Genomic DNA, 70,922 nt, shown 5'->3' on the forward strand with positions numbered 1-70,922 from the left:
GTCAATGATGACTACACCCAGGAAGCTGATGTCTACATTGAGAACGGCATCATTCAGCAGGTGCTCTACATTAAAACACACACACACACACACACACACACACACACACACACACACACACACACATGAGTAGGCTCTCACACATGCACATGCATTTTTTGTCAGGTACTCAGAATCGCTTACCACTCCAGTATGTCCCCAGCTGTTTGTTTGACTCAGCTCACAGTCATACAGTATGAAGAGAATGAAGCACTCGGTGAACTCTGCGACCCCGATGCAGTGATGATGAACACTATAATTAGCTCGCAGAATGTTGTCATGGAAATGAGCATCGGCTTATTTGAAGAGGATGCGTTTGACTCAGGAACCTGGAAAGCTCAGTTTTACACCCACTAAAACACTTCACTGCCATGAGAGCACACAAGCTTTCTCATAAATTTGTCAGCACTGACTTCCATTCAAACAACAGCATCATAAATCATACTGTAGCTAAGTAATCATTTTAAGAAGCTTCTGTAAATCGCTGTGCTCAGTTAAACACAGCACGCATGCAGAAGATGCTTCATTTTTAGCAGAACTGAAAGAACACTCACTTACTTACTACACTGTTTATTCTAATTTGCCAGTATCTTGATCTGTTTTTCAAAGCATTATGTAAATGATAATGCAGAATGAGGAGTCCTAATATGAAAAGAATAGACCAGATGAAGGCCAAAAACACTTTGATGCAAAGTGGCATCCCGCTGCCAAGTTTATGATACTCCTGTAAAAATGCAAAGTGCTGTATGTGTTGGCACAATGTTTGTCAGGTCTCCAATGAACATTTATTACTCAAGCATGCAGGAAAAGCCAAGAAGCAGGTGAAAAAAGCAGGCTGGCAACTATTGACTATTTTCATTATTGATTAATATGCCAAAGCCCATATGGTGACATCTTCAAATTCATTACTTTTCTGTCAATCGGCTAATCAGTTACTCGACTCGGTTAATGAGCGTATTAATGAAGTTGTGTAATTTGTCTGTTTGCATTCTCTCTGGCTAGGTTGGAAAGGAACTGATGATCCCAGGTGGTGCTAAGGTGATTGACGCCTCCGGAAAGCTGGTGTTGCCGGGCGGAATAGACACCAGCGTGCATCTGCAGGAGTCCTTCATGAACGCCACAATCCAGGATGACTTCTACAGCGGGACCAAGGTACATACACCACACACACACACACACACACACACACCGTGCTATATGTTCGTCAGCATGCCTGTGATAATACATATTTAGAGACCGGAGACAGCTGTCATACACAGACATGCTTTTCTCCGTCACTCTCTCTATAGTCAAATGTTCATCAAGACTAATGACCACATATGTTTTCACTCTGATCCTATAGAAAGCCAGTCCAAACAGCTGTCACCAGTTTCTGGTTGAAAGCAAAGACTTCTCTTTTTACACCCACACACACACAGCTGTTCAGTCTTCATTTGCGGTTGTTGCAGTTTATTAGTTCATTTTCTACGGATGCTCTGAATGTTTTCCACTCATCCCCTGAGACTCAGAGCAGAGAGGATGATTTAATAATATGAAGACTTAAAAATTTAAGAGGGAGGGTAGTTTTTGCCTGTACATGCATGTGTCAGAGGATGTTTGGGCTGGATTAGTGTTTAGTTGTTGTTGCCTGGTATATTTTTGTCACTGAGGGTTTTACTAATGGGTGTCAACTGGATGTATGAAGGTGTGGCAGTCACTTGATATACATTACACAAACACAAGCTGGGAACAGGACAGGAATCTGTTTTACTCAGGCCATTTAGCAGAGCATTCTCAAACCTGAAATATATTGCTACTGGTTTTCACTGGAGCCAGTTTGATGCTCAGAATTGCAGTTTATGGTCAGCGCCATTTTTTCCATTTGGAGCCAGGACCTTCCAGATAAGGTGTAACCTTTTAAGCTCTGGAAACACATCACGCTACCTTAGACCCAAGCTAACAATAGCTTACTGGGAACAATGAGTGGTGCACACTTGGGCAAACGTTAGCTGCTTCAGCTAAACTATGCTAACACGCCCCGCTCAGTGTGAATCCCAGAGTCGGGGAGGTGAGCCAACTGTCAATCACTGCTGTCAATCTACGTCCACATGGCAGACATCAAAGCTACTATAAGTCTTCAAATCTTATTAAAGGAGCAATAATCTCTAAAATGACCACCAGTGCACTTATTAGAGGGTCTGATTGAGAGTATTATGACTCATTGAATAAGGTGATTGACTTGGTATTTCTAGAGAGAATTTGACGCCTCTTCAATGGGAGTCAATTGGAGCAGCTAGCGGCCCTCGGTGGCACTTCTGTTTCTGCATTGGTTTCAACCTCAGCCTGTGGTAGTTGCTACTCGGTTGTATATTAATATTAAAAAAAGCTTACTAGTTATCAAAAAAATGTTTTCCATCCATCCAACCAGCTTTGAATATTTGCAAGTGATGATCTGGAAAAGATCTTCAGCAGTCTTTTAGTATCTTTTTTCCTAAATACCAGCTGCACACTTGGAACATTTCTTGGAAATTTACACGGATTTTGCAGTGCTGCAGCTTAGTGAAATAACACACTGAATGCCAACTGAAGTAGGGTGAGAGGAATTTGCGGGGAAGCCCTCCGTATGCCAGTTTACCCCAGCAACCCCCACCATCACCATCCTCCTAACCACTGACCTCGCTACCATGGTAACTAACCCCATTCTTAGCGTGGAAATCAGGATTGTGTGTGTGCACGCATAGGGATGGTAGTATTGTGTGGTATCTATGGCGGCCGCGTTACCGTGGCAACAGCTCATGTGCAATTGTGATGAACCACAAAACTATTTCCCTCCGTGTCCTCTACTCTGCCTCTCCCTCCCAACGTTTTTGGAACAGTTTGCTCCCTCTGCTGCTTTCCTTCCTTCCTCCTCTTTCCCAACTCCTCTCTGTCCTCTGCTTCACCCCCTTCTGTGTCTCCACCAGCCTCCTTCATACAGACTCACAATGAGCTGCAGTAGGAGGAGGATTTATGTAAGATGGCGAAGTGATGGAAAGTATAAAGAAGGAACATGCAGAATAGATACAAACACACTGTTTTTGCATTCTTACATTTATTTTGTATCAGTGTTTTGTTCATATATTTTACTGGATTGTATCTACACCCGACATCGAAGCACACTGACAGACTTTACATACATTATTACAACTTTGATCGAGCACCAGCTGCACAGCTAAAGGTAGTCATGAAATTTCTTAGTTGAATGTAAAAATGTGTAGTTTATCCTGGTTTTAACATAAAAACAATGTTTGAATTGAATTTTCCAGAATGTTTTGCAGATGTGTCACTTAACATCTACCTAGCTGAAAGAAGAGAAACCTTAAAAGTTCCCATAGGAATTGTGGAAGGTATTATCTTTTTTGCTTTTTATTAAAGCCAAACTACAGTAAACAATATTATATGATACATTAGATGAATAATCTCTGGATTTAAAAAGCAAAACCTGGAGGCTGAATAAACAGCATTGTTTTCTAGGAAGACAGCTATGTAAAATACTTTGGGGCATTTATGTGACAGTAAAGGGAACAGACAGAAAACACAGGGAGAGATTGAGAGAGAGAGAGAGAGAGGTGACATTGGTCTACATCCGGATTCAAATCAGCTATATTGCAGATACTGTATATGACAGGCATATTAACCCCTCAGCTAACTTTACCACAACAACCAATGTTAAATATGACAATATGAGCACTGGCCATTTCTAACACTATCTTCTCCCCATTACAGTCAATCAGTTTTAAAAAAGTATTTGAAACACAATTTAGACTATTAAAACTACAAGCTAAAGACTGAAACCATCAGCAACAATCCTACATTATCTGTACTATCAACTACTAACAAATTAAACCTACCTCACTGTTGTCCCCAGTCATTCTGCACAGTTCAATGCTGATCATATGAGCTGTCAGATCAGCAGCACTGGAGCAGATCAGTGGGGACCAGTACTGGCCCGAGCTATTGGCAGATCAGCACCTATCACAGCCGGCACTGCGGTGATCTTTTAAATGTCTCTGCAGGCAAGAGAGGAGGAGGGGGAGGAGGGGGAGGAGGGGGATGAAAGAAGAAGGCAAGGTGTTCAGCTGTAACGTTGAGTGTGAGCAGAGCTGATAGAGGCTGATCAGAGAGCCGCAGTGATCATCTGTCTGACATTGACAGTCCGACACACAGATCCTCTCATCCTCTCAGATCAGTCATGTCTCACTCACTCTCACAGTCTCTCACAGTCTCTCTCTCTCTCTCTCTCTCTCTCTCTCTCTCTCTCTCTCTCCCTCTCTCTCTCTCTCTCTCTCTCTCTCCATCTCCACCAGGACTTTAATTTAATTGCTCGTTTGATCTGACTTCTAAGGGCTTATTAGTTATTTTTGGGTCACAGCTAAATTAATTATTGAACTACGAAATCATATATTTTCACTACATACTGGAAACTAGTCATTCAATGATCATGTCCATTAATTATTTGGTCCATACACTGTCAGGAAATGTTGTAATCTCTTGAAATTGCTCTTTTAAACCTTCAAATGTTTCAATTTACAATGATAAAAATACATGAAGGCACCCAATCCTCATATTTGAGAAGCTGGAACCAGTAAAAGGTAATCAGGTATCAAAATAGTTGTTTATTTTCAGTCTCTCCATCATCATCACATTGAGTGTTTTATGTGCCAGTTTTTTTCCTTTCTCTCCTCCTCCATCGTCTCTGCCCCTTTCTATCGCTATTTTAATGCTTTCTTTCTAGGGGGATTATCTTCACAGTAGGGGTTGGAGGGTCTTTAATAGAGTGGGGGGATTCATGTTATAACATGTTTGGGTTTATGTGTCACCACCATCCTCTTCAGCCGTGCTATCAATGATCAGTGATATGCTTTAAGAAGCGAAGGGGGTGAACTGGAGTTGGTGGGGTTTAGTGTAGCTCAATATGAGAGCTATTCCATTAAAACGCTGTAGTGTATTTAAACACACTCAACTTCACCATGTGTATATTGTAGGAATATTTTAAGTTTGACCACGTTTGTTTGTGTTCAAATTCACATACCTAGGATGAGCTTGGAAGCATAATTTTCCACAGTGAAATCTTTTATTTAATAATAGTGTTCCTGTTTTCTCCTTTAAGCTCTTAAACCCTGATTTTTTATTCTATTTGACAAAAATCCACATGTATGTTTTATTCTGTATTCTGTGTTTGCTTGCTCCAATGCTGCATACTGCATACGTACACATAATGTTTGACTCTAAAACACAGAATTATTGATATCTTGATAATCCTTTTCTTACCTACAACCTAAAAAGAAGATATTTGGGCAGGATGAAATTAATGATTAATTTTTTTTGCTCATCAGACAAGTTCTGCCTGCTTATGTCTAACTGCAGATAGAGCCTGTCTGGAAGGATTTGGACCGTCTTGGATCTCCTTCACACATTTATAATTTAGCACAGTCTAAATTTGGAAGTTAGTCCGGTGACTGTATTTGCAGCCTAAAAAGAACAAAACAGGGCAGGATGAAAGACATCTCAACCAGCAGACAGCTTCTTCATTACTCTGTCTGCTGCTGGCCTCTCAAACCCTCACACTGATGAAGATGCACGCTCATACTCTTCCTCTTCTTACAGTCTCTCTGGTGGACTGGCAGTAAATTTTAATTAAACCCATGCAGACAAGACAGTGTAAATCCCACAAATCCCCAGCTGTGCCCACATCCTCTGATCTCCGACACACACACCCAGTCACACGTTGACATTGATCGATGACCAGAGAGAGACCTTCGATGCTGACACTGCAGACAACTCAGACTGGTTTCTATGGTAATAGGAAACTTGATAGCTCGTTGGCTGGTGGAGCCGTCACTCGAAAACGGACACTCCTTCCCTCGTCTGCGCCACGTCACAGAGATCAGGCCTCGACACATTTCCACATCACAAGTTCAGTCGTATTAATGATGTAGAATGATTGAGGTTCATTTTCCCGTCAGTGTCCTGCGCGATCGGTCATTTTCTATCTCTCTCTGTTCATTTCCTGATTAATAAATGATTATTGCTTGTTTTCCCATCAATCCTCAGTGCAGTAGCCCTGCTAGACTGTGAGGATATTGAATAGGTGACTGGCAGTGCAGTTGTGGATAAGGAGGAGGAGGAGGAGAACAACATGTGACAGGCATGGCAGTGCAGTAACTGTTGTCATGGCTACAATAAAAAGTGCATTTACCGTTCAGCCAACTGAGACGAGTCACTGCAGACCGCTCCCTTCACCTCATCTGTTTTCCATCCTGTCATCCTCTTCCTCTCATTCCTATCTGTCTTCTTCTCTTAACTTTCACTTTACTTCCACCCTTCTGCTTTTCTACATCAATAATTGAATCTTATTCTTTTCATATTTCATCTTTTCCTTTTTCCATGTTGCTGCTGACTCACAGTTGCTTTGAAACACTGGAGACAGACTGGAGATTGTTTGTGAGCTTTTAAGAAGAGGTTTCAGAAAGTTTTTACAAAGGCTCTTCATAAACGATGTCAGATTTTTTATAGAGGGGTGCATCAGTGATGACAGCACTATAACAAAAGAGAGTTGCTCTCACAGGGACATTAATAAATTGATTATTATGTAATTTTTTTCTCCGTTACAAGACATCTCTTATTAAGTGCAACTTAACTAGAATCATAGAATCAATAACCCATGTATAAAACCAACAGAAAGATATCAATTCAAACATTATATGTACATGCATACCTTCAAATTACACATTTATGTGTAAAATATCAAATAAATTGTGCTCTGAATAGCAGAGGGAAAAATAAAGGCTACAAGTTTAACCTAATAAAGGGCTTTTCTCATCATCTCATGCTTTGTCCAAACAGCTGCTTAAATGAAATGTTTTGTATAATAGTCACCTCAGTGTTTGTGCATCAAATAGATCATGATGAGAAAACAGTAAATAAGGAAGGACTATAGCTCACTGTCACCAGGACAATCAGTGTCTATGTGCTGTACAGTGGAATCATTGTTCTCTTTTCTCTCCTCCTTCCTTCTTTCCTTCCTTCCTACCTTCCTTCCCTCCCTCCTTCCTCTCTTACTCACCCCCTTGCTCAACCTCTCACTTCACCCAGGCTGCTCTGATGGGTGGCACCACCATGGTGATGGCGATGGTCCTGCCTGAACAACACTGCTCCCTGCTGGACGCCTATGAGAAGTGCAGAGCTCAGGCCGATGCCAAGATATGCTGCGACTACGCTGTGCACGTCGGTGTGACCTGGTGGGGACCCAAGGTAAGACCAAAAAGAGGGGCGAGAGTGTGACACGTACCAGGAAACACTTCCACCCATATCTATAAAGGCTAACATTCATTCTTCTCCATTTGGCTCCTCCAGCTTTTAATCCTTCCTGAATGAATAATCAAGCAGTCGAAGCATTTTTTCATTTGTGGGTGAAATGTGTGATGACCTGGATTAAACCTTACAGAAACTAGGCTAACACACATGCTCACTGGGCACGTTAGGCAGACTCTATGAGTCAGTATGCTTCATTCAGCCCTTGGCTGTAAGGTCTCTACTATATTATCTGCTGACTGTGTGCATGTGCCACATCTTATCATATACAGTGAAGTCAGTTCAGTTTATGCCAGATTGTTTTAAATCTACTCGTTAGATCTCTTTAATTCCATGAATACCATGATGATGATGATATAATGGAAACTAGGCCTGAAACTAAGAATGACTGATGATGATTTTCTCATAATTCATTGATTCTTTTTTTTTAATTAAATGTCAGAAAATATTGAAAAATGCCTGCTGCAAATCTCTAGATCACAGGATGGTGTTTTTTAAATGTCTTCTTTTATTTGACCAACATCCCAAAAGTAAAAGATGTTACTTCAGATGTGGAAGTGCTTGATAAGCATCACTGACAAAAGAAATGACATTTACAAAATCTTACATCCTTTCTGATGACTGTATGGTTCATGAGTGCAAGTTGTTTTCCAGGTATTAAATAAAAGCAGATACACATACAGTTGATTTATTACATACATTTATCACCATATTTTCTATCAAGAAGGGGAAACCTTGAGTGAAGAAATATTCATTGTTTGAATTTCTCTTCCATCAACAGAGCCATGATGGGGTTTTTTTCAACCTTTTTTTTTTTCTTTTTAAATCATAGCATTAAAACCATTTTACTGCAGTACAATTTGAATATTTTACTCTGCAAACACCAAACAGTTTGTCTTAACTGCATTTTTTTTATTGGATTGAATAGATTTCTCTGTGTGGTGAATGTCTCTTTGGGACTGTGAAAATTACCAATGTGAATTCAGTCTGATCTCATTCTGGCTGCTCTCCAAGCTCATTTCACACCCCATATAACACACACACTAACACGCAAGTTTATCTTTATATCCTTGTGAGGGCACTCATTGGCATAATACATTCCCGAGCCCCTGACCTCCTCACTATGCTGGTTTTCAACTGAAATGTAAGATAGAAAGACATACACACACACTTTCCCTCCATGCCCATACTCACACTGTATAAAGCACTTAACTGTCTGTCTTCACCGATACATACTTCAGTTCTAATCCCTGATGCCACACCTTTCACCCTGTGATCAGGTGCGTAACGAGATGGAGACCTTGGTGAGGGAACACGGGGTCAACTCTTTCCAGATGTTCATGGCTTACAAAGACATGATGATGCTGAGGGACTCCGAGCTGTACCAGACTCTGCAGACCTGTAAGGACATCGGGGCCATCGCACGCGTCCATGCTGAGAATGGAGAGCTGGTGGCAGAGGTACACAACACACAAACAATCATACAGACACAAAAACTCTGATATGTGTGTTTTTTAATATTGAAGAAAGAATTAGAAGCTGAACTTATGTTGAAGTTGTCTGTTTGTGTGTTTGTGTGTGTTTAGGGTGCCAAAGAGGCTCTGGATCTGGGCATCAGTGGACCAGAGGGTATTGAGGTCAGCCGACCAGAGGAGGTAAATTTACATTGCAGATTCTTATCTCACTTATTTGGCTACTAGCCTGCAGCTGTAACATACACACTGAGGGTTTGCATTATCTTCTGCACTCCTGCTCTCCTACCACTCCTTTTTTCATCCATTCCTTTTGATTAGCAGCTTTAAATGTTGATAGTTGAAGTTAAATGTAGCCTTATCTTTCCTCACAGTGAAAATGATGTATGGAAACTGGAAGCCTGGAATAAAGAAAGAAACTAAAACATGACCATCTTGAAAAGACTATTTTTACACTATGAGCTAACATGCAAAATCCAGCTATTGTTACTGATTTGCATCATTCTCTTAAGGGGATACTCCCATAAAGATACATTGGTTGACTACAACCTAACACAATGCTATATGTTACGGTAGCATTCAACTTTTACTGTCATATACATACGTTTCTGATAAAAGAATATTTGAATGTATGCTCTGATCATATTAAACTTCTCATCTTGTGATTCTATCTTTGTCTACAGCTGGAGTCTGAGGCCACTCACAGAGCTGTCACCATCGCCAACAGGGTAAACACTAGATTTTAATATCCTGCCTGTATGTCTATGTCATGATAAATGAACAAATATATGACTGAATGAATGTGTTTGTGACTGCAGGCTCACTGCCCAATCTACCTGGTCAACGTATCCAGTATGTCTGCTGGAGACATGATCGCTGCTGCTAAGATGCAGGGTGAGTCACCTGCTCAGTGAAACAATACCAGCACGAGGATGGTAACCATGACGACGATGACGATGATTTTCCTCTCCTCTCTCTTCTTGCCGTCTCTCCAGGTAAGGTGGTCCATGCAGAGACCACAGTGGCTCACGCAGTGCTTAACGGGATGCAGTATTACCACCAGGAGTGGGCTCACGCTGCCGCCCACGTCATCGTCCCTCCCCTCCGCCTCGACCCCAACACGCCCAGCTATCTCATGGGCCTGCTGGGCAAGTGAGTGCACAGAACACACACAAACAGACTGTATGCTGGGTTTTTTTTTAAAAATCATTTAAGCTGCAGTACTTAGACATGAACATGCATTTCCTGTTTCTAGTGACACTCTGAGCGTTGTGGCATCAGAGCACCGTCCATTCAGCACCAAGCAGAGAGCTCTGGGCAAGGAGGATTTCACCAAGATCCCTCACGGAGTGCCTGGAGTCCAGGACAGGATGAGTGTCATCTGGGAGAGGGGAGTGGTACGTACACTCACACGCAAACACACTCACAGAAACCTTGTCTTCACCATTTAGTATTTAAGGGACAGCAGCAGGAAGAGACTTTTTTTCTGCACAACAGCAGGTTTAATGTTAAGGTTACTTTAACAGTATGATACTATATTAAAGTTAGAATTCCTATTCTAACTTTGGGTTAGGGTTTTTTTCAGTGTTGGTGCAGTTACCGTATATGACTGTATATTCAGTGTCAGTTTTTGTTTATATTTTTGCACTGGCTCATATCTGCTGCCTTACTGTAACACTGACCCAAATGAATAAAGTCCATACATGAGCATTGCCTGAAACAATCGCCTAAAGCTTCACAAAATGAGTCTGTACATCACTGATTTCCAGATTTTGTACTGATCATCTGACATGTTCTGTAAATTAATGATGTATAATACTTGCCTGTAGGTGACAGGAAAGATGGATGAGAATCGTTTCGTTGCCGTGACGAGCTCTAACGCTGCAAAGATCTACAACCTGTACCCACGCAAGGGCCGCATCATCGCCGGGGCCGATGCTGACGTGGTGGTGTGGGATCCAGACGCAACAAGGTACAAGTCTCTCATTACAGTATCAGGTGTTGTTCACAAACACAAAGTACTGCGCACAAAACACACACACACACACACACACACACACACACACTGATGCCTCTTCTCTTTGTGCAGGACGATCTCCGTGAGCACTCAGGTGCAGGGTGGAGACTTCAACCTGTACGAGGGGATGCGCTGCCATGGCGTTCCCCTGGTGACCATCAGCCGGGGACGTCTGGTATGCGAGAACGGTGTGTTCATGTGCGCCGAGGGCTCTGGAAAATTCTACCCCCAGCGCACCTTCCCTGACTACCTCTACAAGAAGATGGTGCAGAGAGAGAAGGTGCGTTCGCTTTCACCATCTCACTCTGCTCACTTTAGAAAGTCTGAATCAAAATCCAATCCAATCCAATGTTGGACACCAAGGCTCAAACAGTGCTAAGATATGCTGTGTCAGGTGACAGCTAGCCCACTGAGTACACACCCATCATGCTGTGTCTAACTGCACTGATTTGGCAGTCTATAAAAGGATTTAATGCTCATGCTCTCTCTGTACGCTGACACTGTTTTTCTGCAGCTGTTGCTGCTGTCTGCAAAACCTTCATTTCAGTTCCTGCATGTTCACTTTGGTCCTGTTTTATGCTCACTACATGATTTATTGCTTTCAAAGCTTGTTATTTTTGCTTTTCATCTGTGAAAAATATGTCAGTTTATCTGTTTGTTATGAATATGAAAAATGTGTGACAATGACAAACAAATGAAGGAAAGGAAAGAAAAGAAAACTCCTCAAGATTAGAACCATTACTGTCATATCAGATAAATGTCCATCAGAAGTTTGATCTCCATTTGAAATTCATGATGAGATTGTTATTGACAGGACTATTATTATTTATCTCTTACTAAATGCCACCAGCAGCCAGAAAGTCTAGACAAAAAGTTCATGCACTTTCACTCTTCGTAGAAATTAGAGATTTTTACAAGCAAAACAAGATCAACACATTTCTATGAACTACATGTTAATATTCACACATAATCCAGGTTCCAGACTTCATCTCAACAGTTAACACCACATATTTAAGTTCAACTAAATTACTAACAGCTTAAAAAGTCCTGTCTATAATCTATATGTCTCTCTGTTTCAGACTCAGGGTTATAAAAGCGTTGACAGGGACCCTTACTCTGGTGACGTGGTCAAGGTGGCAAACGCTATGAAGAAGGAGCTCGGTTTGGGCCCCATCGATGGAGAAAGCCCCACCAAACAATCCTGTCCTCGAGGACACCAGGGTGTCCGAGACCTCCACGAGTCCTCCTTTAGCCTCTCTGGTAGGCAGAACAACAGTGAAAACCTCATCACCCCAGTTTTCTGTGACTCCAATCTCATCTAAATGTATGTTGTGTTTCTCTCTCAGGGTCTCAAGTTGATGACCACATCCCCAAAAGGTCCTCGGCTCGGATCCTGGCCCCTCCTGGCGGGCGCTCCAGCGGCATCTGGTAATCTCCACTCCCGGAGCTTCAAACCGTCCAAGCCTCCGTGTTTTCTATGTTTCTGAACAACCAGGAAAACTGCACTGATTTTCAAACACAGGATTAAAGCTAAGAAGGGAAAAAAAAACAAATTAAATAAAGCACGTGTGTGTGATTGGTGACGAGCTAACCGATGATCAGTGATTCGCCAAAGTGACTTTTACAATATCTAATTTGTGTCTTAAATTGGAGTGACTGACCTGATTAACTACGCAATGAGTGAAGGGCTACCAACGAATTCAAACGTTTTTCTCCAAATTTCGAGCTGATCACACTAACATTGACAAAGTCTGCTCATTATCACCCTGCTCGTATGCCGCCAAAATAAACAAACTGTGAAAGATCAAAACCAGTACAGTTTTTGATGGTTTGAACCGAAGTGATGTCGACCGAATTATTTAAAACTAGTAGAACTGGATTCAGTGAAGTATTTACCCCACCTTCTCACCCTATCAAACACAACAACATGCAGTACACTGTAGGCACCCCTAGTCTCATATGAAGATGTGCGTGGATTCTGTTTGTGATTGAACACACCCGCCGTGCTCGGCTTCCTGCTGCACCGCGGGGGTCCCTCTAACAGTGTTTCTTTTTTTGTTTTGTTTCCAATGGACGAACCGTGCTGTGTGGTGGTGAAATCCAACTGCTTCAAACACCCCTCCCCTCCCCCCCCGCCCGCTCTAAACAGAGTCAGTCTCCACCCCGTCTACTCTCACACCTTCACTGCCTCTGACTTATAAAACACAAGTCACAGAAACAATCCCAGCCTCACCTGCAACTAAGAGTATACACAGTCTTCTACATATAGTTATAGAAGTACACAACCTGTGGGCTCATCTGGGATCAGCTACATGTAGGCATTTCTGTTATGGAAACTTCATCATCTGTAGGCCTTACAAAGTGATAAAAGAGAAAGAAGCTCAGTTTCTCTTAATGTGAGGGTGGATAGTTGGTGATTGCTACTGATAATAAAACAGTAAAATAGTGCTTGTTGTAAGTTACATCAACACAGGGGAATGCAGTGCCTTCTCATTCAGAGCTCTGAGTGAAAACAGGAGCTGTTTAAAAGCACTGAGGGTCTCATTTATCAAAGCAAATGCATAGAACAAGTTCTAAACGTGTGCGTATGAACCTCCCTCATAGGCACAATAAAGTTGGTATAAATCAAACATATCTGTCCTTTTTTTTAACAGGAGCGACTGTTTCCTTATTTGAATCGAGGGTCTAAGGATAGAGGATGTTGTGCTATATACAGATTGATATTTGGCCTTATAAATAAAAAATGATCAGGCTCTGCTACATAAAGAAGATGTGATTTATGGTCAATATCATTTCTTTAGAAAGTCCTTGTACCTTTAAGCTGCACTAATCCATACATTATATAAATGTGTGTGATATGTGTTGCTTGTAATGTCAAGCCCACAGAGAATCATCATCTGAGCCCGCACTTCCTCTCAGCTCTACAACACTTTTTAGAGTCTTTTTTTCAGTATTTTGGTTTAACGACTTCATCAATCTTGTTTCCAGCTGCAGCAGACAGATGTTTCATTAACTTACTGAATGCTACCTACCCAGCATAAAACAACAGGCAGACCAATTTAGCCATTAGCTGGTAAACATAGTGAAGCATTTACTGTAACAGCTAAAGATCCAGATAAACGGAGGCAGTATAGTTGAGCTAAACGAGGTTCAGTTAAACTAAAACACTTTTCAGATGTACCATACTTAATATCGGACCAATAAATGTACTTACTTTAAATGAAACTCACCTAAAAACACTTGAGTTCATGTGTCTGATTTGGGAATTGGCTTAGCTGTGATTACACTTCTCTGCCACTAGGGACTTTTTGTATGCATGCCCTAAATGTACGCACTTACTCAAGCACAAAACTGTCCTAATGCACAGCTGATAAATGAGGCACTAGATTTAACATCTAGCAACCTGAAAGCAACCAAAAGAAATAAGATCAAGTTGTTGAGTTTCAGTAGCATCTGCTGGATTTCATTTTGAGAGTAAACGTCCTACTCCAATAGGAAATAAAAGGGAGTTTGTTATTAGAGCGGTGTCTCCACAGAGCAGGAAGATTGAGCTGCACATGCTGAAGAAAAAAACCACTGATCCTCTCACCTCCTGATGATGTCTCATTCCTGCCTATAACAGTATTATATTTATTCATGATCACCTCTTCTTCTCGTCTGTGTACTGTATATTTAGGATGTTTTCCTTTTATTAGTTGAAAGAATAAATGTGCCAATGTGAATCACCCGTGCCACACACACACACAAACACACACACATACACACTGACACACACTGACACCCATGCATGAAGAGCACCACATGGAGACGGAAGAGTCAGATATGTCTGGAACGCCACAGGTTCACAACAACTGGTGCTGTTTTTTTACGATTACCTACAATGACATGATTTTATTGTTGGATGGTTTTGTTGTTTTGAAGGCACTGTGACTGGTCAGTGGCTGTGTGTGTTTGTAGATCCTTGTTGTGTTGGACAGTGAACCCGTTGAATCTGTAAGTGGCTGCTTGTTTCTTACCACAGAAATAATGGCAAAAGAATAAAGTGAAAAAAAACAAACCTTCATGTGTGTCTTGTGATGTTTTTAAAATGCCTAAATAGATAGATAGATAGATAGATAGATAGATAGATAGATAGATAGATAGATAGATAGATAGATAATTGAAATTATTAGAAACAGACTAGATAAGTGAAATATTTGTACCCCAGATTCTTATGATAAAATTAATATATATGGAAACATAAATAAACTGCACATGTCTGTCAGTGTAGCACCAGATATTGATATCTGGTCTATCATTGTATGTAGTTAATCCTTTGTAGAGCTGCAACCATTAATGAATTAGTCAATCAACAGAACATTAGATATTAGTTGGTATCAGTTGCTGTCAAAATAGAGTATGCTATAAGGTATTATCAGAACGTGTACAGCTGCAATATAGCTGAGATTCCTTATCAGGTCGATGAATCAGATTGTTTATTTTGATACTGGAATAAATACACGAGTCACCATTATGAGTAAGTCACAAAATTGAAAAAGCCTTTAATAGGCTATAATAAAAAAATAAACCAAAACTATATTTCCCTGTGGTTTGCATTTGCACATTCAGTATCTTCTTTTAAGTCGCCTTTGAAAACAGTTTGTACATCTTCTTTATTGATTTATTTTACAGTCTTTTATATTCAGTTACTTTATATTTGTTTTTTAATGATACTACCGTGTGTTATTTTGTTCTCCGTTTGTAATTGCTCGATTTGATAAGTGCTATTTAAATAAACTTGAGTATTAGTATTACTATATAGTTGGTATTTATATTGTTCCTCTGGCAGGGAGGGAAAAGCAGCACCGGTCAGCTTAATCATAATAGATTAAGCATGAGCCGCAGTAGACAAGCTGTGGGACCCTTTCACCGTCATGGCTGCTTCCCAGGACTCCAGTTTCACCAGAAGTCCTGTGAAAATCCTGCAACTGCATCGCGCAGGCGTACACATGCCAACGGCTTAGGTCGGAGTGGTCTCGCGCAACTTGCCGATAGTCGGGGTTGTGGGTTGTAGCAACGGAAAGCCCATCATCTGAAACAACGGCACAGTGTCGCACTTCTGTGAGTAATATTAACTCAACTTAAGTTAGAATAAGCGTATTTACGATTGAAACGGGCTTATTTTACTGCTAAGTTGACTCATGTCTCAAATAAATAGTTGTACCGTCCCGTCGGTGACATTAGTAATGTGCGTGTGTAACGTTATGATCGAAAAGGCCTCCAGAGGGGGTACCGTTAGGCTCGAAGAGTCGATTTCAGCTGCACTTTCTTGTATTTTGAGTTTGCTAACATCGCTGTGGTGACACTAAATCAGTTGGAAACCCTCCAATGTCAACAATAATAATGAACTGCCAACTTAATCACGCTAGCAGAAGTCAGCTAGGAGCTAGCATTACAATACTGCCTGTCGCACCGTCGGCGGCTGTAGTCAACTGTCAAAGCAGCCAGGCTGAGCCGTCAGACCGACCGGCGTTACACCGCATTCGGTGACCCGTCAGATTATATGACATACACTGATATTCTTATATTATGTTTTTTCCCCCTATGACTCTTCTATGATATTATATTACCCTTACCATGTCATTCCTCATGCCTAACGCTGCGGTCCATTTAAATCTAAGCAACACTGTAAGTCACAGAATCTGATGGGTCACCAAACATGGTGCAACCGTGCAACACAGGCATCAGTCTAGAAAGTTCACTAGTAAATCGTCAAACACAGGGCGTTTTTTTCACCTGTTATAACGCTATTATAACGTTATTAGCTGCCGTGTCACGGTAATAATGCTTTTACTGCCGCCGGTGTTGCACCAGTTAAACGTTATTCTACTTTTATCACATACTTCATTTTGATCTGGTTTCAAATAGGATGCGGTCATAGTCGATAGTATTTAGTCAGCGTCACTAACTTTAATACGTGTGAAGGGCATAGGGCACAGATATAATCACATTTATATCATAGGCTTTATATCATAAGCTGGGTCAACCATTTCACGTAGTTAATAAATAATCAGTCGATTGATCTATCAGTCAGTTGATAGAAAGTTAATCAGCAACTATTTTGATAATCAATTATTCGAGTATTTTTTTAAAGACAACAACTAATATTTTGTGGTTCTAGACAGCTTTCTTTTTTTTGAAAACGTTATATATTGGGTTTTTAAACTGATAACAGAATAGTATACTGAGCAAACAACAAAAAACAACAGATTTGGTCATCTTTGAGAAACAAAAAAATGTGTAGTAAACATCTACAGTATGTGTGTATACAACATAGGCAACAATAAAACACAAAGTAAGTCATTTCAATGAATAAAGTAAGAAAATTGAATATGGTGTGCCAATTAGAGATGACAGTAAAAGTTAGTTTATCAGCATATGTGAGACAATTGTCTTCTTGGACTGGCAGATGACCCTCTGAGCATGCACCTATATTATTATAGTAGAAAATATGTCTAATCCAAGAATGACAGGCAGGTGCAGCAGAGGATCACACAAAGGAGTTTTTCATATGATTTCATTTTACAGATGTGCAGGTGCTGGTTTTACAGAGACGGAGATCATAAAAAAAAAAATTTTGAACATTTCCAACCAAATGCAAAAAGGGGCGTGTCTGGTATGTAGCTGAAGATTGACCACATCTAACATGGTTTCAGTTTTTAAATGAGTAAGCATTTTAGGTTGCATCTTAGGCTTTGGGAAACAATGATAAACATTTTTTCACCAGGTCAGACTTTTTACAGACCAAACAACTAATTGATTTATTGAGAAAACAATAAACAGATTAATCAATAATGAAAATGATCGTTGGTTGTAGCCCTAACAGAATCTCAATTCAATCACTGCTTTCAAAAGTCCTCAGAAATCTTTGGTATCAGCTGCTGTCATATAAAGTATTATGTGTATTCTTGTGTTGGAGATAGAGGTAGGAATGATATATTTTGTTTTTATGAAGAGAGACATGTACTCCAATAACAGAGTCAGTGTGATGTGTTGAAGATGGAGGGAATGTTTTGGAAATTAAAATAAAAATAGAGAGAAGGTGTGTCAGTCATTGGGCAAGTCCAGGTTTAAAGTTACACTCTTACATTCATGCATCTTATTATAAATCACTGACACTATAATTAACACACATAGCTGTAGTAATAATTTATTTTTAGTTTATTCTCATCAGCGGTTTACTTTATTTATTTATTTATTTTATGAGACAAGATAGTCCCAGAGGCTGAGCTGATGACATCACAGGTCTTTTTTGTCCGAACAACAATTTAACACTTTTAATGACTTTAGAAATCTTGACATTTTAGTGGTTAAAACCAGTAGATTTGCATCATGTTGGCCTGGAAAATAACTTCAATTGCTTAATCAACTGTCAGAATGAAATGAAATCATTTAATCTTCTTAGCAACAATGACAACCAATGAATAAAAAGGTAATTACACTGTTGCTCTTTGTTAACATGGATTTAGAGGGGATTGTTTGTTCTGCTGTGTGTGCAGTTTTCTGTATTTATGAACAGCCAGGAAGAAAAATAAACTCTCAAATCAACATTTTACAAACTCAAACCACAGATTAGTCAAAGTAGATTCCTGCAGTATTTTTCCACACTGACGGGACACTGTGGGAACTTTGTGTAAAGACCGGCATAACTGGCACATTGACCCGTCGCAGCCAAATTAGCAGCACTTCCCTGCTGGGCAGCGTCACCTCTGTGAAGGCCTGCAGTCAGGAAGTGATGGTTCAGCAGCACAGCAGCCCCACACGCTGTTGATTTTGGAGTCGGTCGGTTGACAGGAAACGCTTCACTCCTGTTGGATGTTTCCTTATCTGCGGCGGTCAGTGTGATGAATCCTAGCTGTATTGAGTTTTTCTGCCTGTTGGATTCACTTACCGCGCTGATCTGAACCTTCTTTGTGAACTTTGATGAGTTACATCATGTTGAACCTGTAGAAGAGGATTAACCGAGGCAGAGATTAATGCCCCGGTGAGTGAACTAGTGACACGCTGTGTGGTGATCTGTGCTGTGTCTCCTTGTAAGCCCTTGAAGGTGCTCTTGAGAAGGACTCTGCTGTCTTGACCCCTCACAGGTTCACAGTGCTGTGTGAATATGAACAGGACTGATCACTCACACTTGATGCTTTGTGTCTCCAGATCTTTCTATAAGGTGGTCCAGCACAACCCGAATCTTAACAGTTTCCACCAACACACACCCAGCACAGGTGAGTAACATGTCTGTTGGTTTTTATCTTCTTTTATCTAGCCATAAAAATACAAATCAGTCAATTAATAGCTGTGTTAAATACTATTATATTATATATATACTATAATATTATCTTACATTTGCAAAATATATGACTATTCATGGGCACATATTATAAATTATATAATAAGAATGAATTTTAGTGGTGAATTGAACACTATAATATGTTCCTGATGCAGATACCTTTAATTCATTGTCTTGCTTCTTCTGTTTAGCTGTAATTGTAGATTTGCCCAATGTAGATTTCCTTATCCAATTAGTACTGATGGAATATGTATAATCTAGCCTATTGTTTTCTATCACTTCATATTATTATATTACTCCATTTTGCAGTCACAAGCAGTACATCTCCCACTGAGAGAACACACCTGTGTGTATTCATTGCCTGACTTTGTCACGTGACCCATCATCAACATGTTAGCTGCCCTCTTGTGGCCTCAGTGCACTAATACCCCAAAAATATATAAAATATAGTCTAAACTAAACAACATCCATATTGGCTCCAGCACATGATTTAGTTATTTTAATCACATTTTGATGGCTGCCCTTTGTAATTTATTATCATGAGGTATGTGCAGTATTTCTATCATCAAAGGAAGATTTATGGAATCTGAGGTTCATTGTCTTTAAATAACCTGTTTCCTGTCACTGTCACATTTTACCAATTCTTTTATAACTTTGTTACAGTTTTTTCTTTCGAAAGAAAGTATTTAAATTGTTTGTGTTATATGATTGCCACAGTTTAAAAAACATACATCAGATCAGGTTAGTAATGTTTTCTCATCAGAAAACATTACTAAGATAGATAGATAGAACAATATATTGATAATGCACACATTTAGGTTGTTACAGATCTCATATGATTCCTAGCTGACAGGCTGAAGAGATGAATCAAACAGAATCCAATGCCATTCAGACAATAGATGACTCAGTGTTGTTTGATCTCACTTTACAAATATCTACTTTGTACTGGCACAACATAGTATCTAAAACTACCCTTATAATATTTATAAGCCTTCAGAAACTGCTCATTTACAGTATTTTTCTGTGTGTGTTGCAGGAGGATGGCGGTGAATGTCTACTCCACCTCTATGACCATAGAGAACCTGAGTCGCCATGACATGTTAGCATGGGTCAACGACTCTCTACAGCTGACCTATACAAAGATTGAGCAACTCGGTTCAGGTAAACACACACACACACACACACACACACACACACACACACACACACACGTCTCTCGAGCTGTGATTAAATTCAAAATGCAAACAAAGCTCTGGAAGTAAATGTGTGGTTTTTGTGTGACCTGCTCTCTTCAGGTGCTGCGTACTGTCAGTTCATGGACATGCTGTTTCCAGGCTGCATATTGATGAAGAAAGTCAAGTTCAACGCTAAACTGGAACATGAATACATTCACAATTTCAAGGTTTTACAGGCTGCGTTCAAGAGGATGAATGTGGACAAGGTGAGAGCACTGCTGGGTAAGCAGTAAGTAGACGTCAAAAGAAAAGGGTCCTTGCACTGAAAACACCACCTGCTTACCGTCTTGGCCTTCATATTGCCATTGAGACAATACTAATACACTGTACTTAATGTTACACCTTTCATAGCTTTTCAATATCTTCTTCTCACTGAATCCCCTCAGTTAAAGACACTTCTACTACAGTATTTACTATTTATAATACGCTCATTCAGTATTTCATTTTCCATTTTTTCATCAATGTTACACAGAACTTTCACGGATAATGTAACGATCCTATAGGCTGATGTTGTTTTTTGGGAATCATTTGTGATGGAGTAGAGGCTCCAAAGACTAAAATACCAGAATCCGGTCAGAGGTACAAATCACAGCAGTAGCAAATTGAAAAAGCTGCATCATTGAATTTTTAATCAAAACAACATGCTGTAATCGCTGATGTTCTGTTTATTCCAAATCTGACCCAGAATTCATAATTGATTTAAGCTGTAGGATATGTTTCCAGTTGTGTTGTTAGTGATGCACTTAACAGAGTTTTAAGCTCAGAGATTGATTTTTTTTTTTTTTTTTTTTTACCAATGTACCACTGGGAGTTGTATTTAACTTCTCAACTTGCAATTTTGCAGACTTCAGCTTTTTTAACCAGATATTTTCTAACATGGTTTTTCATTTTGTTGTACTGATAATTTAAATAGGATCATTTTATGCTGGTCAAAGCCATAGAAATGCTCCAGCTGTCAGTCACATCACAGTGCTGATGCAGAAAGTGGAGGAGACTTTAACTTTTAGCCGCCAGGGAGCCTGAAATAGCACATTTACACTTTCAGCTCTATTATTAGTTTCTGTTCATCACTTTATCCAAAAAAAGGCCTAATTACAATTTGAAATATAAAATAGTGACCCACAATCTCAAGTTCGTCTCTCAGTCTTCAGGGCAGTGGGTTTCTTGGCATTTCTACCATGACTATTAAATACATACTCAGATGTGGTCTTTTCTATGTTTTAATAATCATAACAGATTGTCATCACATTCTCTCTCTCTCTCTCTCTCTCTCTCTCTCTCTCTCTCTCTCTCTCTCTCTCCCTCTCTCTCTCTCTCTCTCTCCCTCCTCCTTCGTGTCCGTCAGATCATTCCTGTGGAGAGGTTGGTGAAGGGGAAGTTCCAGGACAACTTTGAGTTCCTTCAGTGGTTTAAGAAGTTTTTCGACGCCAACTATGACGGGAAAGAATACGACCCTCTACAGCAACGGCAGGGCCAGGATGGCACGCCACCTCCGCCCAGCCAAGGTACGACACACACAAACATACACACACAAGTGTATAAGACGCTGTCAGCTGTGTGAAAACATGCTTCATTTCATTGCCTGTCACCTCTTCATGCAACCACATCCCCACCTCTAACCCAGGTGAACCCATTCTCCACAAACCTAAAAGACCCATTCGCTCAGGTAACATCCCCTCCATCTGGCATGTGTGTGTGTGTGTGTGTGTCTGTGTGTATCTGTGTGTGTTTGTCAATGCTTGCAGAGAGTCATACGCACATTCACTCAGTGTGTCATTTCTGGATTGGTCTGCTCTGACTTTTTGTGGGCATTGAATGCATCACAGTAGTTGTGTGTAGCTGCAAAGTTTGAAACAGGCATATTACACAGTATATTTACAGAATAGATACAGGAAGAGCACCAATAATAATAAAGAACAATAAATTATAAGAACGTTAACAAGAACTGTGAATAATAGGAGACAATAGACAATATAAAAAATGGGAACAATTGACCAGAGGAATTAAAAAAAATAATAGCAGTATAAAATCGGTATAATCAGAATGATAAAAATACACAAGTGAGATTTTGATTGATGTATTTTGAAGTGAAAAAAAATCAAACTATTTCATAGCTGAAATACTATTATAGCATTTTCATAGTAAGGAGTAATCTGTACGTGTTTGTGAATGTGTGTGTTTGCTCTTGTACTTCTGTCTTTGTGAGATAGAAGTAATTGTGTTTTAAAGAGGAAACCTCTGCAAAGGGAGGAGATTGTTAGAGCTGTGATGATTAGTTGACCAGTTGATTAGTTGATAGTCATGATTGAAATGCACCAGCAACTGTTTTAATAATCAATTAATGTTTCAGTCATTCTTCAAGCAAAAATGCTAAATATTTTATATATTCCAATTTTTCAAAAGTGAAGATTTGTCCTTGTCAGATACATTAACAATTTAGGCCGTTAGGCAGGCAAAATAAGCAATTTGAAGCTTCTAAGAAATTGTAAATGTTATTTTTTACATTCTATAGTCTAAATGATGAATCAACTAATGGAGAAAATCATCAGCAGTTAAATTGATAATGAAAATAATCATAGAAATTACGACTTTTGACATGGCATTTTGTTTTTTCCTCATCTCATGAAGAGGCTGGTTAACGGTTGTGACTTTAGAAGTGGGTAAAGTTTGAGCTCATATTTATTTACACATGTAAGAAAACACTGATGTAAAACATAAAAAGTAAATATGTAACCTGGTCATAGTTATGCATGTAAAATGCAAGTTAAGCATGAGTGGCTACTTAAAATAAAGTGTACCTGTTAACTCAGACTGAACCCTGACGGACGACTGAAAAAAAAGCATCTATAGCCAATCTGGTGCATAGATCCTATTGGAGTCAGTGGATACTAAATACGTGTGTGTGTGTGTTTGTTTCTGTCTTCCAGGCCCCATGAGAACATCTCCCACAGTACCGAAGACTGTCCCCACCCCACAGAGGCAGGTCAATGTGCCAGCCCCCCGCAGGAGCGCTCCTGTGACCCGCAACGGAGGAGATGCTGAACTCATGGAGCTCAACCAGCAGGTACCACTGCTGTCATTTATTCAGCCGTTTCTAATAACACCCACCTATAGTTCCCCACCTTTGCCAGCTCCCCTGTGCAGCTCACCCATTAAAAATGCATCATCACAACAGGGTTCAGGGATTAGGAGTCTGACTCAGCATATTTTAAAGTCTGTTAATAACATTTATTTAATATATTAATGAAAAATAAGATGTTTTACAGATATTGTCCTCCTCTATCATAGCAGTGCATGGCAGTGATGTTTTAATTAACGGAGTGTCTATTTGCATCCCTGGTATAAACAGCCTCGCCCACGCAGCTGAGCTATTTGCACCCTAGACGTATAACAACGTGAAAACATGGAGGATATTCATCTTCCACGCCAGCAGAAAAGGGCGAATTTAGAAAGGTTTCATCTCTAATGTTTGTTTTAAAGACATTTCTGACGGGAAAGTTGTTCATAATCTTTCCTCAGTGAACGCATACAAGCGTCAGTTTGTCAGTTAGAAATTATTTGTCGCCAATATCTATCTTCCGTATTAGTAAACATATTGGGCTGTCACATTGCTACGTAGGAACAAACCCGTGGTGTAATGAGTAGAATATCTGTCGTTAGTGCAAGACACAAAGGTTCGATTCTTTGCAGCAGCAGTTATGTATTGATAATGTTTTTAGTGGAAAAACTCATTTTCATAACTTTAAGTAAATGCATCCAACCCAAAAATATCTGAATTTACAACCTTCAGTTTGTTATATGATGGAAATCAAATCTTGACAGACAAGTCTATGGTTGTCATGGATACGAAATACATTTCAGACCTCTCAAGTCTCTGGCATTAGCCCTGAGACACATGCATTTCAAGCTGCTCTGACATTTTTTCACGCTGAGAAGTGATAGATCTCACCAGACAGAAATGATTATATGATGTACAGAAGAGAACAGAGACGTATATTTATCCCGCTGTCTCAGTGGGATACAGGAGTCTTCCGCATATCTCCAGGATGCTCTCCTCCAACACTCGGTCCTGCAGCATGCACTCCTAATTGTACTGGGGTGCAAATAGCATACACCAAGACGGGTGCAAATAGAACATTTTGCTATATATACCAGGGTACAAATAGCATCCACTTCTAATTGTGCTGGGGTGCAAATAGCCTTTGCCTTTAATTAATGTCACTCTGTAGTTACTCACACCACTAATATCTTTTGTAGGTATATTACAGTAATTACTAGAGACTTCAGCTTCTTGACCTACCTCTGTATCATTTTTGTCTCTACACACAGCTGCTGGACCTGAAGCTGACTGTAGACGGGCTGGAGAAGGAGAGAGACTTCTATTTCGGAAAGCTGAGAGACATTGAGCTCATCTGCCAGGACGGCGGAGACGAAACCAACCCGGTCATCAACAAAATCATGGAAGTACTTTACGCTACAGAGGTAAATACAATATCAACGCTTGTATATGCAGCAACAAAATATTACAGGTTTACAGCTTCATACTATCATGAAGTAATAGCAGCCTGGATCTGCCTGAGCTCAACCTCATTCTGGAGCCACATCTTTTTATTTTTGGTGTATAAATGATAGAAGACTGCTTCCTGATTTGTTTTCCTTCACACTGAAAGTTGACTTTTATCTCAGACTGTCAGAAGTGTTGATTTAACTCTGTGATCATATTTGAGTCAATTCTTTGTAATGTTATATGTCTTTTTATGTGAGGGTCTTTCATTCATCACAGCTTCTTTTCTTTTTTTGACGTTTGCCCTTGATCCATCACAGCATTTAGTATTTAACTGTGTTGATGACTCACACAGAACAAATACCAAATAGCAGTATGTGTAAGATGCAATAGAGGACTGATGATTACCTATTTTAGAAGTGAAGTTTCAAGGCCTGAGGGACAAAATAGAAGCGATCGAACAGGCTCACATGTTAAGACCTGACACTTTTTTTTTTTTGCAGGATGGATTTGCACCCCCAGATGATGAAGAAATCGATGAAGGGGCACAAGCAGACCAGGAGGAGTTCTGAGCTCATCCTCTTCACCATCCCCATCTGTGATCATCTGTCCTCCTCCTTCCAGCTCCCTCACCCTTTAACCTCCCTAATCATAATTGTCATCTTTCTCCCACCCCTCTTCGTTCCCCCCTTGTCTTTTAATTTCTTCAATCTCTCCTTACTTTTTCCATCTTGTTTGAGGCTGTCCATATCCATGACGACTGTGTTTTTTTTTTTGTACAGCCTAGCTTCCAAAAACTCCTACTAGTAAAGGACACTTTGCCCAGACCTGTCTGGACTAGCCCAGCAGCCTATGTTGGCTTATTTGACTGCTTCTCACCTGTTAGCAGAGACGACAGCTGCACTGCAGGGCTGCAGAGTCTGTCAGAGGTTTAAGGTTAATAGCAATGAGATTACAGGGATCCAGCACTGACAGCCTGGAGCCAACAGTGCTATCAATCGGTGTGTCTGAAGAGGCAGGTCACTTTCTCTCACCGTTGCACTCTGATTGGTGAAAACACACACACTCACGCGCGCATCAGGGTTCTCTGCAGAGTTTATATATGAAACCATACGATGTTTTCCACACAATGTGATTAGATTGAGGATATTTTTGGCAGGAAATGACACGAGGTGAGATTATAAATGGTCCTTTAAAGAAAGGCCTGCACATGCATATATTTTGAACATATTGCACATGTGAACGTACAACGTTTAGCCCAGCAGACATATCACAGACTTTGAACTGATCACATGTAGATGCATTAAAAAAAAGTCATCATTCCAAGGTTGAAAAAAAAGAAAAAAACCTAAAAAAAAGACAAATCACAGAGTATGTTTTTATTCATCAAGTTATCCCACCAGAGAGGGTTTGCTCATCAATGGTTATGACAGCTTGTTTATGAGACAGCATGATGTATTTATGTTTTTATTTATTTATCTTTTTTTAAACTCTGCTCTATACAGTTTCTGAAAAAAAAGAAAATTGTGGTTTGGATTTGGGGAAATTGAAGGTCTTGCACTAATTGTAGCGAAACAAACCGACTGAAATGATCCAAAATGCCAACATGCAGTGACTGGCTGCAGCCAGAAAGATACAGGAAGATGCAACTTTTTTATCTCGTAGATTTGTTTTTTATTTGCATTGAACTCCTCAATGGGCACGTAAGTGTAAAAACCTATTTATCAGACAAATGTCAGGCTTTGAATTCTATGAATGAACAAATATTTTGAAAAAATACTAAAAGATACTACAGACAGACACTACTAAATACTAATGTTTGACCGTGTTAATTGAGTTAAACATTTTAGCTGCTATCTCTATTTTTCTGTTGCCGTATTTAATTCAGATTTCATATGTTGTATAGCGTTAAAACGCCACAGTGGCTGCCAAGAAACTAACTATGCTTGTGGTTTATTATGATAGGCAGCCAGGCTGAGTGTGATTGACATTAGTTGGACCAGTCTGAGAGAAATTAACATCAAAGCCTCTCTCAATGTTTGTTGCCATGGCAGCCATGTGATAAACTCGCATCATTTGGAGTTACTGCTGGAATGAAATAAAGCTCTGAGGTTCAATAAAAGCAACAAACTGTGTGCTATTTGATGTGTTTCTGCTGTATTTCTCATTTATCTGCATTTATTTATTATTCTTATGCAAATTACTATTGGATTCTTGCAAATTGTTCACATTACACAAACACACACACACACACATTCATAGTATGTTCTGTCTACTTGAACATATTTTTCTGATGTATTTCTAAGAAGACAAAAGTACAATAGACTTGTAAAATATGAACATATTGAAGCAGTATGATGTCCACTGTAATCAGTGTTTAAGCTTCCTCTCAAATTGAATGGAGCAGGTCTGGACAGAGATCCAGGAGAGTTGTGCCAAACACTAAGCGACTCATTTGAGCGACAATAAGTACCACTTCTGAGAGACACTGCAGCCAACACTGGCCGTCTGTTCCACAGTCGGTGGCCAGACAGAAAATTGCAGCAGGTCAGCTGGTTTAACTAAACCATTTGTCAGTGATGAAGCCCACAACACTGAGCTCACAGGGAGGAGACAACTCACAGTGTATTTCCTTTTACTGTTTTGTATCCTGATGATATCTCAGTTCCCACTATACATTAAGAATATACATATCAGAGGGAGAGGTGAACTTTTGCCTAAAACTAACCGGACTACATTTCTTGACTATAATTTGAGTAAAGATTGCTGAAGATGTTAAATGTATTGTTGTTAAAGATGCAAACGAGACAATTAATAGCAGATCATACTAGTGTACATACAAAGTCATGTATCTGGGCTGATTATATCACTACAAGTTTTACCTATATATTTAGATCCCCATTAATGTTAGACACTAGTACCACAGCTTCTCTTCTTGGGCATTGTTAAAAAATCTAGACCAAACTCCTAAGTTGAACTCTGTCCAGACTTGAAATGATTACAAATTGACAGTTATGATGGACATATTTACCCACCTCATATCTGGCAGGGCATGCTGCTCACATCAGGACTGTCATCAGTTACATAATTTATATTCCTGTAAAGGGGTTATTTGGTCTACTGCCAATTTGGTTCAAACTGCCAGATACATCTTAATGATATGAATTATGAATGAGCAGTTGAGTTATGTGAATTATATAGGACTATAGCCTAACTGTTTTTGCTGTATTATTGAAAGATTTACAATTTTCCACAAATACTATTTCACATATCAGCTAATTATGTCAAACAAAATTTAGACATAAAGAGTAAGAAAACTTACATTAATTGTAAAATGAGTAAGGTTACTTGGGGTGAAGCATTGCCATATGTTGAACGCAAACAAATACGTGTATGAACTTGTTCACTTCCTCACAAATCTGAAAGTAACGGGCCGGGGCCGAACGCATCACTCTGACGTCATGCCGACAAAGAAACGTGGCACGCTGACGGTTAAATGATCAGAGCCTTTCAAACCGTCGTCCTGTGTCATTCAGCAGGGAGGAAGGAGCTTTAGAAAAACACCCCGTCCAGAACAGACATGGCTTCAAATAATGGCTCAGTGGGCAAATGGGAGGTAGTGAAGAAAGGAAAGAAAAATAGCAGCTCGGGAGGAGGTAAAAACCCGAATGACAAGAAGCCCGGCGGCGGCGGTGGAAGGAAAGCCCTGGGCGAGTCCAACCTGCCGGCCAGAGGTAAGTGAACACGGCCCGCTGTTAGCTGCTCCGTGGGTCCCTTCGCCTCACCACCAGAGCTCACACGAAACACCGAGGATGGAGTCAGTCCTGTGGCTTTATTCATACCTCTAACTGGCTCCTTCTTTTTTTTAAATTTCATGCGCTGCTTGCGATAACGGCTCAACTGTTGACGAGCTAATTAGCTTTAGCATCATGCAATACTTCCTGCGTTAATTTGATGTCAGCCCGAGTGGCAGCGCTTTAGCTCCCCGCTGCCACATTGATTTCACAATATCAGCAGCCTTAGCCCTTCTGAGTTGTGTTTTCCTGCCAATGCAGCTACAAGGAGTTGATATTCGGCTAGCTACGTGTAGTTAGCTGGCTATCAGCCGTGTGTCAACAATGGCAACGTCATCTCTTGAGCTGCAGCTGAGAAGCGTCTGAAAGCTTCAGTCTTTGTGCTGCTGTCACACTAATACTGACATCTTCAAGGTGGTGTTTCATTGTAGAGAAACAGTCTGGCTGACGATTTAACTAAGTACATTTACTCATGTACTAGAGTGAAGTATAACTGTATAACATTTATTTGACAGCTTTAGTTACTTTTAAAATGAAGATTTGACACAATGGATAATATGACCAACCTTTTTTTTTTAAACCTTTTTGCCTATTATAAAAAGCACTGTGTAGTCAGGGTCAAATTTCAGATGTCTATGAGTTGTTAACAGATTTTTCCCTTTAAACTTCTCTGCATCTAGCATAATACATTAAGGTGTACTCCAATGATTTAGTTAAAGTTGGGGCACTCATTGTTTTAAAGAAAGGTCAAAATTGAAGCCGCAGAGATATCAGGGGCTTTCTGTCGTTAAATGACTCAACTTGCAAAAAATGCCAGAGTGTTTCAGTCTATGTCTGGTAAATGCCACGTCTTTCAAGTTTCACCTCCCCACTTTGTAGCTCAAACTCGTCAAGTGCCAGCTGAGATAACCCAGATGTAACGGGGGTTGTTTGTTTCAGACAGCTCTCCTTAAGATCTGCAGAAGATATTACCGTTGATTATGACTCCTCATGACGAATTAAAGGTAGAGTCAGTCATTCTGGAGAAAGGTTGTTTGATATTTGAACTAAACACCCAAACAAATACAGATGTGCAAATCCAAGGTAAAGTCCAAAAGAGGAATTTTAGCAGAATTCAGAGTGACACATCAGCTGTAAAGTCACTCCCGTCCCCCTCATGCTTTATCATGAGCGTGAATATAATTTCGTAATTTCTAGCACAACAGTCCATCCACACTGTCCGTCTTTCTGAAGCCTCCTCACTTCTCAGTCGACCTGCGTTCAGTGTCTCTGTCCACAGAAGCAGTCGTCTATAAGCTGCAGCTCCTGCAGAGCTGAGAGGACGAACTGTCTTCACCAGACTGACTGAACCAAAATAGTCTGCATGACTTCTCCACAGGAAGAAATCACCAGAGTTCTTATTTATAGATTAATTGATATGATAGATGATGTGAAGTTAACACACACACACACACATATACATATATATATACAGCAGGATATTTTTGTGATTTAAACAGCTGCCTGCTCAGATTACGCTTCACTAAATGTGACAGAAACAGATGCGTTGCTTAAAACATGCAGGAGATTCAGTGTGAATTAATACATTTAATAAAATGGAAGCATTATCTATCACGTGAGAAAACATTGTCTATGTGAATTGACCATGGCGTCTCTGTTCCACTATTCAATGGCTGCAGACAGGAGACTGTCATATCCTCACACAGACATCTGCTCTGATGACTTCCCCTGTTTGTGCATCAGCATGAATGACCATTGCTGCTGATTGGCTGAAATAATATCATGTGGCCGCGTCTGACCCACTTTGTTTGCATTTCATCTCTGAGATTCTGAGCTGTGTGTGAACGTTAGGGTTTTTTTCTTTTCAGCACGCACAGAGCAGACAGCTAGCAGACTGTGAGGAGACCTTCACTGTAATTTTACAAAAAGTGTATTAAACAATCTGTCTCCAGAATCACTGACTTAACCTTTAACCTAGACTCATGCCAGAACAATTCTTCACACCCCAGATTACTTTCTAGACTGTTTCAGTATTTGTGTAGATGCATCATGTTTTACCTTCCATCCATAATTCAGTTTTCATTTGTAGATCTTAGTTAAACTGCACTAGAGCTCAAATGATTGATTTGTCAGTTTACAGACAAGTAATCGGCAACAATTGTCTTTGTTCGATCAGTATATTCACATTTGAAAAGCTGGAGTCAGAGAATTTTGGCATGGACAAAAAACTCACTCAAAACGATGAATCAATTATCAAAAAAATGTCAGATTAAATTTTTGGCAATCAACTCGTTACAGCTGTAGTCTCAGTCATTTTTCATGCTTTAAAGGCAGAAAACATCCATGCTGGATCACCAACTGAGCAAAGTGGGCATCTTCCTGTCATTAAACTCCAGGTTGATAGTGTGTTTACTGGTTTGAACTGATTTTATTTACCATTTGACTGTAAACAGACCAGTTAAACACAGCTGACATGATAAGCGACTCAAGGGTGGACCTGATTTATTACCTGATCATGAAGCCCTGTATCAAAATCTAGTTGCTATATCTTGATTATATCAGCTGTGCTTGCATGCTCTAAATTCCTGAATTTATTTAGTTAAACCTTAAAGTTCACCTGCAGTAAGTATAGAAAAACTGTCCATGTTGTAGAAACAGGTCAAACACCACAGCAGACCTTTAAACTCTGAATGTTATTATATCATTCCTTCACTGGCGGCCAGACCTGTAGGACAGAATTACAGACTGTTTGCTTTTATAATCAGCGTGAGTCATATTCAGTAAACCAGCTAACACACATATATATACCCTCCACCCTCCCCCTCTCTACAGGTATATCCATGTAAATGATGTAAGCATGACAGAAAAGATTACATCACACTCAGCCGTTGCTTATTTGTTTATGCACCAGTGTGATCAAAGTCTCTCTGGCCTGTAGAAGAGCAGAGCACAGTGACCATGACCGTGTTAGTGGAGAGGCAGTGTCAAAGCTTTTATCTAAAGGGAATAGTCATCAGAAAAATAAACTCTATAACCAACAACATATTTATCTATTTGCATCTGAATGCTTAATACTGAACATGTAGAAATGATCAATATTGTCACACTATCAACAGGCCCTCGTTGTTAAATCTCTGTCCGTTCCTTGAAGGCCTCCAACCCTCGGATCATGAGACCGATACTGTTGAGTTTGTGGGTTTTGGAACATTTTAAAATAATCCTCCGGCCTCGAGTTGAGCTGTAGGCTTTCCAGATCTGTTAGAGCAGGTTCCCAGATATCTGTGGGCGGAGTCTGAGTGAGGGGAAACATCAGAAAGAAAATAACACTTCAGAAATATCTCCATAGAAATGTAATATTTTGCTAGGAGCAGTGTTTAACAGGTGAGACTCAACAACAACAAATCCCTCTCAATCAGACAAATGAGAGTGAGAAGTGTACCCTAACCCTAGAAGGGGTTAAAAGCAGGCCTGTCACAATAATTATGTTATCAGTTTATGGTACAAAAACATAATTATGAACATCATCAATGCTATACAGTCATTTTTTTGATCTTATATGGAATTAAAGGTAAATAACTCTGTCCCAGCCCATAATGACAGTCTGTGTTTTAATGGACGTGTAGCCCCCACTCTCCAATCATACCCCCCGCCCCCTTCCATTACTATGCTATTATCATTATATCAGTGGTATAAGATGATCTTCAGATGACAATAATATCATTTATCGCAATTATTTCTGAGACAATATATCATTGAACAAAAGTAGTTATCGTGACAGAGCTAATTAAAATGTATTATTATTATTATTATTATTATTATTAACTACTTTTACCAGCTGATATAAAAAAATCTAAAAAACAAAAAGGTCTTCCACTAATTTGATTTGTCACTTAATAAAAAGTGTGAAATAATGCCTGTGAGCTGTAAATACTTTGTATCTGTATCAATGAATAGTTTTTCTGTCCTCCATTCAGTGAATACCAGAATAGTGATTTATTAGCCAGTCCATGCATGTTTTAGTGTTCACTGCCAGACACAAGCTGCAAATCCAACAGCTTTAATAAGAGAAAAGAGGCTCTGTATGTTGCTCAGTGTCTTTTTGTCTACATGTGAATAATCCTGCCTGCTATTCTTCAGCTGGTGTGAGAATCCTCTCTGGTCCACCCTGTTAAATGGCTATGTTGGGCCCTCAAATTACCAACGTAGAAGCATACATCAGCCTTAAATCAGCTTTAAGACAACACACACCCCGTTTAAATTCTCAAACAGGTTTATTATGTCGTGATGTACAGTTTATGTCACATTGATGCCAGTCTCCTCAGGGACCATCATGCAAGGTTTCCCTCCAGCTGATCCAATAAAGGTTTGAGCAGCATCATCATCATCATGACTATTTAATTTCATCAGGTGTTAATCAGCAGGGCTTATTATAAACCCTTACAAAACAGGTGGGCTGGACACTGTTTGTGTAAGATGTCCTAAAATTAGACACAGGCTGTGTAGTGATGCCAAGACTGTGCTGGTTTATTACTCTGTGAATTCAACAGTAAGACTTTAGTTTGTGTTAAAGCCTTTTAATGTTTCCAAGGAGACAGCTTGGAGTAAGGATGAATGTCAACCTCCACAAGGGCACGGAAGTAATTTAACATTCATCTAATGTAACACATACACCGAGTTTACATTATAAATAGCAGAGAAGTGAAGCTTTTCAGAGTAAGAGCCCAAACAGATGAATCATTTGAACTCAATCAGATCAGAAGTAACAATGTAAAAGGCATCCTATATACTGCTGTAATCCATTCAGATGATAAGTATAAGTCAGGTTAAGTCTAACATGTTTTATCTTTAGTGAACACTCCTCTCTTTATCTTGTGGTGTTTGACATTTCCAAGGCTTTTTGTACTTGGATGGATTGTTGTGAAATATGGTCCAAACATTCATGTTGCTTTCAGGATGAAGTGTATTGACTGTAGTGATCTCTTCATGTTTCATTTAGCTCCGTCATATATTCAAAATTGGCCAATAATTTGGTTTATGACAACATACCGGCACAGCTGATCCTGCTAGCCTCAACTGTTGTTGTTGTTGTGTTTATTACCAGTTAGCAATGTTAGCGTGCTACATTAAATTAAAAATATTATAATGGCTGATCAATCTGTTAGTATTATCATTGTTAGCTTAAGTGCAGCCTCACAGAGCTGCTGACATGTCTGTAGACTCTCACTCAGTTTCAGTCTCATTTTTAGTCACCAGTCCAGCCCAGTCTTGTCTTGTGGCTTCACTGGGTGTCACCCTCTGTCACCCTCTGTCACCTTCTTACTGTTCGTCACTGAAGCAGATGCCTTCTCATGTCAGGAGCTGCCACTGGAAGTGACAGACTTCTTCACTCTTACGGGTGTTTGTTTTGTATCAATGGACACAAACCTGATCAGATTGTCTCATTCTCAGCTGTCAGTGCTTTAATCAATCTTCAGCTCTGATTATGAAGCTGTTTATTCTTAACTGCCTGAGCTTCATCAGACCTCATTTTTACCTGACACATTTATAGAGATGACTACTAAAAAAAAAAATCTCCAAAATGTTACCCCTGAGTCGAGCCTGCTTTAAGTGACTTATATCAGGCCTTATATCAGCTCAGCAAAAGTGTAGAATGATCCAACATTTGAAATGGGGAAGTTATGGTGTCATTTCAGCTGAGGAAATAGGAGACGCTGTGATGAAGTCCCGTCTTTGCGTCACAGCTATGCGTTGTGCCGACACACGCATACAGAACCCTCAATATAGATTTAGGTTTCTCAGCAACAAGTACGGCTGAATGATCAGCGAACAACTGCTGACCTCTGTCAGCACCAGCTCAAGACTGTGGGAGGGTCTGACAGGAATTCCTGCGTGCAGTCGCCAGGACTCATAGTTAAATATTGTAAATGTGTAGACTACATGATTTAGAGCCCTGTTGAGCAGATTTTAATAGAAGGGGTTCAAAACATGGATTAATCCTGTTAGTGTTGTATAAAAGAAAAAAAAACATTTTGAAATTGATTGACAAAAACTTTATCAGCAACAAAAGAAGAACTTATTTTATAGTTTTGAAATTGAATATAATAATAATAATAATTGTTTATAAAAGGGTCTTAGCAAGTAAGACACAGGGGAATACTAGGAATGTGCTTAACTCTGGTCCCTTGTGGATTGTAACTTGTGTTGTTGCATGAATATTGTCTAACACAAGCACATTATGCAAGGCATGGAGGGAGGGATAAGAAAAGCACTGTGAAGGGGCGGGGAATGCCACGGTCTCATGGATTAACTTGATTTTCAGGGCGCAGTGGGAGGATAGATGAGAAAGAGTTAGAAGAATAAAGTAGCTCAAAAAGACACCGTGTTTGATATCTGTAAAAAAAAAAATATATAAAAAGAAGAAGGGTGTGTCTAACCACCACCGCCTCGTGTCTTTCAGCCCCCCTGAAGATGTCAGAAACCCTCTACGACGGCTTCGAGAAGATGGGCAAGAAACAGAACAAGGAGCAGGTCCCGCCACCGGCCGAGCCTCAGAACAAGAAGCCCTCGTCGAGTAAACCATCCAAGAAGTCACACTCCAGCAATACACCATCCCCGGCCCCTCACAAGACCCTCGAGGAAGCCTTCAAAACTGTGAGTAATAAACATTCTCACGATTTTTTGTTTGTCTCTTGACATTTTATGAAGTTTTAAAGCATACTTTGTGTGCTTAATCACCTTATCTGTTTCTAAAAGTTTAAATGAGAAGGCCACGTATCTTTTTTAAAGCACTGGTGTTTGACCTTTGTGAACAGGCTTTGTAAAACTGTTCAAGGTTGTAAATATCTTAATACAATCACACAGAAACAATGATGCACTGTGCCGTCTTTACAGCAAAATATCACATGCTGGATCACAGTGTCATCTTTATATAACAGATGCTGTTGTTTGAGCAGGGTTTTAATGTTTCCTCTGTCCTGTCCTGTCATGTCCTATTCTGTCTTTAGCTGGATGTCGGGGACCTGAAGCAGCAGTTGGCTCGCAGTCAAACCTTGTTCCCAGAAAACCCATCAGTGTGGGTCAAAGATCTGGCGGGATACCTCAACCTCCATCTGACCACGCCAGAAACGGAGCCCACTCTCAGCAGCTATGCTCACGGTCCGTCAAACAAAGACAGAGAGAGAAAAATATTGGACATTCAATGTAGCTTTTTACTCCTTTCTTCTTTTCTCATGGTTTCCTGCATCGCATTGTAGTGAAGGAACCTCATTGGTGTCTCACCTAATGTCAGAAGACATGATTACATTTTTGATGACTGATAATATGATGCTAATAATGTTCAGGGAAAACAATCAGTGGCACTGCATCACGCCCAATGACCACAAATCCTGTTTGTATTTAACATTTTACGATGCAGGTTATAAAAGCAGAAATGATTACAAAACTCTGAATATATTGCATGACTCAACAGGCAGATATTACAAGTTTGTGTAAGACACTGACACCAAAATCATTCTTATTAATTTCATATCCATCTCTTTCTGTCTTTTGTCCCCAGATTACCCATACTGCCTTACAGGAAAGGAGCTGAAAGGCGTCATCAAAGGCCTCATTGGACGTTGCAGTGACATTCTGCCAGATTTCTTCGACCACTGTATTTACACTATGCTCAGGGAGCTGGACAGACAGTCAGGTATGGGCAAGAGCTTGGAAATCATTCATCTTTCATTACTTGCTGCCTCCGCTGTCACCATACTTATCTTTATCATTGTTTGAAATGTGGAGTGATGAGTTTTCAGTAAAACGATGTGAGCAGATTTTGAACTTTGGCTTACTGCTTCACTTCTGTTTGTTATCATTCAAGTTTGTCATTGATCATGGAGAGACATGTGGTAGAACATGTATGAACATGTTACCTTTTTAAAGGACCAGTATGTAGGATTTAGTGGCATCTAGTGGTGAGGCCTTCCCCTTCCAAGTAAGAAAAAGAACCAAAGCTGGCCCCAAAACTAGCAAAAAACACAGAAGTCCCTCTCTGCAGCCAGTGTTTGGTTTGTCCATTCTGGGCTACTGTAGAAACATGGCAGGCTCCATGGAAGAGGACCCGCTCCCTATGTAGACATAAAGAGCACATTCGAAAACACAACAAATATTATTATTTCAGCTGATTAAACGGTATTTAAAACATACTTGTGAATATTATATTCCATGTCTGTTCCACTAGATGCTGCTAAATTCTACACACTGCACTTTTAACTGTGAAAATGAGGTGCCTCTGTTTTGTGTAGAGCATTGAAACTATCAGCATCAGTTTAATATGCCCATGTTCAGAATATACAGCAGTGCCAAGAACAAACAAAAACCAAACCTTCAAAAACACCAAATTAGGGCTGAAAAAACAGTTTGGTAATTGTTTAATCTGCCGGTTATGTTCTTGATTAGTCTCGCTTGATAAAATGTCATAAAATTGTTATCAGAGTTTCCAAGTTTATGTCTTGAAATGTTGTTTTATTTTTCTAGCCATTCAAAACCCCCAAATATTCAATTTACTGTTGTATAAGACAAAGAAAAGTGGGAAACACTCATATTTTAGATGGTGGAACTAATTCATGCTTGACAGATGATTAATTTTTCTTTTTTGTTTCCAGGGGAGCCACTGCACGGCTACAGAGTGTGCATTCAAGCAATCTTACAAGACAAGCCAAGAATAGCCACCCAAAACCTGCCAGAGGTGTGTGTGTGTGTGTGTGTGTGTGTGTGTCCTGCCCCTGTCTGCTATGAATGTTCTTTTTAAAGATTAAATCACAAAAACCAAATTTACACAATTGCTTTCTTTTTCTAAAAACGCTCAGTCACTTTGAGCTGCAAACTGAGCAATCGACCAACCAGTCTACGTGTAAACTCTCAGTTTCACTTCCGTGCAGAGATTTTTCTGTTGCAATATCTCTCTACCCTGTTGTAATACCTTCCTCTGTTGCTTCTCCTCTCTAGTATTTGGAGATGTTGAGGTCGGCTCAGAGTCGTCCAGTGAAGTGTCTGACCATCATGTGGGCTCTGGGTCAAGCTGGATTTTATGACCTGAGCCAGGGACTAAGAGGTGATTGTCTGAAATACATTTTACACACATTCACACAGTATTTCATCCTCATCTGTGCTGTACTGCTGCTGTTGCGTCTCTCTCCCCTTTCTTCCACTTTCCCAATAATGTGTGCCGAAATAAATATTGGATCAAGGGTTAATGAAGCAACATTGCACATTAGAGCTGTAACATGTTATGACATACATCTGCAATGATAACTTCTAAAACCTCAGATGCTGCCACCAGTATGTGTGTGAGGTGGGTGTCAGTATGTGGGAATGAGAGGATGAATTTTCCTGGAAGATTATATAACAACCTTCATCTGCGGGTGGGAAAAAAAAAAAAAAAAAGAGTATCATTTGACTCCCCTAAAGGGAAAGAGACACAATTTGTCTCATTCTGAGGCAGCAGAAAGCTACAAATACAAAACATTCTGTAGTCCAATTTTCTGTCTGGTACCATGAACACGACCCCGCTCAAGAACACTCTAATCTCATCATCAGGAATTTCAAAAAGCAATCAAGACTTTCCAACCTGAGCCGCAGACTGATATGATTTGACTTGGCAAATGTTCTACTGATATCAGAGTATTTACTGTGCAGCTAAAGATACACAGCAGGGATGTGGAAGGGGAAAAGATATCTAAAACGGCAACAAAATGACACGTGGAACACATTTAACATGACTCCGGTCACACAGTTTTCCTTTGATAGCGTACTGAAGAATGCCTGTCGGGTAACCTTCTTCCTCCCTCATGCCGCCGCAGTTTTCATCTGGTTAGCGAGCTGTGTGTTTTTCGTTTTATCAAAGGACAAAAGCCACAGTCACCAAAGCTCAATAGGCTGTTTTGTTCTGTAACTAGAGTCAAGTTTTAGGGGGTGATTTATGGACTGTGTGTGTTTTTCAGTGTGGCTGGGAATCATGCTTCCTGTGCTGGGAGTGAAGTCCTTATCATCATATGCCATTGCCTATCTGGAGAGACTTCTACTGTAAGTGTGACTCATAATATTTCCCTTTTTCACTGTAGTAGTAGTAGTAGATGGCACTTAAATTCATTTTAAATATATAGTATGTTGATAGCAGGATGTTTTGCAGCCGTGCTTTTTTTAATTTTATTATTATTTTATGCACACTTTTCACTTTAACGTCACTTTTTTTTTCTAAAGATGCTTTACCACTATATTTTTGTGTTTGCTTTCTTTCTCCAGACTTCATGCCAACTTGACAAAGGGATTTGGCATCATGGGTCCTAAAGAGTTCTTTCCTTTACTGGATTTTGCCTTCATGCCCAAGAATGCCCTGTCACCAAGGTAAATGTTAGCTAACTTCACAGCAGCAGCTAAGGCTGTGAGTTAATACACAGTAGAAATGATGAGAGAGACACACAATCCATGCACAATAATTACACATAGGTGCACAGAACAGAAGCCAATGAGTCATGATACATAAAAACATCCTGATCATGTCCATCAGTAATGTTATACTCATTTTCGACACATAATAAAGTTGCATCAACCAAATTGCACCTACACATTTAAAATGACTAAAAGGATGTTGATTTGAAATAGATTTTTATGTATTTCGTATATATTTTATTGCTTTAGAAACACTAAAAAAGGCACATTTATTTGTATAGTACATTTCAACAATAAGGACATTTAAATATGACTAAAAGTGTTAAATTGGAAATAAAGTTAAACTAAAATAGAGCAACACAGATAAAACAGGAGAATAAAAAGTTATAGTGCAGTGTGAGATATGAACCCTAACATTTTGATTTAATAAAAAGCAGCTGCAAACAGAAAATGCCTATTCATCAATTTTTCAAGAACTCTCCCCCTAAAAAAACAGATAAATGGTTGTTTGATCTGATCCATCAGTATGAGGTGAACCAAGTAATCCCAGTGCAAATCCATGGCTGCATAGCGCGGCAGTAAGTGGGTGTAGAGAATGGCTGGATAAGAATTTGACTGGGTGTTCAGCCCTAACTATACCAAATCAAACAACCACAGGATGTGACTCTGGGAAGAGAAGAGCAGAGAGATCAGGTTTCATCTGAATTTGCGGTTAAGCCACATTTTCTACAGATTTTTATAATCTGTCAAAAATGACAATTATTGGGAAAGCCCCATTTGTGTTATTCCCCTTTCAAAGTAAAATCTGTTGACTTGACTTGTTGTGTATATTTGAACACATGGACCTCAGCTTTGTGTGTTTGTGAGTGATTTTTATCTCCCTACCTATTTATGTTTTGTGTGCAGTCTGCAGGAGCAGCTGAGGCGCCTGTACCCTCGCCTAAAAGCCCTCGCATTTGGAGCCAAACCTGAGAGCACATTACACACATACCTGCCATCCTTTCTGTCCAGAGCCACGCCACACTGTCCCGATGACATGAAGAGAGAGGTGAGACCCACATGACACATGTGTGCTAAAGTACTGCTGCTATAGAAGACTGAGTGTACTTAAGCTCAGTGCAGTTAGACTGATAAGTGACCTATGACTTGCATTGCTACAGCCTCATTATTGCAATCGGGGTCATAAACGGTCATTATAGCATATTGGCAACAGCTAATCTTGAAGGGAAAGTAGAATAACAGTCACCAGCTGTGTATTATAAGTTTCTAAGTCCACTTTCTTCGTTGATGTATTTGTTCCATATTACTCTGTAGATAACTGCCAAATATTAGTAGTTACATGTTAGCTGTGAACAGACTGCTGTAGTCATCAACAGTAGTACAATACTTGCAATATAGCTACAAGACGTATCATATTTTTAGCTAGGAAGTGGTTTTTTTGCTACTGCTGCCACTATTGACTTTTCGTTTACATAATAACCCACAAGTTCTCTGGTAGCAGAGCTTTCAAATGTTGTTATTCCTTACATAATCATACTGTGTCTCTCTGTGTTCCTCTCATGTGTTTCTCACAGCTCCTCAACAGTATGACAGAGTGTTTGTGTGTGGATGTACAGAGTCTGGGAGTGTGGAGGCAGCTCTACACCAAACACTTACCCCAGTCCAGGTGAGTTATACACACCTACAACATACACCATTTGCCAATTTTGCATGGATTTTTATCAAATGAAGCTTTTATGGATAAAACCATTCATTTTCCATGTAAACGGTGACAATTACAAATAATTTAAACTATATTTACTAGTACTTAGGATGTAGTTAAGATTTTAGAGCTGACATTAATTCCTCTCTCCTCCTCTGCAGCCTGTTGTTGAACCATTTATTGAAGTCCTGGAGAGTCCTCCCACCAAAGGTATGAATGTCAGCATGAACTCACTTCCCTGGAGATAGTAGAAACAGAGTGTGAAGGCTTGTTTACACTCCTGCTTCTTTAATCAAGCCAAGGGGGCCTCAGGGTTCAAAATGAACAGTGTGGAGATGTGCCGACACTCATTAAATGAATTTACCTCATCTTGATGCATCCTGGGTTTGACTCTTTTATTTTCTATTTCCAGCTGAGGAAGAACCTTGAAGAAACTATCCAGTCTTTCAAAGTGACCAACGAGGAGATGAGAGAAAACACAGATTCTCAGGACCTGCAGGAATGCAATAGCCTGTGCCAGGTAAAACAATTATATTAATAATAATCATAAAGTAACAATTTAATCTTCATTGAATATCAGAATTAATTTCCAAAGTCCTGGTTTGGTTAGGACACAATTATACATACAAATAGCAACATCAATATAATGAAGTTCTTTATGTGGATATATGGATGGTCCTTTATTTTGGCTTGTAATTCAGACTTTAATGTATCTGCCTAACACATGACAAAGCACTTCTAGAATATATACGCCGTATATTTGTGTAGATTTGTATTTTGCTGAGTGTTACTTTCCCGTTTGCAGAACCTGCAGGTGAAGATGCGGGGTCACGGGTTCCCCTGGTCCAAGCTGCTCATGGTCATGCTGGTGTTCGCCGCCGGCTTCATCGCTCATGATGTCAGATCTCACGGCTCCTTCGCAGGTCTGACTCGACTCACCGGTCTTCATATTTATAGATGCGTTCATGGTCTTCAGATGTTACTGTGGGGTAGCAGTGAAATGCATTTTGGTTGTTTAAGAGGTCTAATAATATGTGTTGTATTTCAGATTCAACAGCAGCCAGATATCTGCGCAACTCAGGGGTTACAGCTGTTTCTCAGCAGGCTTGGGGCAAAATAACAGTCTATTCCAAGCAGGGGTTCAGGTACGACCTCACCCACCTTCTAACAGTCATCCTCAACACATAACACACCATTAATGAATACACTGTATGTTAGAAGCTCTCTCCCCAGACAAATATGCTGAATTCTTTTTCTTCATATTATTATTATTATTTTCCACTATGTGTCAGATACTGGTGAACTGGTGTCTCTGGATCTTTTCAGACGTTTGTTCCTGTTGACCTCTGTACACTCTGTCTGATCATGAGCCAGTCTAAGCAAAACATAAAAATATCTAGCAGGCTTCTGACTCATTTCCTGTTCAGACTTCTGTACACAAAATAGTTTTTTCACTGTCTGGTCGACTGGCCTGAAACATTCTCCCTAATTAATGTTTTTGACACTCAAATTCAATTTCAAGTTACATTATTACATTATGATGATAGTATTTGGTACCTTAATATATATTTTATAATACATATTAATGAGATTGGCACACATCAAAAACAGAGCAATAGTATCACTTTGCATATATAGAGAACATACTTACATACTGAAGTAACAAAATGAAGTGAGTAACTGATCCCATAACAGCAGTTATATGAGGAATATTAATATTTTGGAGCTTATCCTATGTGTACAAATAGTTTTTGAATTACAATGTTTGTGTTTTCTCTTCAGTTGGATAGAGACAAACACTCCTCATTATTACTCTGAGTGTGTGCGGGTGATGGGGCCACTAATGGAACAAGGTATGGAAAAAGCAAAGTCAGCAGCCATCTTCATCTCTGAAAACACCACCCAGTTTATCCTCTGGGTGAAAGAAAAGACACCACTGGTCATAGAATGGGTAAGACCATACATTCAAATGTTCATACACAATATATCACTGAATCACAATGAATCATAGTCATATATTACATCATTGTGACTGTTACTTCTCTCCATGTCTTTACTCAGGTGAACACCAACACACCAGACAGTGTATTCCAGATGTTGGCATACCTGAAGGAGCTGCTCCTCCTCCTTCACAAGAACTACATCCTGCCAGCGCTGGCGTACATGTCTGACCTGCTACAACGAGCCTGGACCAACCTTCAGGAGTCCTGCAAGTCAGTACTCTGAGACGTCTTTTTTTATTTTGACCTGACTTTAACATTTATTCATTTTATTGTTATTGTAGATGTGAGGTGTATAGAGCACATTTACATCTGGCTTTGAAAAGTGTGTCAGGAGTCTGCTGCACCAGCTGCTCTTAGTTCAGACTCTAACAACTCTGTTTGTTTTCATTTAAATCTGCAATAAGTCATTTCTAACCTGGGCTGTATCTTCTGTCTTCTCCTGCAGTGGTGAGGTGTCCGTATCGTGCCTGCAGGGCCACGCCGTGTCCTTCACCAACTCAACGTGGCAGCTGCTCCAACACACGACGTCCGCCATCAAGACGTGGGCTCAGGAGCTGCTGACGCGAGCATGATAAACGCCGATTTATACACACACGCTCAAAATATACACACACGTGAAGTTATATATATACACACACACACGCCGACCCAACGAGGCTGCCTTTCAATGCGTCGGCTCCCCCTCTTAAGCCGTGATTGGACACTGCGGGGCCAGACAACAAACTCTCACTCACAGAGGACCCTTCTATCGCTTGTTTTTTGGCTAAATTTTACCAACCAGTTTCGCTGTTGTATGGATGTTTTTTTTCTACCGATCTTTTTGTCACTGCTGGATGCAGAGGTCGTCTCTCCCTCTCCCTGAGTTTTCTACTGCAGATTTCAGCTGTTCCTTTTACTGCTGGGTTAAAAAAAAAAATATATGTAATTTATAGAGAAGATGTAGGTTTGTAGATGATTTATAAACCATTTTTATTTAAAGATATTAAAAAAAAAAACTTGGAAAAGGGCAGGGAAATGACCAAAAAACAAAAGAAAAGATATTCCAGACTTCTATGAGCCACAGACCTCTAAGAACCGCTAAATTCTGGGAGCCACTTTATCTCCCACATCTGGTCCTGCTCACCAGAAAGATGCAGTATGGTTGTGTGTGTGTGTGTGTGTGAGGGTGTGTGTGTGTGTATGTGCAAAAGCCATCATAAATAAAGCCTTGGGAAGCTGTCCAGCAGGCGGCGCAAGATGTAAAGCCTAAAACAAGAAAGATGAATTTGATAATAGTGGGGTCAAATCTGCTGGTGGATTGACTCCTTTTAAGAGTGGACAGCATGAACCAGAATAGGACTCAAGGAAGTCTCACATCAATCCAGGAGGTCCAGAAGGAGAAGAAATCTACTCGCTGCCTTCTCTGTCCTGCACATCACCTCATCTCGTCTTCGCTGCTGTTTCTTCTTCATCATCTTTGTCCATCCTCTTTTTGCTGCAGTCAGTCGCTCCACACCTGAGCTTCAAGCTGCACAACGGTTGTTACTCATACTTGAAGGTTGATGACATTCTGTGTGTGTGTGTGTGTGTCTGCATGGATGCTTAGTCTAGATAATTGTACGGTGATTAATCCCCTCCACCCTACCGTGCCAATTTCCTCTTGTACACTGCAATATGACAAAGTACCCCTCTTCTGACCGGCTGATTCACTAACCCTGAGATGTTTGGATGGATATGGCAAATGACTAATGTCTTACTTTGTAATGTAAGTGATTTATAATAAAGAATTCAACCCCATGCACTGTGTTCTGTTTTTTATCTTTAAATGTGAATACTTTCTGGGTCATCTATGATAATAAACTGAATGTCTGGTTGTGGACAAAATAAGACATTTTAGACATTGTATATTTTGGGTAAATAAGTGATTGACTATTTTTCAAGTCTAAAAATAAGCCTGCAACATATGCTATATTGCAAAAGTATTCACTCACCCATCCAAATGATTGAAATCAAGTGTTCTTATTACTTCCATGGCCACAGGTGTATAAAATCAAGCACCGAGGCATACAGACTGGGGTCATACATCACCATGTGCAATGCAAGGCGTCGGATAGTGGTGTAAAGCACGCCGCCACTGGACTCCAGAGCAGTGGAGACTCGTTCTCTGGAGTGACGAATAGCGCTTCACCATCTGGCGATATGATGGACGACTCTGGGTTTGGCGGTTGCCAGGAGAACGGTACTTATCTGACTGCATTGTGCCAAGTGTAAAGTTTGGTGGAGGGGAGACTATGGTGTGTGAGGTCGTTTTTCAGGAGCTAAAAGGGCTAAAAATTAGATTAAATTGTAGTGAAAATTGTCGTGTACGTAATGGTACAGGTAGTATTCCCGGCTCGTTACGTGGACATCTTTAGGTCGCTGGTTCAAATTCGGCTCCAAGGAGAGTTTCTTTTCCATTATCATTCCCATATCTGTACTTTGCCCGTCATTCACCTAGTATAGAAAAGAACTATACATGACTTGACATGGATCATGTTATGAAAATGTTATCCTCTCCACGTCGATGCATCTCCCTTCGATAGCTCAGTTGGTAGAGCGGAGGACTGTAGTGGTTACATGGGAATCCTTAGGTCGCTGGTTCGAATCCGGCTCGAAGGAGGGACCTTTTTCTATTTGTCCATAATAATACCTTACACGTCCTTTCTTTCTGTCACTCAAAGATCTGGCAAATTGCGTTACTTGAAAACCAATCGTGTAGCGTGGTCCATCTTTTACAACCCAATCAAATAATGATGAGGATTTATAATCAGTTTAACATTATTTCAGTCAGCAGCCTATTAGACTGTTTTCTGTCTCTCCTACATAGAATGACGTCAACTTCCTATGTCCACAGCGGGGGATTAGCTCAAATGGTAGAGCGCTCGCTTAGCATGCGAGAGGTAGCGGGATCGATGCCCGCATCCTCCATCCTAGCTTTTCTCTTCAAAAACCCTATCCCTTTGTTAACTGTCCCTTACATCCGCCTGTATAGGTCACACCAAGATGATCAGGATGATTACAATCCTTCGGTGGGTTCATAGTTTCAGCCTTCCTCTATGGGATCAAATAAGGGTCAAAAAAATTTTGTAGTTGTAAAAATATTTTTGCGCCCGTGTAAAAACCATAGATCAAAAGTCGTACTTGTAACTTGAGTTTTGTAAACTTGTAACTTCAGGATCGCACTTGAAGGTGGGAAATGTGTGTGTCCGTCGGATTTAGTTTTATACATACACAAAGTGTTTTTACACGGGCACAACATATTTTTTCAACTACAAAACTTTATTACACATGCACAAAATGTTTTTACAACTCCACAACTTTATTACACATGCACAAAATGTTTTTACAACTACACAACTTTATTACACATGCACAAAATGTTTTTACAACTAGAAAACTGTTACACGTGCACAAAGTGTTTTATTACACATGCTCACAATGTTTTTACAACTAGAAAACGGTGTTACACATGCACAAAATGTTCAGACAAGAAGAATTTGCAGTGGAGCTGTATGCAAGCAGGTTATATCATTATCATCAGTCATCATAGTCATTGTGATTATACTCCCTGTGTTCAGCCTAAATATTTGCATGGAACAATTCATTGGCGTTGTTGCACTGTTTTTCCTCAAGTAGTATAACACGCTGCTGTATATGAATGAGTTTTTGCTGAATTTTATGTTAACTTTAACTCAACACCTTTCGCGTGTTAGGCGAAATAAAAAGGACTAAAATAATGTGCGAGGGCCATTCATTGAGCTTTTATTTGAATATTAGAATTTGTACAGGACTTGTACTGCAGACCAGGTATTATATATCTCCTTATATAATGTCACAATAAGACTGGCTTTAATATCAGTATCAGTGACTGAGTCATAATTCTAGTAGATTTGTGACATAACTTAAACTTTTCTTGAAATGAAGATATGAAGTCAAAACAAATGAACTGAAAACTGTTTTTGGAAACTTTTTGGAAGCGACGACACACCTGATGAGAACATTTCTCTGAGATACTGTTAATCTGAGGAGGAGAACTGTGTTGCTGTTAAAATGTTAGTAAAGATAATGTTTATTAAGTGAAAATAAACAATAAACACACATGTGCAGAGTTTATGGAGAAATATATGCTTGTGTGTGTTTGTGTGTGAGTGTGTGTGTGTGTGTGTGTGTGTGTTCTAAAATATGCTAATGAGCTGGCTTGTATATGTAAATGAGCTTTATGACATCACAGTACAATGCATGACATAGAATCTTGGAACTTTCAGTAAGCAGATGACAGATTGTTCATTCCAGTTATTGAAGCACAGAAGACAGTCAGGTTTGTGTTCAGTAGCAGTGAGTTAAAAGCTAAAAAGACTAACTTTAGAGAGTTAAACATCTATCTTGAGACTTCAGCAGCAGCTATCAGTAATAAGTATTTCTTTCTTTCTTTCTTTATGTAAAATAATCAGAAAATAATGATATTAATGATAAATAACGTAAATAACTGAACAAATGTAATTACGCTCAAATCAGATTTAATACTTTAACTCCTACGATTTCAGACATTTTTAGACTTTCAATATCAAACTTCAGACTTTTTAAGGTTTCATCCTTTCAAATTGTCTCATGTAACTTTTACAGTCTTTCATTTTTAACTGCTGCTTAAAACAGTAATAATGATCCTGATTGTAAATTCTTCCATCCTTCCATCAGTCTCAGTGAAAATGAACACAGTAACAGAGTTCAGCGATAGCGGTCTGCTCCAGGCTTCGTATGCTTTAAAGTTCATTCAGAGGCAGCTAGTGGACCTCTCAATGTTATGTGAGTCCACCGTCCAGAGACAACTGATCTGTCCTCAGTTCTTCATCGAGCTCCAGGACAAGCTTGAGAAAGTCCTCCATGAAGTATGTGTTTCAATTTCAACCATGTTTCTTTTTTCCAAACTGATTTTAAGAAACACACACATCCCTTTGTTTATAGTGCATACTTTATTGTGTTTAGTTGACTCATTTATAACTTTTGTGTGTTTGATTTAGACCCGCTCAGTGTGTTGCCCTCCACCCAGAAAACCAGAGGAGGGTGACTTTGAGATCATCAAGCAGTTCAGCAGTGGCAGCTTTGGGTGAGTAAGACTTCTTTACATTCTAACAGACTGTTTGGACTCCACACAGAGTTCAGTCCAAACACAGAGAAACATCATACATGTTTTAGTTTCTTGTTAAATCAGAGCTGATGTTCAGTAGTAGAAGCTGATCATGTTTCCTTTTCCTTCTTGTGCAGATCTGTGAACCTTGTGCGCCACAGAGCAACCAGGAAAGCTTTTGCCATGAAAATCATCAACTGGAGGAACCTGAAGAGAGAGCAAGACATTAGGCAGGTGTTGGTGGAGAGAGCCATCCTCTCTTACACAGAAAACGAGTACATTGTCTCAATGTTTTGCGCGTTTGAGACCAACAGAGACCTCCGTATAGTGATGGAGTATGTAGCAGGTAAGAAGGTTGTTTGTTTAGACAGGGATAGAACAGATAAATGAGCTTTAAACTGACTTTCCTCTATTATCTATGGAGCCCATCCATGCTACCCACCCAACACACACTGAGAACATGTCTCCTGTCCTTCTAGGTGGGGATTGTGCCTCCTTGTTGGAGGAACGGAAGCGCTTTTCCACAAAGATGAGCCGGATCTACATAGCAGAGACCACCATGGCCCTAGAATATCTCCACAGCTATGGGATCATTCACAGAGACCTGAAACCTGCAAAGTGAGTCATCAATCTGTCCCATCAATCTGACATGTAGAGTTAGAGTTTGGTATGTAATCTAACATGAGACATGTTTCTGCTTTTCTCTGTTATAGCATGTTGATCACTTCAACCGGCCACATCAAGGTGGCTGATTTTGGCCTCTCAAAGATAGGTCGACTCAACATAGCGCAAGATGTTGAGCAAGCACCAATTATGAGGATCGTGCAGGAAATCACGGACGAAGAGGTAAGTCTTTGATTTTTCTCTTCTGTGCTATTTGAGCTCAAACCTGGATCATTGTTCCAATCATTTTGTGTTTCCTCCCTTCAGACAGCGGGCACTCCTTGTTATATGGCCCCAGAGGCCATACTAGAGGTGGGGTACGGGAAACCTGTGGACTGGTGGGCCCTAGGTATCATCCTGTATGAGTTTCTGGTGGGTGAACCTCCATTTGACGGGACTGACGTTGATGACCTTTGTGACCACGTGGTTCAAGGTAAGAATCTTTACTTCAGTTCATCTCTTTCTGGCTCAGTGACAAATAAGGGTTGTCAAGATGTTCAAAAATGTCTTCAACATAGTTTTAAAAGCAGCATCAGATTTGTTCAAATGTACATTTAATAGTTGGTATTATGTCATTTGAAATGACATTTGCACCATTTTTTACCAAAAGTAAGACTGACACGTGGTTGAATTTCTTGTTTCTTTTACTTTAAACTTGTTTTAAGATTCAGTGTTTTTGTTGTTGTTGTTTTTTATGATGAAGTTAAACTTTTAATTCTGTTATTGGATTACTGATATGTGCTTTTTGTTTTTTCTCAGATGACATCATCTGGCCGGAGGGGGAAGCAGCCCAAGGAACTGTTGCACAGGACCTAATCAGCCTTCTCCTGGAGAAAAATGCCAAGCGACGTCTGGGGACAGGTTAGTGTCACATTCACTAATGATGAAGACGTGGATAGAGACAGGATGGGAGCTCATTCATAATTTTGTTTGTCTCACTTATTCTCCAGGAGGATCCGGAGAGGTGAAGGCTCACCCGTTTTTTAAAGGTGTCTGCTGGAGATTCCTCATGGATCAAGAGCCTCCATTCATCCCCCAGCTGAGGACTGAGGAGGACACCAGTCATTTTAATTGTAAGTGCCAACACACACACACACACACACACACACACACACACACACACACACACACACACACTATTTTCTCTTTTCTTTAACTTAATGCATGATGGTTGTTGCTGTGGTTTCTACAGCCAGCATAGCCCAGCAGTGCCAGGAGGACCGGGAGAACCAGGAGAACCAGGAGAACCAGGAGAACCAGGGTGACAAGAAGAACCAAGAGAACCAGGGTGACCAGGAGAACCAGGTGAACCAGGAACCAACCGTAAAGCTGCCGTACCTCTGCTCAGTGGCCCACCGATTCACTGAGGTACACTTTTTAAATCCAGCTGCTGTTTGACATTGTAAATCCATTTCTCACTATCAAATACAAACAAGAAAATCATCATTTTGACGCTTTTCTTTTGAAACTGCAGGTTTACGGCAGCCCTGAACATCTGTCGGCTCCAATCCCCTTCAACCAGATCGTTGTAACAAGACTGGTGGAGGAGTACGAGGAGGAAGAGGACGATGACGAGTTTAACTATGAAGGTAAGTTTAGTGATTATTATTATGAACAGGAGCCAGATGACGGCTTTGGGGACCAAGAGTCCAGTGAGGAGAAGGAGGACCTTCAGGAGGAGAGACAGAAAACACACAGTCCGACACCGAGGAGGAGGAGCGAGAGAAAGAAGTGGAGGATGAAGAAAAGAAGGCGGTGTATGTGGAAGAAGAGGACTTGCCTGAAGAGGAGGAGAGGACCAAATAGAAGACAGAAAAAAACATTAGACACTGTTCGATCACCATCCCTTCATCGTGTCCCACAAAAGATTGACACTGGTCTCCTTGAAAATAGAGACATAAAGGAACAGAGGCCAGATGTTGAAGAGAAAGACTTGACTTCTTCTCTTCCTCCTCCTGCTGCTGCCAACAACAACATGTGTGGGGAAGTTTTTAGGAGGTGTATGAGAACTTTAAGACGCGTCATGTGCTGTCCTGTGAGGAGGAGGAGGAATGTGTAGAGTAGGTCGTGGACAAGCAAGAGGAGGAAGAGGAGGAGGAGGAGGAGGAGGAGGAGAAGAAGTTGCAGTCTTTGTATATTCTCTTTACTTTTTCTAGTTTATTTTTCTGTTGCTATGGAAACGTATTGCTGCCACACCAGAAAAAGAGAAACAGATCAGCATTAAAGAGATAAATAGTATATTGTTATAATAATAATGATAATGATAATAATAATGATAATAATATGGATAATGATAATGATAATAATATTAATTATTCTAACAATGAACTTTGGATGTTTACTGATACTGATTTTTCTTTTTCTGGCGTGGCAGCGATGTACTTCCATAGGTTGCTTTGTCTTGTCTGTTCATTATCTTATTTTCCTTTTTCTTTACTGTCCTTGCAACTTTAAAAAAATAAAATAAAAAAATAAAAAAACACTGGTTGTAGATCAGCTTTCTGAACTGAACATAGTAAGAGTCATTTAGGATGACAGCAGCTGAATGAAGCAGTGAAATAAAGCACACAACAAAACTATATCAGTGATGTAAAGCTGGGGGGGGCAGTTATGTAATAACATAACTTTTATATAACAGTTGAATAAAATGTGAAGAGTTTGTGAATGTGTCCTCATCACTGTGTAGAGACCTCCATGATCATCTACAGCATGTGTCTAATAAAACTACAGACACAAAACACTTATTACAAGACTGAGAACTCACACACTCTTTGATTGAAATAATAAGTTCATCAACAGAAACATGTGTCAGTTGAATGCTAGTATGTACAGAACAGAAGTATTTTCAGGAAAGTGTGTGATAATATCTAAACATGATTCATAGAGAAAAGAAGATGTGATACTGACCCCTGAAGATATTAATGACATTAAAACATATGATTTCCCTCCACTCCATATTTCCTCCAGTTAAATGAAGTTTACAGTCTTCACTGTACTGTAGGACATTTTCATCACATCACAAAGTAACATAACATGTCAATTATTCAACATAAAATCTAATATTACATCTATCATATTTTATCTCATAACTTTAAAAAAAATCAGTGGGCCTATCACAGCACTGTGTTTCCACGGAGCATCAAAACCTACACAAAATAGCAATAACAACAACAACAATAATAATAATAATAATTATTATTATTATTCATAAAGAATTCATACAAGGGATGAAGAACTGTCCTGAATTCAAATATTATCAGCAACCATAATAATTAGTACTTAAATAAATGCTAATAGGGGTTGATGGTTCAATTCCTCGTTAGTATAGTGGACAGTATCTCTGCCTGTCACGGGTTCAATTCCCCGACGGGGAGGATTTACTTTTCTACCCACTGTTCATTATTTACCAACACTAACAAAACCAACACATTAACAACATCATGCATGAACCTCCCTGTCAAATACAGCCAAGACATAAACCTGTATCATTCACACACAGAAATAAAGTCATGGTAAATTAAAAAAACAAACAAAAAACATATGTATATATATATGTGTGTGTGTGTGTGTGTGTGTGTGTGTGTGTGTGTGTTAAATAGGATTTTTTTATTGAGGTTTACAGGGAGCAATGCTGATTGTATAGTCTGACAGCTGCAGGGAAGCAGGAAATGTGATATCACTCCTTCATACATTTTGGATGAAGGATGAAACGCAGGTTTAATTAGTGTTGTACATTGTCAACAGAAATATATTGAGGTTTAAATCAATAAAAACAGAAACTAAATGCTTGAATAAAGCAGTTTATTAGGCATTAGGCATTGTTTTAACCACTTAATACACGCCTCTATTTTTTATGTTGTTAGCCTAAATGACATGCTCAAGTTGTGAGCAGCACAGATCCCACATAGACTCAGAGATGTGTCTGGTATCATTGGAAAGGAAACACTCTCAGGATTCTTGTAAAAGTGTCTGTGTGATTCTGTGACTTACTGACAAAGAGTGGCAGAGGTTACAATGATGGGGTTGTTTACTCGCCCATAGGTTTGCCTTTACAATGACATGTGTACAGACATTCAGGGACCTCTCAGCAGGATATAGACACAATGAGGCCACAGCCACATGTCTTGGAGTCAAAAGACCAAAAGATGAATTTTTCAGAGTTATTTTTCAACAGGTATGTCCATGCGTTTTCCTTAGGTCCTTTTTGGAGACTCCAAATGGACACTTGGTTACCAAATCTGTAAAATCGCAGTCAATCACCTATAACTTTACAACCCCTTTGCCTACAATCAAAATCTTGGTCTCTAATGAAAGCTGACACCATATTATTATTCTAATTATTATATATTATATTATTATATATAGCCTTTTTTTGTTTGGCCATATCTATCTATCTATTTATCTATTCATCTATTTATCCATCTATCTATCTATCTATCTATCTATCTATCTATCTATCTATCTATCTGACTGACCGACCATCTGACTAACTAACTAACTATCTATCTATCTATCTATCTATCTATCTATCTATCTATCTATCTGACTGACCGACCATCTGACTAACTAACTAACTATCTATCTATCTATCTATCTATCTATCTATCTATCTATCTATCTATCTATCTATCTATCTATCTGTTTATCTTGCTATAAGTCATATGTCAAGTCGAAGAAGAACCAACTGTGTACCAAAATGCCGAGTGCGTAATGATATATGGTTCAACTCTTTTACGCACAGGGCGCACGCCAGTTACGCTTGGAGTTTGTTTATGGACAGCCAAACTGATAGCTTAGTGTGATACACCGTTGGAAACCTCAGACTATTGGCTAAAAGGTTATCAACTTCATTTCACCGAATATTTCCATAGGCTAGAACAGCAGTCAATCAAAGCCATGTCGTCATTGTCGTCGGCCACATGTCCTCATTGGCTTTGGAGACATGTACTGCCTAATCCTAAACACCGATTGGCTTGTGTGTGGTGTCGTCAGAAGCAGGAGAGGCTCACGGTCGTAAACATCTAGTCAAAAAAAAAAAAAAAAAAAAAAAGTAGTCATCTTCTTGACACAGCAATACAACGGTGAGTCGCTAACATGTCAGACAAAAAACAGACTGTGGACCTCGGTCTACTGGAGGAGGACGACGAGTTTGAAGAATTCCCAGCCGAGGATTGGACGGGGCTGGATGAAGATGAGGATGCTCATGTTTGGGAAGACAACTGGGACGATGACAATGTAGAGGATGATTTCTCAAATCAGCTGAGAGCGGAGCTGGAAAAACATGGTTACAAGATGGAGACGTCATAGCGTCTGACATTCATGTTTGAATATTACTGGCCGACCACAAACCAGAAACCAGAAATGGTTCTGAGGGTGTTAATTAGTTTATTTTTTATTTGTAAGAAATGTTGATGATGATGAGTGTTTGGAGAAAAAAAAAAAAAAAAAAAAAAAGTAAACATCTAGTCACGTGTACTCTGAGATGGACGTGCAGGTCAGGAAATGACGTAAACGGACCGTATGTGGTTTGTTATTTGTGTTATTACGTTACGTGTTGGACTAAATACATGGACATATTGAGGAAAGTACTTCGGTTTTATGGAAACGGATTTCATATTTCACAAGAATGGATATTTGGCGAGCTGTACAGAAAGTCCTGAGTCATAAGATGATCGTTGTGGATAAAGGGAAGACTTTGAAGGTATGTAGTATTATAGCTTTTCTCACTTAGCTGAGTGGCTAGCCGAGCTAATCGCTAATACTATTACGGCTGTGAGCAACCATATAAGTCGTGAGTGGTCTTGAATGAATCAGGACAATCTAAGCTTTCCAACAATGTACGGCATGAATATATATGTTTAAGGGTTGGTGTTTAAAACATTTAGAAGAACGTGTGGCGACCTCCTAACATCCGTCCCGTCCCGTTGACGGAACACCGTGTGTTAAAGAGGTTAAACAAAGTTTATCAGCTGTGAGGTTTTATTTATTCTATAATGAATGTTAGAGAAAACACCATCAATGAAATGTTTCACACTAGTTGGTCTTTTTTATAGCTTAACTCAGAGTGAGTGCAAGCAAATAAGTGTTTCCGCCCGGTCTCGAACCGGGGACCTTTCGCGTGTTAGGCGAATGTGATAACCACTACACTACGGAAACTGCTCATCTGCTGATGTAACAGGACATCAAGAAAAAAAGAAAAGAATAAAGTATACAAACAATAATAGAGGCATCTCAAAGTGTGAGACCAAATCAAAATGCATGCAAAGCAAGGAAATAAACATAGTACACAAAGTAAGTATATTTGTGTTTGGTAGATTACTTCTTTGTTGTAACAATGCTTCTTGGTAATAAATCTTATACCGTTGGAAAGCCTGTTTATTTCCCTTTTAAATGGTGCAACAATTGTATGGAACATGTATTTATGGGATGAGCAGCAGAGCTGAGTCTGTGGGTTCCGTCCATGAAAAATTTGGCAAATCTCTGCCAATGCCGATCAGCTTATTCTGCTATTGACTCTTATTTGGTGTTGTTAGGATTGGATGACTGAAGTCTACAGAAACCAGACATATTGGCAGTTTAACAATTTATTCATTTAACAAACAGGAGCCTCAGTAGTGTGTAGAAGAACAATACACAACTACAACAGCCTGGCACCTGCTCCTCATGCTGGTCACCTGACTGGTCACCTGACTGGTCACACACTGTTATAGGATAGCATCCCATTATTCAACCAGCCATGTAGTCACATGTGAGCATAGGACTGTAATAATGATGATGGAGGGACTGACAGTGGGCCGTGTCACAGGCATGTAAAGGGCCCCTCCTACCTGTTAGAGCAGTGTTTTTCAACCACTGTGCCGCGGCACAGTAGTGTGCCGTGAGAAAACATCCAATTTCACCAAATTGGTCTACAAAATATTTTTTGAAAACAAATTAATTATTTTCTGCAAATAATATGCCATTGTCGAGTGTGGGTGCTGTCTAGTGACTGGCAGAGTAATCATGTAATACTAGGGCTGGATCATTCATTGAATTTTAATCGGTATCAATTTTAGCTTTCCACGATTTCAAAAACGTAATAATCAAGTTAAAACGATTATTGTCCCACCCGGCACGGTGCATCTATGAATAAATCCAACGCTCCCCTCTTTTCCAGCAAGATACAGAGAGAGAGAGAGAGAGAGAGAGAGAGAGAGAGAGAGAGAGAGAGAGAGAGAGAGAGAGAGAGAGAGAGAGAGAGAGAGACCTAACTTGAACCTAGCATAGCTGCCGGAGAAGTTAAAAGGTGAGCGCTGCCAAAGATTTGTAGGTCTGTACTGTGAAGTTTTGACCCTTAATTAAACCGAGGCTGCGCCTGCATGGACACATTTTAGTGGCGTTACATATTTCATTAGTGTTATTGAGATGCGAGGCTGCCCGGTAACGTTAGCGCATGTGGTTAAGCTTTTGACATGCTAGCTAGTTTAACATTACATCTCTTACTCTGCACGGTCCATCCTTTTTAAATATTTCAGTTTGGATCCCGCCTGACATTGTAGTAGTTTCCTAGTGTGTTTAATTGGTGCGTTTATGCTCAAATGTTTTCAAATCTATGAATGTAAGGGTAGCTACATTGAGACTTACTGCAGGTGTGTGTGCGCGCGCAGGTGCAATTAATTGATGCGCGTCAGGCTGGCTCTCAGAAAACAAGGTCCAAACACTTCTCATTGCTTTTCTTCATTTATTGCTTAACATAAGCAGCAAATGTACAGCACCTCAGGTTTGTGATCATGTAGCCTATTATGCTACTTGCTCCGAAACCTCAGCCAACCTCAGCCACGGTCAAAAACGTTTTGCCTCAGTACACACACATTAGCCAGGCTGTATAAATGCACTCCTGCAGGAAATTAGCACATTGCCACCCCCAGTACCAACAGTGTGAAACAACAAAAAATAACAAATAAATAAATGGCTGTAACAATGAATAATCATGTTTTGATAATCGCGATTTCAATATCAATCAAAATAATCGTGATTATTATTTTTGCCATAATCGTCCAGCCCTACTATATTGTTAATTGCACTTTTTATTTGAAAGAAGAAATATATAAGATCATAAAATACCTTTTTCTTTGTGTTTATTTTATTCCTATTCAAGAAACTTTGACATGAATGACTTTATATTGTTAATATAGGCTACAGAGTTTCATTTTTTAACATTTTCAGTAAGCGGTGTGCCTTGTGATTTTTTCAATGAAAAAAATGTACCTTGGCTGAAAAAAGGTTGAAAACGGTGTATTAGAGGACCCCCACCACACAGTTTGCTCACCGTCATGTTGCATATCTTTTGCTGTAGTATTTCACAGCTTAACATAAAAGTTATGCTTTTGGTTTAAAAAGATGGTCTGGCACTCTTCTCACCCGAAGAACTTAATAAAGTCTTATGTACTTATGGCCTAAGTTTTGCAATACAGTTCTCTATGTGTTTATATGAGTTTCCGTAGTGTAGTGGTTATCACGTTCGCCTCACACGCGAAAGGTCCCCGGTTCGAAACCGGGCGGAAACATCCTTTGACCATGTTTTCTCTTCAAAATATAATCAACGTAGAAAAAATAAATAATGAAAAGTATAAACTTTGTAGAAATTCATAAAATACGGACACAAACAAACACATATATACACACAAATAAATATTTTTTTATCATTTTATTTAGAGTAATACTAGTAGTACTTATATTTGCCACATTACTATTATAATAAAGGTTTATCATTCACTGCATTTGACAGCGAGGCTCATGCATGATGTTTATATGTTGGTTTTGTTAGTGTTGGTAAATCATGAACAGCTGGTAGAAAAGCAAATTCTCCCCGTCGGGGAATCGAACCCCGGTCTTCCGCGTGACAGGCGGAGATACTGTCCACTATACTAACGAGGAATTGAACCAACAACCCATCACACACGTTAGCCTTCATCTTCTCCAGTCACTGATACTGAATGAAGAGTTGAGGAAGACAGACAGAGTTGAAGCGGTTACAGCGCCAAAAGCCGTTAGTGGCCAGAACGTACATTACATCCGTATTGGTTCAGCACTACCATCGAGAATGAATGGGAAATGGTTTAGCGCGGTTTGGCTAAACAGTTGAGTTTCCTACCAGCTGCTGATTATTTACCAAGATAATACACCATCAACACCATCACTGGACCATGTCAATGTAAAAAAAGGGAGGTGTAAAATGGCTGCCAATCTTACTATTTTTTATATATTGTGATGTGAGGAAACACACTCACTGTGTGACTGAATTGAATCCACAGATGTCAAAAAAGAGGGAGGAGGTCATTCCACTTACATGACTAAATTTTAAATGAATGGTTTGTTATAGCCTATGTATTTTCTCTCTATAAGGTTTTATTTTCATTCTACGAGATGAAATATCTTAGGCTTCCAAATAATTCATCTAAAAAATCTGACTTCTGATTTAATGGGCGGCTGTGGCTCAGGAGGTAGAGCGGGTTGTCCACTAACTGAAAGGTCAGTGGTTCAATCCCAAGTTCCTCCAGTCTGCATGTGGAAGTGTCCATGGGCAAGATACTTAACCCCAAATTTCTCCCAGTTGCTGCACTGTGTGGTAGACTAGTAAAGTGCTGCGTAGGTGCAGAGATACTGTCCACTACACTAACGAGGACAGAAACAATGATACACACAGCTATGTCAGCCAGCGAGTGTTCTTTTAAACACTGACGTGGTTATGTCTTAGGCACAGTGACATGTTTTTACATTCATTCTGTACTTCAGCAGACTAAAGTGTTTGCCCCATTTGTTTTACTAACTTAAATTAGTGATAGTAAGTTGTATTATTTACCATTCCTCATTATACTGTATGCATTACAGTAACCCTGATGAATGTTTGACATGACACAGATGCCTGCCTTTCCAATCAACCCGGTGCCTACACATTAGAGTGCCTATTGGCACTTTACCACCCATGTGCCAACCTACCATCCAATCAAGGAGGAAGGATGGGAGGAATAACACCAGGCGCTACTCTTCAGACTCTTCATCACGTCCTCATCAGTGGTTTTGAGTACAGCAGACTCAAAACCATACTGAATTACACTTTGCATGCTGCTACTTTGTTACTACTGATCATAAACCTTACATGGTGTCATTATTGTCATTGTTTCTGAAATTGATGAGCTTTTGATCTATTGTCTTATATGTTTGTTATAAACTGAAGGGGCAGTAAACCACATCTGAGATGTTAAAACAGAACTGTAATACATCAATGTGTACAACAGTGGAGTTTTGTTTTCATTCATTTCAAACTTATTGTGTTCCACAATGAGGTTATTAGTGAATGAAGCAGATCCACACATCATCTTTTGAAGAATATGTGTTTACTCATTAATGAACAATAGGCAAAACAATAACTTTTGAGCATAAATGATTATAAATGATTAATTACACATGTTAGAAGTCTACTGAACAGGACTGAATTGCCTTTGATCTCTAAATGATGCATGTTCCTGTAAATCTGGGGTGCATGTTGCTGCAGATGTCAGAGGTAGGTATGGCATGGCTGTTGAGCCCCTGTGGATGGTGGAGCGTCATGATGCCCTGCTGCATCATCAGAGCATCATAAACCAGCCCTGGCTGCAGGTCAAAAAGGCTCTGTAAAAGATGAACAACGCGTACACTGAAAAGTAAATCATGATGTAGACACACTGGAAAAACTGGTGTTTCACACTATGTTGATATTTTACACTTTACTTCAAATAGATAGAAACACAGATGATACAAACCTCTGTGTCTTCTCTCCTACTCCTCATCTGAGCAGCTCACACCAGCTCCTCTGAAAACTATCAGTTATGAAGAGAGCAGCAACAATTATAAGGAACAAACTTAGCATTAGCTACCTTAGAGACAGTTGATGAACCAGACTCTGGCTACATTACACTAGCAACACACGTCTTAGTCAATATTTTTACAATTGCACAAAACCCCAAATGTCCGTTTGCCAGCAGTGCTCATAAAATCCAACAGAAATGATCAAAGTGAAGTTGTTAGCTTGGCTACTATGTTCAGCTTGTTAATTTTCAACTACTAGCAGTTAGCTAACGTTAGCATCAGAAAGCTAATAACTGTTACACTACTTTAGAAATACGTTACTAATACGTCGTTTTTAAAAATCAAAATCCCATTAAAAAACGTACTGAGTTTTAGAAGAGGGACCGGAAGTGCTAAAAGCGCTAACGGAATTCCAGGTTTACTGGTTTACTGACTCTTGTCTCACACAACATCTTAATTGTTGCTTTCCCTATATCGCGAAATGGCCGACCCAATACCTCTAGATGCCTACCCTAATGAACTTACCTGTGCCCTTAAACAGGGAAAATAGTGAGGGAAGAGGGATGAAGAAACACACACTCTGCTCTTGCCTTCACTCGTCTGTATTGAGTCTTAATGATATACAGTACAACCAAATTCACACATTTTCCCAGTATGAATAAAATCAGTCTCAGGACCACAGTTTCCACAACTAAGTTATCCTCTATGGTTTTCTAAATAATGTAAATTATATTTTTAACCAGCATAGACCATAACGACGCATAATCAACCCAGACAAAGAACACACATTACCTATTTGTATTATTTACACTCTGGCTGCATATTCGCCACAGTAATAACCTTAGCAATCTAGTTGAAATAACAATGAAATGATGTGTTAAGAAGTGGAACACAATGCATAACGCTGAAAAGGAATACAATTATGTTTCTGGAAAATCAAATTATTTTTAAATTCTTAACTACCACATAATGTGTGCTATGGAACTATTATGATGTGTGCCCACTGAAGTTAAGCGCTCAGATCGCGGCTGCTCTTTCATTGGATGGTAGGTGGCACATGGGTAGTAGAGTGCACGTGCACAAAATATTGTTACACCTTCAAAACTGTGTTACACATGCACAAAGTGTTTTTACACGGGCACAAAATCTTTTTACAACCACAAAACTTTATTACACATTTGAACATCATTGTACAAGTACAGAATCTTGTGATCAGTGGTGTTCTTTTTCTTTTATACAGTCTATGGTTTTCCCTCAAGTAGTATAACCAGCGTCACACGCTGCTGCATATGAATGATGACTATTTGTTCAATTTCATATTAACTCTGACTGAATACCCACAAATAGTGTTTCCGCCCGGTCTCGAACCGGGGACCTTTCGCGTGTTAGGCGAACGTGATTCAACAATTTACATGCATGCATGTAATAAAACATAAAAGAAAAGAAAAAAGGACTAAAATAATGTACTGATTCCATTCATTGAGCTTTCATTTGAATATTAGAATTTGTACAGGACTTGTACTGCAGACCAGGTATTATATATCTCCATATATATTGTCACAATAAGACTGACATTAATATATACAATCTTGTGCTAACTCAAAGTTTTGTCTGATTAATCAGAATTATCAGTGACTGAGTCATAATTCTAGTAGATCTGTGACATAACTTAAACTTTTCTTGAAATGAAGATATGAAGTCAAAACAAATGAACTGAAAACTGTTTTTGGAAACTTTTTGGAAGCGACACACCTGATGAGAACATTTCTCTGAGATACTGTTAATCTGAGGAGGAGAACTGTGTTGCTGTTAAAATGTTAGTAAAGATAATGTTTATTAAGTGAAACTAAACAATAAACACACGTGCAGAGTTTATGGAGAAATATATGTGTGTGTGTGTGTGTGTCTGTGAGTGTTCTAAAATATGCTAATGAGCTGGCTGGTATATGTAAATGAGCTTTATGACATCACAGTACAATGCATGACATCATAGAATCTTGGAACTTTCAGTAAGCAGATGACAGATTGTTCATTCCAGTTATTGAAGCACAGAAGACAGTCAGGTTTGTGTTCAGTAGCAGTGAGTTAAAAGCTAAAAAGACTAACTTTAGAGAGTTAAACATCTATCTTGAGACTTCAGCAGCAGCTATCAGTAGTAAGTATTTCTTTCTTTCTTTCTTTATGTAAAATAATCAGAAAATAATGATATTAATGATAAATAACGTAAATAACTGAACAAATGTAATTACGCTCAAATCAGATTTAATACTTTAACTCCTACGATTTCAGACATTTTAAGACATTTTTAGACTTTCAATATCAAACTTCAGACTTTTTAAGGTTTCATCCTTTCAAATTGTCTCATGTAACTTTTACAGTCTTTCATTTTTAACTGCTGCTTAAAACAGTAATAATGATCCTGATTGTAAATTCTTCCATCCTTCCATCAGTCTCAGTGAAAATGAACACAGTAACAGAGTTCAGCGATAGCGGTCTGCTCCAGGCTTCGTATGCTTTAAAGTTCATTCAGAGGCAGCTAGTGGACCTCTCAATGTTATGTGAGTCCACCGTCCAGAGACAACTGATCTGTCCTCAGTTCTTCATCCAGCTCCAGGACAAGCTTGAGAAAGTCCTCCATGAAGTATGTGTTTCAATTTCAACCATGTTTCTTTTTTCCAAACTGATTTTAAGAAACACACACATCCCTTTGTTTATAGTGCATACTTTATTGTGTTTAGTTGACTCATTTATAACTTTTGTGTGTTTGATTTAGACCCGCTCAGTGTGTTGCCCTCCACCCAGAAAACCAGAGGAGGGTGACTTTGAGATCATCAAGCAGTTCAGCAGTGGCAGCTTTGGGTGAGTAAGACTTCTTTACATTCTAACAGACTGTTTGGACTCCACACAGAGTTCAGTCCAAACACAGAGAAACATCATACATGTTTTAGTTTCTTGTTAAATCAGAGCTGATGTTCAGTAGTAGAAGCTGATCATGTTTCCTTTTCCTTCTTGTGCAGATCTGTGAACCTTGTGCGCCACAGAGCAACCAGGAAAGCATTTGCTATGAAAATCATCAACTGGAGGAACCTGAAGAGAGAGCAAGACATTAGGCAGGTGTTGGTGGAGAGAGCCATCCTCTCTTACACAGAAAACGAGTACATTGTCTCAATGTTTTGCGCGTTTGAGACCAACAGAGACCTCCGTATAGTGATGGAGTATGTAGCAGGTAAGAAGGTTGTTTGTTTAGACAGGGATAGAACAGATAAATGAGCTTTAAACTGACTTTCCTCTATTATCTATGGAGCCCATCCATGCTACCCACCCAACACACACTGAGAACATGTCTCCTGTCCTTCTAGGTGGGGATTGTGCCTCCTTGTTGGAGGAACGGAAGCGCTTTTCCACAAAGATGAGCCGGATCTACATAGCAGAGACCACCATGGCCCTAGAATATCTCCACAGCTATGGGATCATTCACAGAGACCTGAAACCTGCAAAGTGAGTCATCAATCTGTCCCATCAATCTGACATGTAGAGTTAGAGTTTGGTATGTAATCTAACATGAGACATGTTTCTGCTTTTCTCTGTTATAGCATGTTGATCACTTCAACCGGCCACATCAAGGTGGCTGATTTTGGCCTCTCAAAGATAGGTCGACTCAACATAGCGCAAGATGTTGAGCAAGCACCAATTATGAGGATCGTGCAGGAAATCACGGACGAAGAAGTAAGTCTTTGATTTTTCTCTTCTGTGCTATTTGAGCTCAAACCTGGATCCTTGTTCTAATCATTTTGTGTTTCCTCCCTTCAGACAGCAGGCACTCCTTGTTATATGGCCCCAGAGGCCATACTAGAGGTGGGGTACGGGAAACCTGTGGACTGGTGGGCCCTAGGTATCATCCTGTATGAGTTTCTGGTGGGTGAACCTCCATTTGACGGGACTGACGTTGATGACCTTTGTGACCACGTGGTTCAAGGTAAGAATCTTTACTTCAGTTCATCTCTTTCTGGCTCAGTGACAAATAAGGGTTGTCAAGATGTTCAAAAATGTCTTCAACATAGTTTTAAAAGCAGCATCAGATTTGTTCAAATGTACATTTAATAGTTGGTATTATGTCATTTGAAATGACATTTGCACCATTTTTTACCAAAAGTAAGACTGACACGTGGTTGAATTTCTTGTTTCTTTTACTTTAAACTTGTTTTAAGATTCAGTGTTTTTGTTGTTGTTGTTTTTTATGATGAAGTTACACTTTTAATTCTGTTATTGGATTACTGATATGTGCTTTTTGTTTTTTCTCAGATGACATCATCTGGCCGGAGGGGGAAGCAGCCCAAGGAACTGTTGCACAGGACCTAATCAGCCTTCTCCTGGAGAAAAATGCCAAGCGACGTCTGGGGACAGGTTAGTGTCACATTCACTAATGATGAAGACGTGGATAGAGACAGGATGGGAGCTCATTCATAATTTTGTTTGTCTCACTTATTCTCCAGGAGGATCCGGAGAGGTGAAGGCTCACCCGTTTTTTAAAGGTGTCTACTGGAGATTCCTCATGGATGAAGAGCCTCCATTCATCCCCCAGCTGAGGACTGAGGAGGACACCAGTCATTTTAATTGTAAGTGCCAACACACACACACACACACACACACACACACACACACACACACACACACACACACACACTATTTTCTCTTTTCTTTAACTTAATGCATGATGGTTGTTGCTGTGGTTTCTACAGCCAGCATAGCCCAGCAGTGCCAGGAGGACCGGGAGAACCAGGAGAACCAGGAGAACCAGGAGAACCAGGGTGACAAGAAGAACCAAGAGAACCAGGGTGACCAGGAGAACCAGGTGAACCAGGAACCAACCGTAAAGCTGCCGTACCTCTGCTCAGTGGCCCACCGATTCACTGAGGTACACTTTTTAAATCCAGCTGCTGTTTGACACTGTAAATCCATTTCTCACTATCAAATACAAACAAGAAAATCATCATTTTGACGCTTTTCTTTTGAAACTGCAGGTTTACGGCAGCCCTGAACATCTGTCGGCTCCAATCCCCTTCAACCAGATCGTTGTAACAAGACTGGTGGAGGAGTACGAGGAGGAAGAGGACGATGACGAGTTTAACTATGAAGGTAAGTTTAGTGATTATTATTATGAACAGGAGCCAGATGACGGCTTTGGGGACCAAGAGTCCAGTGAGGAGAAGGAGGACCTTCAGGAGGAGAGACAGAAAACACACAGTCCGACACCGAGGAGGAGGAGCGAGAGAAAGAAGTGGAGGATGAAGAAAAGAAGGCGGTGTATGTGGAAGAAGAGGACTTGCCTGAAGAGGAGGAGAGGACCAAATAGAAGACAGAGAAAAACATTAGACACTGTTCGATCACCATCCCTTCATCGTGTCCCACAAAAGATTGACACTGGTCTCCTTGAAAATAGAGACATAAAGGAACAGAGGCCAGATGTTGAAGAGAAAGACTTGACTTCTTCTCTTCCTCCTCCTGCTGCTGCCAACAACAACATGTGTGGGGAAGTTTTTAGGAGGTGTATGAGAACTTTAAGACGCGTCATGTGCTGTCCTGTGAGGAGGAGAGTGTAGAGTAGGTCGTGGACAAGCAAGAGGAGGAAGAGGAGGAGGAGGAGGAGGAGGAGGAGAAGAAGTTGCAGTCTTTGTATATTCTCTTTACTTTTTCTAGTTTATTTTTCTGTTGCTATGGAAACGTATTGCTGCCACACCAGAAAAAGAGAAACAGATCAGCATTAAAGAGATAAATAGTATATTGTTATAATAATAATGATAATGATAATAATAATGATAATAATATGGATAATGATAATGATAATAATATTAATTATTCTAACAATGAACTTTGGATGTTTACTGATACTGATTTTTCTTTTTCTGGCGTGGCAGCGATATACTTCCATAGGTTGCTTTGTCTTGTCTGTTCATTATCTTATTTCCCTTTTTCTTTACTGTCCTTGCAACTTTAAAAAAATAAAATAAAAAAATAAAAAAACACTGGTTGGAGATCAGCTTTCTGAACTGAACATAGTAAGAGTCATTTAGGACGACAGCAGCTGAATGAAGCAGTGAAATAAAGCACACAACAAAACTATATCAGTGATGTAAAGCTGGGGGGGGCAGTTATGTAATAACATAACTTTTATATAACAGTTGAATAAAATGTGAAGAGTTTGTGAATGTGTCCTCATCACTGTGTAGAGACCTCCATGATCATCTACAGCATGTGTCTAATAAAACTACAGACACAAAACACTTATTACAAGACTGAGAACTCACACACTCTTTGATTGAAATAATAAGTTCATCAACAGAAACATGTGTCAGTTGAATGCTAGTATGTACAGAACAGAAGTATTTTCAGGAAAGTGTGTGATAATATCTAAACATGATTCATAGAGAAAAGAAGATGTGATACTGACCCCTGAAGACATTAATGACATTAAAACATATGATTTCCCTCCACTCCATATTTCCTCCAGTTAAATGAAGTTTACAGTCTTCACTGTACTGTAGGACTTTTCATCAGATCACAAAGTAACATAACATGTCAATTATTCAACATAAAATCTAATATTACATCTATCATATTTTATCTCATAATTTAAAAAAAATCAGTGGGCCTATCACAGCACTGTGTTTCCACGGAACATCAAAATAGCAATAACAACAACAACAATAATAATAATAATAATTATTATTATTATTCATAAAGAATTCATACAAGGGATGAAGAACTGTCCTGAATTCAAATATTATCAGCAACCATAATAATTAGTACTTAAATAAATGCTAATAGGGGTTGATGGTTCAATTCCTCGTTAGTATAGTGGACAGTATCTCTGCCTGTCACGGGTTCAATTCCCCGACGGGGAGGATTTACTTTTCTACCCACTGTTCATTATTTACCAACACTAACAAAACCAACACATTAACAACATCATGCATGAACCTCCCTGTCAAATACAGCCAAGACATAAACCTGTATCATTCACACACAGAAATAAAGTCATGGTAAATTAAAAAAACAAACAAAAAACATATGTATATATATATGTGTGTGTGTGTGTGTGTGTGTGTGTGTGTGTGTGTTAAATAGGATTTTTTTATTGAGGTTTACAGGGAGCAATGCTGATTGTATAGTCTGACAGCTGCAGGGAAGCAGGAAATGTGATATCACTCCTTCATACATTTTGGATGAAGGATGAAACGCAGGTTTAATTAGTGTTGTACATTGTCAACAGAAATATATTGAGGTTTAAATCAATAAAACAGAAACTAAATGCTTGAATAAAGCAGTTTATTAGGCATTAGGCATTGTTTTAACCACTTAATACACGCCTCTATTTTTTATGTTGTTAGCCTAAATGACATGCTCAAGTTGTGAGCAGCACAGATCCCACATAGACTCAGAGATGTGTCTGGTATCATTGGAAAGGAAACACTCTCAGGATTCTTGTAAAAGTGTCTGTGTGATTCTGTGACTTACTGACAAAGAGTGGCAGAGGTTACAATGATGGGGTTGTTTACTCGCCCATAGGTTTGCCTTTACAATGACATGTGTACAGACATTCAGGGACCTCTCAGCAGGATATAGACACAATGAGGCCACAGCCACATGTCTTGGCTTCATTCAGTCCAAATTTGGAGTCAAAAGACCAAAAGATGAATTTTTCAGAGTTATTTTTCAACAGGTATGTCCATGCGTTTTCCTTAGGTCCTTTTTGGAGACTCCAAATGGACACTTGGTTACCAAATCTGTAAAATCGCAGTCAATCACCTATAACTTTACAACCCCTTTGCCTACAATCAAAATCTTGGTCTCTAATGAAAGCTGACACCATATTATTATTCTAATTATTATATATTATATTATTATATATAGCCTTTTTTTGTTTGGCCATATCTATCTATCTATTTATCTATTCATCTATTTATCCATCCATCTATCTATCTATCTATCTATCTATCTGTCTATCTATCTATCTATCTATCTATCTATCTGACTGACCGACCATCTGACTAACTAACTAACTAACTATCTATCTATCTATCTATCTATCTATCTATCTATCTATCTATCTATCTATCTATCTATCTATCTATCTATCTATCTATCTGTTTATCTTGCTATAAGTCATATGTCAAGTCGAAGAAGAACCAACTGTGTACCAAAATGCCGAGTGCGTAATGATATATGGTTCAACTCTTTTACGCACAGGGCGCACGCCAGTTACGCTTGGAGTTTGTTTATGGACAGCCAAACTGATAGCTTAGTGTGATACACCGTTGGAAACCTCAGACTATTGGCTAAAAGGTTATCAACTTCATTTCACCGAATATTTCCATAGGCTAGAACAGCAGTCAATCAAAGCCATGTCGTCATTGTCGTCGGCCACATGTCCTCATTGGCTTTGGAGACATGTACTGCCTAATCCTAAACACCGATTGGCTTGTGTGTGGTGTCGTCAGAAGCAGGAGAGGCTCACGGTCGTAAACATCTAGTCAAAAAAAAAAAAAAAAAAAAAGTAGTCATCTTCTTGACACAGCAATACAACGGTGAGTCGCTAACATGTCAGACAAAAAACAGACTGTGGACCTCGGTCTACTGGAGGAGGACGACGAGTTTGAAGAATTCCCAGCCGAGGATTGGACGGGGCTGGATGAAGATGAGGATGCTCATGTTTGGGAAGACAACTGGGACGATGACAATGTAGAGGATGATTTCTCAAATCAGCTGAGAGCGGAGCTGGAAAAACATGGTTACAAGATGGAGACGTCATAGCGTCTGACATTCATGTTTGAATATTACTGGCCGACCACAAACCAGAAACCAGAAATGGTTCTGAGGGTGTTAATTAGTTTATTTTTTATTTGTAAGAAATGTTGATGATGATGAGTGTTTGGAGAAAAAAAAAAAAAAAAAAAAAAGTAAACATCTAGTCACGTGTACTCTGAGATGGACGTGCAGGTCAGGAAATGACGTAAACGGACCGTATGTGGTTTGTTATTTGTGTTATTACGTTACGTGTTGGACTAAATACATGGACATATTGAGGAAAGTACTTCGGTTTTATGGAAACGGATTTCATATTTCACAAGAATGGATATTTGGCGAGCTGTACAGAAAGTCCTGAGTCATAAGATGATCGTTGTGGATAAAGGGAAGACTTTGAAGGTATGTAGTATTATAGCTTTTCTCACTTAGCTGAGTGGCTAGCCGAGCTAATCGCTAATACTATTACGGCTGTGAGCAACCATATAATTCGTGAGTGGTCTTGAATGAATCAGGACAATCTAAGCTTTCCAACAATGTACGGCATGAATATATATGTTTAAGGGTTGGTGTTTAAAACATTTAGAAGAACGTGTGGCGACCTCCTAACATCCGTCCCGTCCCGTTGACGGAACACCGTGTGTTAAAGAGGTTAAACAAAGTTTATCAGCTGTGAGGTTTTATTTATTCTATAATGAATGTTAGAGAAAACACCATCAATGAAATGTTTCACACTAGTTGGTCTTTTTTATAGCTTAACTCAGAGTGAGTGCAAGCAAATAAGTGTTTCCGCCCGGTCTCGAACCGGGGACCTTTCGCGTGTTAGGCGAACGTGATAACCACTACACTACGGAAACTGCTCATCTGCTGATGTAACAGGACATCAAGAAAAAAAGAAAAGAATAAAGTATACAAACAATAATAGAGGCATCTCAAAGTGTGAGACCAAATCAAAATGCATGCAAAGCAAGGAAATAAACATAGTACACAAAGTAAGTATATTTGTGTTTGGTAGATTATTTCTTTGTTGTAACAATGCTTCTTGGTAATAAATCTTATACCGTTGGAAAGCCTGTTTATTTCCCTTTTAAATGGTGCAACAATTGTATGGAACATGTATTTATGGGATGAGCAGCAGAGCTGAGTCTGTGGGTTCCGTCCATGAAAAATTTGGCAAATCTCTGCCAATGCCGATCAGCTTATTCTGCTATTGACTCTTATTTGGTGTTGTTAGGATTGGATGACTGAAGTCTACAGAAACCAGACATATTGGCAGTTTAACAATTTATTCATTTAACAAACAGGAGCCTCAGTAGTGTGTAGAAGAACAATACACAACTACAACAGCCTGGCACCTGCTCCTCATGCTGGTCACCTGACTGGTCACCTGACTGGTCACACACTGTTATAGGATAGCATCCCATTATTCAACCAGCCATGTAGTCACATGTGAGCATAGGACTGTAATAATGATGATGGAGGGACTGACAGTGGGCCGTGTCACAGGCATGTAAAGGGCCCCTCCTACCTGTTAGAGCAGTGTTTTTCAACCACTGTGCCGCGGCACAGTAGTGTGCCGTGAGAAAACATCCAATTTCACCTAATTGGTCTACAAAATATTTTTTGAAAACAAATTAATTATTTTCTGCAAATAATATGCCATTGTCGAGTGTGGGTGCTGTCTAGTGACTGGCAGAGTAATCATGTAATACTAGGGCTGGATGATTCATTGAATTTTAATCGGTATCAATTTTAGCTTTCCACGATTTCAAAAACGTAATAATCAAGTTAAAACGATTATTGTCCCACCCGGCACGGTGCATCTATGAATAAATCCAACGCTCCCCTCTTTTCCAGCAAGATACAGAGAGAGAGAGAGAGAGAGAGAGAGAGAGAGAGAGAGAGAGAGAGAGAGAGAGAGAGAGAGAGAGAGAGAGAGAGAGAGAGAGAGAGAGAGAGAGAGAGACCTAACTTGAACCTAGCATAGCTGCCGGAGAAGTTAAAAGGTGAGCGCTGCCAAAGATTTGTAGGTCTGTACTGTGAAGTTTTGACCCTTAATTAAACCGAGGCTGCGCCTGCATGGACACATTTTAGTGGCGTTACATATTTCATTAGTGTTATTGAGATGCGAGGCTGCCCGGTAACGTTAGCGCATGTGGTTAAGCTTTTGACATGCTAGCTAGTTTAACATTACATCTCTTACTCTGCACGGTCCATCCTTTTTAAATATTTCAGTTTGGATCCCGCCTGACATTGTAGTAGTTTCCTAGTGTGTTTAATTGGTGCGTTTATGCTCAAATGTTTTCAAATCTATGAATGTAAGGGTAGCTACATTGAGACTTACTGCAGGTGTGTGTGCGCGCGCAGGTGCAATTAATTGATGCGCGTCAGGCTGGCTCTCAGAAAACAAGGTCCAAACACTTCTCATTGCTTTTCTTCATTTATTGCTTAACATAAGCAGCAAATGTACAGCACCTCAGGTTTGTGATCATGTAGCCTATTATGCTACTTGCTCCGAAACCTCAGCCAACCTCAGCCACGGTCAAAAACGTTTTGCCTCAGTACACACACATTAGCCAGGCTGTATAAATGCACTCCTGCAGGAAATTAGCACATTGCCACCCCCAGTACCAAC

At 39.6% G+C, this 70,922-nt stretch overlaps 5 protein-coding genes and 6 non-coding genes across 12 annotated transcripts in view; 8 read left to right on the forward strand and 3 right to left on the reverse strand.

Moving 5' to 3' along the window:
- LOC128376718 (dihydropyrimidinase-related protein 5-like) overlaps nt 1–12,396 on the forward strand; it is a 19,777-nt gene extending 7,381 nt beyond the window's left edge. Inside the window, exons 2-14 of the mRNA XM_053336529.1 lie at nt 1–60; nt 1,042–1,191; nt 7,153–7,311; nt 8,652–8,831; nt 8,958–9,026; nt 9,527–9,571; nt 9,662–9,737; nt 9,839–9,995; nt 10,099–10,240; nt 10,673–10,815; nt 10,933–11,140; nt 11,940–12,120; nt 12,207–12,396. The exon at nt 1–60 is cut by the window's left edge and continues 55 nt beyond it. Of these exons, the coding sequence (XP_053192504.1) occupies nt 1–60; nt 1,042–1,191; nt 7,153–7,311; nt 8,652–8,831; nt 8,958–9,026; nt 9,527–9,571; nt 9,662–9,737; nt 9,839–9,995; nt 10,099–10,240; nt 10,673–10,815; nt 10,933–11,140; nt 11,940–12,120; nt 12,207–12,292 (1,656 nt within the window). The 3' untranslated portion in view covers nt 12,293–12,396. The remainder of the gene's footprint in view (nt 61–1,041; nt 1,192–7,152; nt 7,312–8,651; nt 8,832–8,957; nt 9,027–9,526; nt 9,572–9,661; nt 9,738–9,838; nt 9,996–10,098; nt 10,241–10,672; nt 10,816–10,932; nt 11,141–11,939; nt 12,121–12,206) is intronic.
- Nucleotides 12,397–15,912: 3,516 nt separating this feature from the next.
- LOC128376762 (microtubule-associated protein RP/EB family member 3-like) lies at nt 15,913–27,052 on the forward strand. Of its 2 annotated transcripts, XM_053336593.1 has the most exons (9): nt 15,913–15,960; nt 19,051–19,118; nt 20,220–20,344; nt 20,479–20,624; nt 21,764–21,923; nt 22,043–22,084; nt 23,346–23,482; nt 24,748–24,900; nt 25,426–27,052. In XM_053336593.1, exons 3-9 carry the CDS (start codon nt 20,224–20,226, stop codon nt 25,492–25,494), a joined length of 828 nt encoding a protein of 275 aa, XP_053192568.1. In that variant the 5' UTR covers nt 15,913–15,960; nt 19,051–19,118; nt 20,220–20,223; the 3' UTR covers nt 25,495–27,052. The 2 variants fall into 2 exon arrangements, with proteins under 2 accessions (XP_053192568.1, XP_053192569.1); XM_053336594.1 differs by lacking the exon at nt 22,043–22,084.
- A 1,372-nt stretch (nt 27,053–28,424) lies between these two features.
- Nucleotides 28,425–44,628, forward strand: tmem214 (transmembrane protein 214). The gene is made up of 17 exons (XM_053336847.1): nt 28,425–28,656; nt 35,174–35,367; nt 35,721–35,871; nt 36,272–36,406; nt 37,362–37,444; nt 37,705–37,810; nt 38,700–38,781; nt 39,001–39,102; nt 40,054–40,195; nt 40,722–40,813; nt 41,011–41,059; nt 41,262–41,369; nt 41,655–41,772; nt 41,898–41,994; nt 42,632–42,800; nt 42,911–43,062; nt 43,298–44,628. The coding sequence occupies exons 1-17, from the start codon at nt 28,503–28,505 to the stop codon at nt 43,422–43,424; spliced, it is 2,061 nt and encodes a 686-aa protein (XP_053192822.1). The 5' UTR covers nt 28,425–28,502; the 3' UTR covers nt 43,425–44,628.
- A 775-nt stretch (nt 44,629–45,403) lies between these two features.
- trnay-gua (transfer RNA tyrosine (anticodon GUA)) lies at nt 45,404–45,489 on the forward strand. Its single transcript is given in 2 exon segments — nt 45,404–45,440; nt 45,454–45,489. It is a non-coding gene; the product is annotated as a tRNA-Tyr (tRNA).
- A 236-nt stretch (nt 45,490–45,725) lies between these two features.
- Nucleotides 45,726–45,798, forward strand: trnaa-agc (transfer RNA alanine (anticodon AGC)). The gene has a single exon. It is a non-coding gene; the product is annotated as a tRNA-Ala (tRNA).
- A 7,931-nt stretch (nt 45,799–53,729) lies between these two features.
- On the forward strand, nt 53,730–53,969 carry LOC128377165 (26S proteasome complex subunit SEM1). Its single transcript, XM_053337074.1, has one exon. The coding sequence runs from the start codon at nt 53,753–53,755 to the stop codon at nt 53,963–53,965; it is 213 nt and encodes a 70-aa protein (XP_053193049.1). The 5' UTR covers nt 53,730–53,752; the 3' UTR covers nt 53,966–53,969.
- Nucleotides 53,970–54,741: 772 nt separating this feature from the next.
- Nucleotides 54,742–54,814, reverse strand: trnav-aac (transfer RNA valine (anticodon AAC)). The gene has a single exon. It is a non-coding gene; the product is annotated as a tRNA-Val (tRNA).
- A 2,317-nt stretch (nt 54,815–57,131) lies between these two features.
- Nucleotides 57,132–57,204, forward strand: trnav-cac (transfer RNA valine (anticodon CAC)). The gene has a single exon. It is a non-coding gene; the product is annotated as a tRNA-Val (tRNA).
- A 298-nt stretch (nt 57,205–57,502) lies between these two features.
- trnad-guc (transfer RNA aspartic acid (anticodon GUC)) lies at nt 57,503–57,574 on the reverse strand. Its single transcript has one exon. It is a non-coding gene; the product is annotated as a tRNA-Asp (tRNA).
- Nucleotides 57,575–68,060: 10,486 nt separating this feature from the next.
- LOC128377158 (26S proteasome complex subunit SEM1) lies at nt 68,061–68,300 on the forward strand. Its single transcript, XM_053337067.1, has one exon. The coding sequence runs from the start codon at nt 68,084–68,086 to the stop codon at nt 68,294–68,296; it is 213 nt and encodes a 70-aa protein (XP_053193042.1). The 5' UTR covers nt 68,061–68,083; the 3' UTR covers nt 68,297–68,300.
- Nucleotides 68,301–69,071: 771 nt separating this feature from the next.
- trnav-aac (transfer RNA valine (anticodon AAC)) lies at nt 69,072–69,144 on the reverse strand. Its single transcript has one exon. It is a non-coding gene; the product is annotated as a tRNA-Val (tRNA).
- Nucleotides 69,145–70,922: the final 1,778 nt, after the last annotated feature.

Source organism: Scomber japonicus, chromosome 17 (assembly GCF_027409825.1).
Source record: "Scomber japonicus isolate fScoJap1 chromosome 17, fScoJap1.pri, whole genome shotgun sequence".
Lineage (NCBI taxonomy): Eukaryota > Metazoa > Chordata > Actinopteri > Scombriformes > Scombridae > Scomber > Scomber japonicus.

Bases quoted from the DNA above. Each gene is read 5' to 3' on its own strand.
- LOC128376762 (XM_053336593.1), top strand. From the start codon at position 20,224: ATGGCGGTGAATGTCTACTCCACCTCTATGACCATAGAGAACCTGAGT. The intron at 21,924-22,042 runs GTACGACACACA...CCTCTAACCCAG, and splicing joins GCCACCTCCGCCCAGCCAAG to GTGAACCCATTCTCCACAAA. The intron at 22,085-23,345 runs GTAACATCCCCT...TCTGTCTTCCAG, and splicing joins TAAAAGACCCATTCGCTCAG to GCCCCATGAGAACATCTCCC.
- tmem214 (XM_053336847.1), top strand. From the start codon at position 28,503: ATGGCTTCAAATAATGGCTCAGTGGGCAAATGGGAGGTAGTGAAGAAA. The intron at 36,407-37,361 runs GTATGGGCAAGA...TTTTGTTTCCAG, and splicing joins GGAGCTGGACAGACAGTCAG to GGGAGCCACTGCACGGCTAC. The intron at 41,060-41,261 runs GTATGAATGTCA...TTCTATTTCCAG, and splicing joins GGAGAGTCCTCCCACCAAAG to CTGAGGAAGAACCTTGAAGA.
- LOC128377165 (XM_053337074.1), top strand. From the start codon at position 53,753: ATGTCAGACAAAAAACAGACTGTGGACCTCGGTCTACTGGAGGAGGAC.
- LOC128377158 (XM_053337067.1), top strand. From the start codon at position 68,084: ATGTCAGACAAAAAACAGACTGTGGACCTCGGTCTACTGGAGGAGGAC.